Source organism: Oncorhynchus keta, chromosome 2, assembly GCF_023373465.1.
Source record: "Oncorhynchus keta strain PuntledgeMale-10-30-2019 chromosome 2, Oket_V2, whole genome shotgun sequence".
Classification (NCBI taxonomy): domain Eukaryota; kingdom Metazoa; phylum Chordata; class Actinopteri; order Salmoniformes; family Salmonidae; genus Oncorhynchus; species Oncorhynchus keta.
The window spans coordinates 13,087,286-13,158,676 of NC_068422.1; the positions used below are offsets into that span (position 1 = coordinate 13,087,286).

Consider the following 71,391-nt stretch of genomic DNA (forward strand, 5'->3'; position numbering starts at 1 on the left):
TGGAATTTCGGCAACTTCTGAAAGAAACAACTTTATATCGGAGTGTTGTCTGTTGTTCACACGCGTGTCTGCCCTCTCATTGGCTAGAATGGCCCCACCTGATCTCACTTCCTACTACCTGCTTTCCATCTTTGAGGACATGTGTTTCCATTGTTAGAGCGGTAGGGTTGCAAAATTCCAGGAACGTCCAATAAATTCCCTGGTTTTCCCAAAATCTCGGTTGGATCAATCACAGATATCAGGAGGGAATAAGCAGAAGGGCCGGTATCCTCCATCCAGGATTTCTGGAAAACCATGGAATTTATTGAAAGTTCCCCGAATTTTGCATATAGAGCAGTCACTCGACTATCATGTCAATATAATTTTCCTTCTTCTTATTATACCTTTATTTCAACAAAGAACACAGACTGAGACCAAGGTCTCTTTCACAGCTGGGCCCTGCGTATACATGTTTACACATACAGTTGAAGTACAATGATTAAGAAACTACACAAGACAAACAAATCGATCACAGATAACACAAAACAATACAGCAACAGATTATATTTACACACAGGTTATTCCCCTAACAGCACAAGAACTTGCATTACCCGAAACAGTTACAAGCAATACAAAAATAAAAATCCTCCAATAAATATTTAAAATGGGCAAAGGGGACAAGAGTCTCAATAATAGGTCATCTTTGGTTAGGCCTACATGTATGATTCTCTGTTATTGACGCCACTGTTCTCCTCTCTCCAGTGGAATCTATCAGTGATGTGTATACAGTGAGCCAGCTCAAACTCAAAGCCCAGGAGAACCCGGAGGTGTTCTGTGGAATCACCTACAGCTTCATCTCCAAACTAGATCTAGACACCTCTGTCTCCAAAGTCATCAGAAGCAGGTGGTAAGTTTAAACAGTGGATACACTTTGACACATGATTATTGAATTCACCATTTCTCAGCAAATCCCACATTTTCTGACTACACATTTCATCTCATTGAAACGTAACTACATTAGCACCCTTTCTTTTTCCTGATTTACATATTGGTGCTGGTCTCCTCCCTGCTCAGTTCCAAGTGCAGGTACCAGGTGAATGAGGAGATTCAGAGCTGCTCCAACACAGCCTGCCCTGGGGGAGACCAGCCTCTAACTGTGACCACAGGGTTTGATCTTCTGGTGGATGTGACAGATCACACAGGAACCCTGCAGTCCTGCTCCCTGAACGGCACTGTCGCAGAGAAGACTCTGGGATGCAATGTGAGGGGAAATACAATATATAATAAGTGGGCTTATGCTGGATTTGTGCAGTTGCCCTAATGTGCAACCATGGTTGACAGCTCTGCCCTCTTTTGTTGCAGCCCGAGGAGTTTGTGAGTTTAACAGAGGATGAGCGAACGGCGATGAAATGGAAGATTCTCTTAGAAAGATGCAAAGTATATATCAAGGTGTGTAAAATCCTTATGTCATTGGTACTGATTAGCTTTGAAAAAGTTTTGAATGAACCTGTCAGTGGCAGCCTTGTCAAGTATTTTTCTCAGAATTTTGAGGTGAGGAACATAAAACAATGTCATTCTACTGTATCTTTCAGATCACTCCCTCTCCCAAAAGCAGAAGTGGAATGAGAGGCAATGTCCTGCAGTGTTCCCTCGCTGATCCAGGAGAAGTGAAGCAGAACATGTCTGCCCTGCAGTAATCACGTTTACCAGTTGTGTGGTTGGGTCCAAGTGTGGCGAGTCCTTCAGCAGCTTTCTCATATTAGGTGAATAATGGTTGAGATGCACCTTTGACATGGCTTGTGGGTTCTGTAGCTAGGCCTAGATAGAATGTACACATTTTTCATATTTATTTCCCTTTATTTATTTGGTATTGTATATGTGCTGTAATGTACTTTATTTATGTGTATAGTGATAAATATATATATATATATATATATATATATATATATATATATATATATATATATATAGAATAAAAATATTTTTGAAACCATTGCATTATTCTCTAATGAGCTTGGAGGCCTATCCAGTTTACTGTGCAGATACAGTTGAAGTCGGAAGTTTACATACACTTAGGTTGGAGTCATTAAAACTCGTTTTTCAACCACTCCACTAATTTCTTGTTAACAAACTATAGTTTTGGCAAGTTGGTTAGGACATCTACTTTGTGCATGACACAAGTAATTTTTCCAACAATTATTTACAGACAGATTATTTCACATATAATTCACTGTATCACAATTCCAGTGGGTCAGAAGTTTACATACACTAAGTTGACTGTGCCTTTAAACAGCTTGGAAAATTCCAGAAAATGATCTGATGGCTTTATAAGCTTCTGATAGGCGAATTGACATCATTTGAGTCAATTGGAGGTGTACCTGTGGATGTATTTCAAGGCCTACCTTCAAACTCAGTGCCTCTTTGCTTGGGAAAATCATGGGAAAATCAAAAGAAATCAGCCAAGACCTCAGAAAGAAAATTGTAGACCTTCACAAGTCTGGTTCATCCTTGGGAGCAATTTCCAAACGCCTGAAGGTACCACGTTCATCTGTACAAACAATAGTATGCAAGTATAAACACCATGGGACCACGCAGCCGTCATACCAATCAGGAAGGAGATGCGTTCTGTCTCCTAGAGGTGAACGTACTTTGGTGCGAAAAGTACCATTCAATCCCAGAAAAACAGCAAAGAACCTTATGAAGATGCTGGAGGAAACAGGTACAAAAGTATCTATATCCACAGTAAAACAAGTCCTATATCGACATAACCTGAAAGGCCGCTCAGCAAGGAAGAAGCCACTGCTCCAAAACCGCCATAAAAAAATCCAGACTATGGTTTGCAACTGCACATGGGGACAAATATTGTCCTTTTTTGAGAAATGTCCTCTGGTCTGATAAAACAAAAATATAATGGTTTGGCCATAATGACCATTGTTATGTTTGGTGGGAAAAATGGGGATGCTTGTAAGCCGAAGAACACCATCCCATCCGTGAAGCACAGGGGTGACAGCATCGTGTTGTGGAGGTGCTTTGCTGCAGGCGTGACTGGTGCACTTCACAAAATAGATGGCATCATGAGGCGGGAAAATATGTGGATATATTGAAGAAACATTTCAAGACATCAGTCAGAAAGTTAAAGCTTGGTCTCAAATGGGTCTTCCAAATTGACAATGACCCCAAGCATACTTCCAAATTTATGGCAAAATGGGTTAAGGACAACAAAGTCAAGGTATTGGAGTGGCCATCACAAAGCCCTGACCTCAGTCATATAGAAGATTTGTGGGCAGAATTGAAAAAGTGTATGGGAGCAAGGAGGCCTACAAACCTGACTCAGTTACACCAGCTCTGTCAGGAGGAATGGGCCATAATTCACCCAACTTGTTGTGGGAAACTTGTGGAAGGCTATCTGAAACTTTTGACCTAAGTTAAACAATTTAAAGGTAATTCTACCAAATACTAATTGAGTGCATGTAAACTTAAATAAAAGGTGAAATAAATCATTCTCAACTATTTTGACATTTCACATTCTTAAAATAAAGTGGTGATCCTAACTGATCTAAAACATGGAATATTTACTAGGATTAAATGTCCGGAATTGTGAAAACGGAGTTTAAATGTATTTGGCTACGGTGTATGTGAACTTCCGACTTCAACTGTATATACGAAATAACGATGAGACAAGATTCTGGAAAACAGTCATGTTTGATGTGAAGCACATTTATGTGACTAAAAATGATTATACACTACTAATCTATCTTGGACAGATGCACATAACATAAAAAGGTAGTAGTATTAACCGAGGATCTTATGCAATTATGCAAGATATTAGTTCTGCGTGTCCAAGATTAATACATTACATTCAGGTGCCTATCAGACTAGCTCTTGCGAATCCAAGGGGCCACTCTGGCCTTGTGTTCCCACACCAAGCGTTGACAACAGTGCGACCAGCGTACGAAAGTCCTGACGCTCTGCCCACATATAAAACATGTTACTTGCGATACGGTTTACAAACGTTTTGGAACATTACTTTCATATCAAAAATAAATATTTTTGGGGTGACAAGGCATCGCTCTTCTTGTTTATGGAAGAGAGAGAGATCACCTGTTCTAATTAGATATATAGCGTCCCCGAATACCTGTGTGTAACGGAAGAAGGACGCCAGAAAAGTGTTGTAACTGAAAAATACTATTGGCTGCAACAGTGGTAAAATAGTGTACAGTAAGTGGATATTTTGCATTTGTGAAATTATTTGTATGTGATATGTAAGTAGCGGGCCTCATGTTTCTAGAACCGCGATTGAGAATCAAATCACGTTTAGATGGAGTATCCGGCTGTTTTGGCTGCCAGAGACAGTTTACCTCTCTCTGAACAATCTCTTGTGGACAGATGCACAAACACATGGTAGTAGCATCTGACGAAGGACTGTGGGATGAAACGACTAACGAGGAACTTATTCTAGTATGCTTATTTTTCATCACTGATCATTTGGTTAAATCACGATTTCGCAGGCGCTCGCGTCTTTCGAATTTCGGAAGGGGTGGGTACATTTCGACCATTTGTCCGAAACTGGTTGAGTTTCCGTTTAGAGAGGTGGAGACCTCCTAGTGTCCTTGGTGCATTTTATAACTACATATTCCCCCAGAATTTCATCGAGCATATGATGTGACTTTTTAATTGTGGGTGTCTGAGATTACCTCTGAACATAGGGGGTTGGGTTCCTGCCAACTACATTAATTGTAGAACGCCTGGACAGGTATTTAACATATCAGCTAACCAAATCATATGCCACAGCAATCTGATTCCCGACTGCACAGTCAATGACGTGACACTAAACCATTGGTTGATGCAATGCAACGCCTGCCCTTCTAGTCCGCATGAACTCAACCAACAAAAGGACACAGAGTTTCTAAACCCAGAGGAGCAACATCGTGAGTATTCCATAAACGCTTGCAAACAGACCAAGCACAATTTATCGGGGTTTGAGAAGTCTGAGGTGAAAAAAAAATTCTCTAGTTGTACATTTTCTCAAATTCTAAAGGCACAACCTAAATCCGAGCCAATGTTTTATGTATTTGAATATGTTAATACTCCAACCCCGTGAAAGTGACAAACTGACGCGTTTTGTAATGTTCGTCAAATAACGAAATGAGTGACTGATTTGACGGCCGCACATGCGCAGTTTTGACGCGAGACGCCCGTTCAACCCGATGACATGTTTCTGGCACGAGTTTAGCTTGACAACGTTGCCATGAAATGGCCTACTCGTGTGATCAGGGATTTCTACTGGAGAATCAGTTTCTGCCTAACTTGATCCTGTACTGTATTGGATAAGGATATTGGACGTTAAAAGGAGTAGCTAGCTACAGTATGTGATGTCATTATTCAGAATGACGACAACGTCGTTATCAAGGTCCCATTTTTTTTTGTCTTTTGATTCAAATAATTTAATAACAGTTTAATTGTTTGTTAATAAAAAATAAAATACATGCCCTACCCACCATGCAATACAAGATTGTCAGTATTCAATTAATTATATGGTCATATTTGCTACCAAAATTATTATCTGAATTAATGTATGCGCAGAACATTTTAAATGGATTAAAATATATAGGATTGCTAAAGGCATCAAATTGATGTAATACATTTTTCAAAACACAAAGCCCATTGGTCAAAACGGCATAAGAGTTCATTTTTGGCGTCTGTGATTGGTGCATTGACACACACCCTCGATAAGTCTCATGTCCCAGTACAGTCACCAGTCAACCACAGATGGAAGAGGGAACCTTATAATAAGTCATCTTTGGTACGTAGCCTACAGTCCCACCCAAACATGGCTGATACAGAGACAGCCGAGGAATCTTCTTCAGGAATTTTGCAAGAAATGTTCACGTCCCCGTTGAATTTGAGTCTGCTTGGCCTCTGCATATTTATTTTACTCAGAATCTTCTGCGGAGACAAGCCTGCAGATATGGGCGAGGTTGAGGAACCTCTGCCTAAACTCAAGAACAGAGATTTCACTTTAGCGGAGCTGCAACCGTACGATGGGCTTCAAAATCGAAGAATTCTCATGGCTGTCAATTCAAAGGTGTTTGATGTAACCACAGGAAAGAAATTATACGGGCCAGGTAAAAGAAGTTGTAGGCTATTTATATTGGTTATTTCTGCTCAAATGAATGGTTGGCGCAACTGTAGCCAAGTGGCTTGCCCAGTAAACTTAATACATACGTGTCTTACTTTGTGTCTATTGAGTATGTGTATAACTAGTACGACCATTCTAAAACGCCACACCCCCTTCTTCTTCATAAAACATTGCCCGCGATCGAATTTCACAACACGCGAGCTGCAGCCTCGAGAGACCGCTGACGGGCGTAGTTCTTCCTGACGTCGTTATTCCGGGTAATCAGAAACGGAACAACGGAGCCCTCTGGCGGAGGTGCTGCTACACAAGCTGCAACTGGAGTGTTAAACCGAGTTGGCATGTGCTAACCTCTCACGGAGTTGATTAATCATGCCCTCACTGAAAATATGTAGAAGTTGCATATATTCTCAGTCTGTATAATAGGGTAAACTATTTATCTTATTGATGTTCCTCGCTTTTGAGGTGCGCCTCAGTTCTCTTCATGTCAATTCAGAACAAATAGCTTGAGGTGTAATGTTCAATTCAGCCAGACCAGATAGTTGCACAAAGTAAGGCTTGTTGAGTGAGGCCTATTGAAGAGCAATAATAGGCCTACTGGCTGACTCTCATTCCAAGAATTCTTATCTTTCAGTCTCAACATCGAGAATAGAGGGCTTGTTGTTGGGCTATTTTTGAAGCCATCTGATCTTAGAATAGAGCAAGGTATGTCTGTTGGAGGGTGGAAGTTTAACTTTATTTTCACCAAATTTAAGAAACAGTGCATACTTGTTTCATTAACGGGGCAATTTGCAATTGCTACCTCAAATTTTGGACTTTTAAATGCATTATATAAATCCATTGATTGAGATAAAAGTTTGGTTCTTGAAGAATATAATTGATGAATGCCTCATGTGCTTAGTTGTACCCATCAAAACCCCAAATAGAAGCTTGTTTTACTCCAATGTTTGTAGACAAAGTAAGTAAACATGGTTAAAACAGTTTTATATAGTTTTAACATCATGGATGGTCAGTATTTGCATCCATAGCTCTGTCTATGAATTTGAGTGGGGTTACATTTCTCCAGCCTCGTCCTTCTCATTTTTACCAAAACGGACTGGGTGGGCGTATGCTTCTGTTTCCAACGGCTGATTGCCGCTTTAAATGGTAGTCAATCAGCAAATGTATAAACCTTGACAAATAGTTTGTCTATTCACAATCACATTTCAAATGAATCTCTTTGTCTGTGTTGTTCTCCAGTGGGTCCATATGGATTGTTGGCTGGTAAAGATGCCTCCAGGGGCCTGGCCACTTTCTGTCTGGAGAAGGAGGCCCTGAAAGACACCCACGATGACCTCTCGGACCTCAATGCCATGCAACAGGAGAGCCTCAACGAATGGGAGACCCAGTTCACCCGTGAGTTAATGGACGAGTTGGTAGAAGTTGGTACAAAACACTTTAGATACTGTATTTTCAACTTCTACCTCAAGCGAAATGGACCTCTTGCAGTCAACATCACATGCACACACTCCACTCAACAGAATGTAGTGCAAACTGTTGATGCACCTCGTGGGGTGTCTGTTTCTGCAGTCTGTTTCTGCTTCAGCCAACACCTCTTTGGTCTGTTGTTTTACTTGACTATGATAGAAGAGTTAGCTACAGCACATTCAGTATGGCACCATACCTGGGCATAATGTCGTAAACACTACTTCGCATCAAATGAACACCTTCAATCAATTACATTGAGTAGTGCTGTGAATTGAAACCCAGACATGGGAGGCAGTCTTTGTAGGCTGAGGCTAGTAATTACAATGTCCTGGAGCTCAGCTGTGGTGTCGTGTGTAGCGAATGTCTCTCAGGAACTCAATGTTATTTTCTTCTACTTCCTGCCTTTTACAGAAAAGTATGACTATGTTGGCAAACTTCTGAAACCTGGAGAGGAACCCTCTGAGTACACTGATGACGAGGAGGTCAAGGACAAAAATAAGGACTAGAACTCACAAGTGCACACAGGAAATTCAGATGCTTTAATTATTTTGGATAATGTGATGCATATTGGCTTGTGCTGCGGCCATTGAGCGAAATGCTTTCTCCTGGATGGCTTTTGCATTATATCAATGTCATGGACCATCACCTCTTATGCTATGTTCATATGCCACAGACCTTAAAGCTGCAATCAGCAGTTGAAACAATAACAAAGCATTATCAAGCCCCTGTTTAGGTTAAAAAACAAAAAAAACTGGATGCAGCGACTGACCATCCATGATATAAATGTATAGTTTTAACTATGTTTTTAGGCTAAAAGGGGTTTGTTTACATTGACTTTGTTTACACACATTGGAGTAAAAGAAGCTTATATGTTGGGTTCTAATGGGGTACGACATTTTAACTATTGAACTAAACTCGTGAGGCATTTATGTTATATTTGTCAAAAAATAAGGGGTTAATATCATTCAATTATAAGTCCAAAAGTGGATGTTGCAACTGCAGATTGCCCCTTTAACTTACCAAAATGCACCAGATTTTTATGTTCAGGTTACAATAACTTTTGAATACCGTAGTGTTTTTGTAAAAGCAGTATACAGGTAGTATACACCTTTCTTGTATTTCTCTACATGTTTATTTTTTGTATATGTTGATGTTTTGTATGTGATCTTGCCAGATTGTTTCTATATTTTATTCTTCATTTAAAAAACAAACATCTTGGGCTACCTATCAAACAATCTTTTGTGTATAAAACCAGTAGATGACGGTAATACCACGAAGGGGAACCACCAGGCCACCTAATGATGGCTGCCGGTGTGGCCATGAGGTGGGGGTAAGATGGTGGACTGGAAAAAAAGGAGAAAATTGGAACATGTTTTGAGTGAATATGGATTGGTGGATCACACAACATTTGGAAGAGCTACAGAAGCAAATTGAACGTGACCAGAGTTGGGATGAATTAACTGTGGTGGCAGGTGCGGTGAAGACCGCAGAGTTTGAGCCTCATCATGATGATAAAGATGATTCTAGCCCAGTGGGGATGAGATTTTTGGAGAGAATGGATCCTTGCCTTCTGGCAGATCCATATGTGATGTCAGGTTGGGTGGAGAAGAGGTTTGGGAATGTTAGGTCGGTGAAAGTGACTTGAAGTGGAATCATTTCAATTTTTTGCATTTCTGTCATCCAGAGGGAATATGCACTCCGCATCACACGACTGAGGACAAGAACTGTGACTTGCTTTCCTCTCTGGAGCAGGGCGCCGCTGAAAGGAGTGATAACTGTAGTGCCGTTAAGTGTTGAGGAGGATCAAATGAAGTTAAAGATTCTCAGTGTCTGTGACGCCCGCCGTTTGGTGTGACGCAGACCCGGTGGAGAGTGGTGAAACTGAGAAGACACTGTGCACTACTGAGTTTTTATGCAGAGTTTTTACCAAATAAAGTCAAGTAATGATGCCCGTTATCCAATGAGAGCTTTTGTCCCGAACCCATTACAGTGTTGTAGGTGTCAAGGTTATAGTCATGTTGTAGGAGGGAGATTCCTAGATGTGAGAAGTGTGCAGGAGGAAATGAGACAGGAATGTGTAGTTTCTGTGGAAAAAGTTGTGTATAAACTGTAGGGGTAACCATGGTGCTGGAGATCAGAGGTGTCTGGTGAGCGAAAGGCAGGTTGAGGTTGCCAGGATCAGAGTAGTGCAGAAGGTGTCATATGCTGAGGCAGTGAAGAGAGTAGTAGAGGAAGATGGGTCCAAGGTGAGGGATCCTAAGAGGATCCCTGTGAGTAGGCCAATAAAGAGTGATAGGAATAACGTGCTTCTGTAAGGTTGTTTTTGCGTTCATTGCCATTGCTGTCAACTTTACCGCAGGAATGGATCATGGATCACAGAGGATAGATGTTGCGGTGGCAGCTGCAGAGATGTACTTGGGTGTACGAGATTTTACTGAAGAAGAGTTACAAGGTGTTTTGAACGATAGTGTCCCGTCCTTCCAGGCTGCTGGCCTTGTGTCGGATCAGCCAAAGTAGTGGAATAGTGGTGTAGGGTTAGTTGGTAGGACAGTTTTTTTTCACAAAGTGTAATGAATTCATTGAGTAAAGTTTATGGAAATTAGTGTAAAACTGTAGCATTGAAGAATGGCGCAAAACGGGTTAAAGTTGTTCATAAAGATAAGACTCGGTTTGATAATGCCTCGTTCTTGTTGGAGTCATTTTTCATAGATAAAAATGTGATTTTGGGAGATCCATTTGCGGTCAAGGAGAGAGTGGAGGGTGTACTAGGAAAGGTGGAGTCAATCAAACTTACCAGGAGTGGTATGGTATTGATTTATTGTATATCACAAGAACAAAAATAAACTGTCTCTGGGAGTTATCAGAGAATGATGTAGAAAGCTTTGATTTTTTGAACAGGGTGTCATCTCTGGCGTTGTGGTGGAAATTAAGGCTGAAAATCTAAAGCACCACGTTACCCTGTACCAGGAGTAGTGGATGCAAGTCCATTGAACCTTATGGTGAATGGAAGAAACAGTGGCGACCTGTAATTTTTTGCCTGTTTTGCATGTTATTTTGGCATTAATAAGTGTCACAAATAATTTTTCAAACAATGTAAAATACATATATTGAGTTAATTAAGCGTAGCTCAGTGCTTTCTGTGGTGGAGGGGCAGCCAGCGGAAAATACAGAGTGTAGGGGTTGGTAATCTTCTCTAGTTGCGCTGTGATTGGCTTAGTGTCCCCATGAGTGACAGAACATTATGTCACAGCAACATCTACAGGGAGAGCTAGAAAATTCAAGTGCAAAAAATAAACATCCCTTTTTCAGGACCCTGTTTTTCAAAGATCATTTGTAAAAATCTAAATAACTTCACAGATCTTCATTGTAAAGGGTTTAAACACTGTTTCCCATGCTTGTTCAATGAACCATAAACAATTAATGAACATGCACCTGTGGAACGGTTGTTAAGACACTAACAGCTTACAGACAGTAGGCAATTAAGGCCACAGTTATGAACATTTAGAACACTAAAGAGACCTTTCTACTGACTCTGAAAAACACCAAAAGGAAGATGCCCAGGGTTCCTGCTCATTTGTGTGAACATGCCTTAGGTATGTTGCAAGGAGGCATGAGGACTGCAGATGTGGCCAGGGCAATAAATTGCAATGTCCATACTGTGAGACGCCTAAGACAGCGCTACAAGGAGATAGGACGGACAGCTGATCGTTCTCGCAGTGGCAGACCATGTGTAACAACACCTGCACAGGATCGGTACATCCGAACATCTCACCTGCGGGACAGGTACAGGATGGCAACAACAATAGCCCGAGTTGCACCAGGAACGCACAATCCTTCCATCAGTGCTCTGACTGTCCCCAATATGCTGAGAGGCTGGACTGAGGGCTTATAGGCCTGTTGGTTGTAAGGCAGGTCCTCACCAAACATCACCGGCAACAACATCGCCTATGGGCACAAACCCACCGTCGCTGGACCAGACAGGACGGGCAAAAAGTGCTCTTCACTGACGAGTCGCGGTTTTGTCTCACCAGAGGGGATAGTCGGATTCACGTTTATCGTCGAAGGAATGCGTTACACCGAGGCCTGTACTCTGGAGTGAGATCAATTTGGAGGTGGAGGGTCCGTCATGGTCTGGGGCGGTGTGTTACAGCATCATCGGACTGAGCTTGTTGTCATTGCAGGCAATCTCAACGCTGTGCGTTACAGGGAAGACATCCTCCTCCCTCATGTGGTACCCTTCCTGCAGGCTCATCCTGACATGACCCTCCAGCATGACAATGCCACCAGCCATACTTCTCGTTCTGTGCGTGATTTCCTGCAAGACAGGAATGTCAGTGTTCTGCCATGGCCAGCGAAGAGCCCGGATCTCAATCCCATTGAGCACGCCTGGGACCTGTTGGATCGGAGGGTGAGGGCTAGGGCCATACCCCCCAGAAATGTCTGGGAACTTGCAGGTGCCTTGGTGGAAGAGTGGGGTAACATCTTACAGCAAGAACTGGCAAATCTGGTGCAGTCCATGAGGAGGAGATGCACTGCAGTACTTAATGCAGCTGGTGGCCACACCAGATCCCGACTGTTACTTTTGATTTTGACCTCCCCTTTATTCAGGGACACATTATTAAATTTCTGCTAGTCACATGTCTGTGGAACTTGTTCAGTTTATGTCTCAGTTGAATCTTATGTTCATACAAATATTTACACATGTTAAGTTTGCTGAAAATAAACACAGTTCACAGTTTGAGGATGCTTCTTTTTTTGTTGATTTTATTTACATTAGACGTGCCAATCCAAGAAGGCTCAAGGTCATTGGCCACAGATAAAATGACTTCAAATCACATTATATCTACCGTAGCTTTCATTGGACTGATCATGTCAACATTATACTTTCAAAATCTTAGCTAGCAAGCTAGACAAGCAGTCATCATCATGAATCACGTTGACAATCTACTAGCAAAACCTTTTTAATCCTTGTCATATGAAGAGAAATGATAGACCAAACATATCGGTGGTCATTGGCCATTGGATCTAAACATTACACAACAAGTTGGAAATCGCAAATTCAACAATGAGTGGTTTGAAAGGAATCAGTGGCCAACGGCAAGCGTCGCAAAGCAATCACTATTTTGCTTCCCTTGTTATTCGGTGGAGAGGGTTGTGTAGTCCAAGTCTGGGTTTTAAGGGTCTCTTTTCCAAGCTTAAAAGGATAAACATTCACACTCAACACTGTGGGCCAGAAAAGGTTGAATACATTGGCCATGCTGTCAATCCAGCATGACTTCTGCCACGTTGAAAACAACTGGAAAGTCAGAACTGGGAAATCTCAGACTTCACTGAGTACAAGACAACTGGGAACTCATTAAAAAACTATCTCCAGCTGGGAAAATACATTTTCAACGGTCATCCAACTCGGAATTCCACGTCGGGAACACGGGCCTCTTTCTAGAGCTCCGACCTGAAGATCACTGACGTCATGATTTGACCTTGTTTTTTTTCCAGAGTTCACAGTTGTCTTGAAAGCACCATAAATCCAGAGAATGCAAAACTTTGATGACAAAGTTTCATGACAACATTTTTCCATAAGAAGGAATGCTGCGCCACCTTCCTGCTCACAGCACAACGGTGAGTCCAAAAATGTCTTGTATGCTGCTGCATAAATTATGTAATGTTCAAGGTAGATTTGTATACTGTAGCTAAGAAAGTAATACTAAGTGTATGTTGTGTTGTAAGCTTTTAGTAGCCCATGTGCCTCACCCTAATAATTTGGTCCCTTTCCCTCTCATAACTTAGCCTACTGTTCTGACTTGGCGGTGCACATGTAGCCTATAGCCTTTTTTAGAGAAATGTCATCATTGAAATATTGTAAGAGCTTTCATTGTCTGCCCCTTTTATTTATCCTACGGTTCTGACTTGGTGTACAGGGAGATTACTGTAAGAACGGCTCATGTTGTGAATTATGTCGCTGTACATTTCAAAAGTGATGAACAAATAGTTATATTGACTATATCAGTCTTAGCTCGCTCATTAGTGTCTTATTCAAAATTACGGTTTGCCTCTTATGTGCTCATCGTTCCCTTATGCCATAGTTTGTACATCTCAATTGTCAATAGAAACCACATTTGTTTAAGCAAGTCAGCCATATTAGCTATGTTTTTTTAAATGCAGTAAATGAGGCTGACTAAACTGTTTCGCTGTCAGACAAGGCACCCCTGATAGCCAGGTGTAGCGGTGGTAAGGATTCACTCTATAGTGCTGAAAAGAAAGCTCTGCTATTGGGACAGCTTTATGTAGGCACCTTTTGTCACCGTTATAGTACAATTAATGTATTATTTAGTGTTGTGTTGTGTAGTAGCTTTGCTGGCATGCATCCCCAAAAATATTTTGGTAGTTTGCCTCACCAAGATTTACATGCTAAAATCGCCACTGGGAAGGAAAGATGAAAGCCTATGGGTGCTATTGCTAATTTATGAAGATTCTCTTCCTAAACATGTAAAGCTGGGGCATATGAGATACGTGGTGAGAGCTTATGTGAACAGACCGTTGCAGTCTCTTAAATGTTAAAAGTGGCAAGTGTGTGCAGATGGAATAAATATGTTGTGGAAAAGTAAGTGGATACACTGTGCTGCAATTGTGGTGGGAACCACGTTCCCGTGTTCCAGGAGTGTCATGTAAGGGTGAAGATAGTCGAAGTAGCAAGAATCCGGGCTGTCCACCAGGTCTCCTATGCATAGGCAGTGTAAATTGTGGAAGCAAGTGCAAACAGTGGTGTAAAGTATTTAAGTAAAAATACTTTAAAATACTGCTTAAGTCGTTTTTTCGGGTGTCTGTACTTTACTATTTATATTTTTGACAACTTTTAGTTTTAGTCCACTACATTCCTAAAGAAAATAATGTACTTTTTACTCCATACATTTTCCCTGACACCCAAAAGTACTTCAAATGCTTAGTAGAACAGGGCAATTGGCCAATTCACACACTTATCGAGAGAACATCCCTACTGCTTCTGATCTGCTAGACTCACTAAATACTAATGTTTCGTTTGTAAATCATGTCTGAGTGTTGGAGTGTGCCCTGGCTATTTGTAAAAATAAAATAAAAAAATCAAGAAGGCGTATGAAATTATTTATACTTTTAATACTGAAGTATATTTCAAACCAAATACTTTTAGACAGTTACTCACGTAGTATTTTACTGGGTGATTTCACTTTTACTGGAGTCATTTTCTATAAAGGTATCTTTACTTTTACTCAATTATGACAATTGGGTACCTTTTCAACCACTGCGTGCAAATGCCTTTAAGTTCCTCAGTTTTCACCCCACACGGAAGGTTATTGCACCTATAACGTAATGTAATGAAACAGGCAGGGAGCAGGTCACGAGCCCTCGACCTTCTAGCCCGAGGTCCGGCGCGCTATTGACAGTGCCGCAAAATCATTCTCGTGCGGAAGAGTCGATTTCCACCCAGGGTCGTTACAGTATGTTTGCGGACTGCCATAATACCATAGAAGAAGAAGAAGAAAAACAACAACCGCCACCATAGTAGAACATATTTGCCACAACCAGTGACTGAAGAACCTAGCCGGTACCCCAAAAAATATTTGAATCCGGAACTTATTGTACAGTACTTGTTGTAGTGGGGATCTATTTGACGCCCTTAAGTAATTTCCGGAAATAACACATGCAAGGGTAAACTTTACATAACGTTTGTTATTAAAATACTACACATCTTGGAGGTAAGATAATATATTTTCATTGGTGCTATTTGGACACGATTTGTGTGACTGTCATCTGGACCATGCCACCAAATGGTTTCAACTAAATTGACAAGGCGACAAGCTAGCATAGCTAACTTTTCTGTGGTCCATCGCGCGATAGCAATACGAGTTGTTTCTGCGCTCTTGTACGTTAAATTGTAAATGATTTGCTTTAATATACTTTAGAAACTCATCCAGGTAAAGATTTTACTACTGTTCTGGAGAAAAAAACTAAATGTAGCTCTCGTTGACGCGCAATATCCAACGCGTGCGCATGGACCAGAGCTAAAAAAGCTAGCTAGGCTAACGTCTGGCGAGTTGTTGACATTATAAATACCTGTTAGCTAACGTTATTAAGTAACAGTGATAGAAAGTTATTGTTCGCTAGCATTATTTTTCTTCAATGCCTCTAATATTTTATGCTGTTCACCGCTCGTTTTACAGTGACAACATACCTGCACTCAAGCATGAATGTGAACCAGGGCCAGGGGACAGTGGGTAGCGAACCGTTGATTCTGGTTACCGCTGGATATGACCACACAGTGCGGTTCTGGCAGGCCCACAGCGGCATCTGCACCTGGACAGTCCAGCACCAAGACTCGGTATCCTTACCTTCACTTGCTTCACACGAATTTATCAAGACTTTCTTGCAGATTAAGCCTTCATTTCGTTTCTAGACCAGCTGTTGATGTAACAACTTAGAAAGTGCTCAAAGTCTCCAACTCCTGGAGAATTTTTGTGAACATCCCAGTGAGCACACTACTTTTAAAATGTGTATTTTGCTCATAGGGATGTTGTTTCACAATTACTATAGCTAGCTACCTTTTAATATGTATGTTGTTGCACAATGATTATAGCTAGCAACATTTACATTTAAGTCATTTAGCAGACGCTCTTATCCAGAGCGACTTACAAATTGGTGCATTCACCTTATGACATCCAGTGGAACAGCCACTTTACAATAGTGCATCTAAATCTTTTAAGGGGGGTGAGAAGGATTACTTTATCCTATCCTAGGTATTCCTTAAAGAGGTGGGGTTTCAGGTGTCTCCGGAAGGTGGTGATTGACTCCGCTGTCCTGGCGTCGTGAGGGAGTTTGTTCCACCATTGGGGGCCAGAGCAGCGAACAGTTTTGACTGGGCTGAGCGGGAACTGTACTTCCTTAGTGGTAGGGAGGCGAGCAGGCCAGAGGTGGATGAACGCAGTGCCCTTGTTTGGGTGTAGGGCCTGATCAGAGCCTGGAGGTACTGAGGTGCCGTTCCCCTCACAGCTCCGTAGGCAAGCACCATGGTCTTGTAGCGGATGCGAGCTTCAACTGGAAGCCAGTGGAGAGAGCGGAGGAGCGGGGTGACGTGAGAGAACTTGGGAAGGTTGAACACCAGACGGGCTGCGGCGTTCTGGACCATTAATTATATTCTTAACCAGTACTTTCAGCAAGTGAACTCCCTCGAAGTTACTCCCGACAGAAGGATGATTGCAGCTGCAGGTTTGTTCAGAAATAAAATATGCAAAACCATACATATAATTATCATAATTAATGTGGGCTTGACTGTGTCTTTTGTTCTGTTCCAAAGGTTACCAACACATCCGTATGTGTGATCTAAACTCCAATAACCCAACCCCGGCCATAAACTATGACGGCGTCAGTGGGTTGGATCGTTGGATGTACACAGGAGGAGAGGACTGCATGGCTCGCATCTGGGACCTGAGGTACTGTTGATAATACTGTCTGCCTGCCTGTGGGGCATGTTATGGCATTCTCACCAAGCTGACCATTGCTCTGGTCCAAGGTCAAGGAACCTGCAATGCCAGCGGATCTTTCAGGTCAATGCTCCAATCAACTGTGTGTGTGTGTTCATCCCAACCAGCTAACTCAGTGGCTGCGGTCCAAACACATAAAAGACACACCCTATCCCGTCACTCGTTCAACCTGCGATGATTGTGTTTTCAGCCACCGGTGGCTTGTGGGTGCTTTATATGCTCCACATTCAATTATGAGTGCATGTCTACTTATATTAAATATATAATTATTAATAGATGCCTACTACTGTATGATAGCTAGTAAATTAATGATCTAACTAACTTTAGCCTGGGTGTGTCATTTTGGACTGCAAAAGCGATTTGATATATGCCACCACTAGAGGGAGCACTGTTACTGGACTGTCAGCGTTGTACTGTGAACTGTTGATAAACACCTAGGCTAATCCTAACTTTCTTTAAACTCTGTCTATTGTATCTAATTGATTCTCAATCGGACTTGTGCATTTTCCAGGCTGACTTGATCGTGGGGGACCAGAGCGGTGTGATCCTTATCTGCGATCTGAAGACCGATCACAATGAGCAGCTTATTCCTGAACCAGAAGTGTCCATCAACTCGGTCCACATCGACCCTGACGCCACCTACATGGCAGCAGTCAATAGCTCAGTCAGTATGCTTAACAATTGAATTATGTTATACTGGACTCTACACTCTACTACATAATATACACTGAACATAAATATATATGCAAGGTGTTGGTTTCATGAGCTGAAAAAAAAAATCTATATGCACAAAAAGCTTATTTCTCTCAAATGTTGTGCCCAATTATGTTTACATCCCTGCTGTGTCATATCAAGAAGCTGATTAAACGGCATAATCATTACACAGGTGCACCTTGTGCTGGGGGACAATAAAAGGCCACTCTAAAATGTGCAGTTTTGTCACACAACACAATGCTACAAATGTCTCAAGTTGAGGGAGCGTGCAATTGGCATTCTGACTGCAGGAATATCCACCAGAGCTGTTGTCAGAGAATTGAATATTCATTCCTCTATCATAAGCTGCCTCCAACATCGTTGTAGAGAATTTGGCAGTACATCCAACCAGCCTCACAACCGCAGACCACGTGTAACCACACCAGCCCAGGACCTCCACGTCCGGCTTCTTCACCTGCGGGATCATCTGAGACCAGCCACCCAGACAGCTGATGAAACTGTGGGTTTGCACAAACTGTCCCAAACCGTCTCATCTGCATTGTCATAATCCTTACCAGTGTCTTGACCTGACTGCAGATTGGCGTCGTAACCAACTTCAGTGAGAAAATGCTCACCTTCGATGGCCACTGGCATGCTGGAGGAGTGTGCTCTTCATGGATGAATCCCGGTTTCAACAGTATCGGGCAGATGGCAGACAGCGTGTATGGCGTTGTGTGGAAAAGCGGTTTGCTGATGTCAACGTTGTGAAAAGAGTGCCCCATGTTGGCAGTGGGGCTATAGTATGAGCAGGCATAAACTACGGACAAGAACACAATTGCATTTTATCACAGGCAATTTAAATTCAGAGATACCGTGACGAGATCCTGAGGCCCATATTCATGACATTCATCTGCCTCCACCTCATGTTTCAGCATGATAATGCACGGCCCCATGTTGCAAGGATCTGTACACAATTCCTGGAAGCTGAAAATGTCCCAGTTCTTCCATGGCCTGCATACTCACCAGACATGTCACCCAATTAGCATGTTTGGGATGCTCTGGATCAACATGTACGACAACGTGTTCCAGTTCCCGCCAATATCCAGCAACTTCACACAGGCATTGAAGAGGAGTGGAACAAAATTCCACAGGCCACAATCAACAGCCTGATCAACTCTGAAGGAGATGTGTCACGCTGCACGAGGCAAATGGTGGTCACACCAGATATTGACTGGTTTTCTGATCCACAGCCCTACTTTTTTTCTAAAGGTATATCTGACCAACAGATGCATGTCTATATTCCCAGTCATGTGACATCCATAGATTAGGGCCTAATGAATGTATTTCAATTGGCTGATTTCCTTATATAAACTGTAAGTCAGTAAAATCTTTGAAATTGTTGAATGTTTCTATTTTTGTTCAGTGTAGTAATTGTGATCTCGCTCCACCTCACAGGAAAACTGTTACGTGTGGAATCTGGCAGGAGGGATCGGTGACGAGGTGACACCGCTCATCCCCAAAACCAAGATCCCCGCTAGTAAGCACTACTCCGTCCGCTGCAAATTCAGCCGTGATTCTACGTGAGTACAACACACACACCTCTTTTAAGGAATGTGTGCATAATGCAACCTATACTAATCTGTAGTAGTCGGATTCGATTGCAAGTCTTGTATAGTACGTTTTTTTTAATGTGACTTAACTGTGTTTTTTCCCAACAGGCTTCCGGCGACCTGCTTGGCAGACCAGACATGTAAGAGAAGGATGTCTAACTACTCTCTGACGGAGTTGAGCATGGAGTAACAACCCTGGCGAGGCGTCTCGAGGCTGGATGTGGGACTGTGCCTTCTCTGGAGACTCACAGTACGTTGTGACAGGTCAGTGCTAAGTTGTATTATGGTAATACTATGATCATTACTAAATGAGTTGTGTATTGACACGATCTAGCTCTGTTCCTGGAAAGCTACCATCCTGGAGGTTTTCACTCCAACCCTAATCTAGCGCATCTGATTCTAATTATTAGCTAGTTGATAAACTTAATCAGATTAGTTACAACTGGGGTTTGAGTAAAAAACTTACAGGAGGGTAGCTCTCTAGGGACAGGGTTGAAGTGAAAACCCACAGGAGGGTAGCTCTCTAGGGACAGGGTTGAAGTGAAAACCCACAGAAGGGTAGCTCTCTAGGGACAGGGTTGAAGTGAAACTGTACAGGAGGGTAGCTCTCTAGGGACAGGGTTGAAGTGAAAATGTACAGGAGGGTAGCTCTCTAGGGACAGGGTTGAAGTGAAAATGCACAGGAGGGTAGCTCTCTAGGGACAGGGTTGAAGTGAAAACCCACAGGAGGGTAGCTCTCTAGGGACAGGGTTGAAGTGAAAACCCACAGGAGGGTAGCTCTCTAGGGACAGGGTTGAAGTGAAAACCCACAGGAGGGTAGCTCTCTAGGGACAGGGTTGAAGTGAAAACCAACAGGAGGGTAGCTCTCTAGGGACAGGGTTGAAGTGAAAACCCACAGGAGGGTAGCTCTCTAGGGACAGGGTTGAAGTGAAAACCAACAGGAGGGTAGCTCTCTAGGGACAGGGTTGAAGTGAAAACCCACAGGAGGGTAGCTCTCTAGGGACAGGGTTGAAGTGAAAATGTACAGGACGGTAGCTCTCTAGGGACAGGGTTGAAGTAAAAACCCACAGGACGGTAGCTCTCTAGGGCCAGGGTTGAAGTGAAAATGTACAGGAGGGTAGCTCTCTAGGGACAGGGTTGAAGTGAAAATGTACAGGAGGGTAGCTCTCTAGGGACAGGGTTGAAGTGAAAATGTACAGGACGGTAGCTCTCTAGGGACAGGGTTGAAGTGAAAACCCACAGGAGGGTAGCTCTCTAGGGACAGGGTTGAAGTGAAAATGTACAGGAGGGTAGCTCTCTAGGGACAGGGTTGAAGTGAAAATGTACAGGAGGGTAGCTCTCTAGGGACAGGGTTGAAGTGAAAATGTACAGGACGGTAGCTCTCTAGGGACAGGGTTGAAGTGAAAACCCACAGGAGGGTAGCTCTCTAGGGACAGGGTTGGAGAGACCTAATCTAGAGTGAATGATTGTTTTACGGTTGAAAGTGACGGACTTCCTTCCTAGCGTGGTTAGATTAACTGACTTTGGGCAGTTCTGACGTAACGATTAATAAATGTGTGATGTATGTGTTACAGCCTCTTCTGAAAACCCGGCACGGCAGTGGTGTGTGGAGACTGGGGAGATTAAGAGGGAATACAGCGGCCATCAGAAGGTGATGGGGAGGAGCAACTCTATAGCGAAGCTCTGTGACTGTAGATAAATATCCACCTGTCTATGTTTGTCTCACAGCTTCTGCTTGCACAAAAGTTGATTATTTATGGGGGGGGGGCTGTTTTTATATTTGTCAAAGGGACTACATTCAGGGAGAGAGTGTCATGGCCTTGTTTGTCTTATAGCTTGGGCAAGGAGTTTCGTGATGGGCCACAGCTTGATGAATGTATTTAGATTCACTAACTTAATCAAAGGTGAAAGGTCTCAAAAGTTAAGTCTTTAAAAAATCTGATGGATATCTGGAAAGAGGACTGCATCCCACCAGTGACTGTTCAGGATATAAGAGGGCTGCATCCCACCAGTGACTGTTCAGGATATAAGAGGGCTGCATCCCACCAGTGACTGTTCAGGATATAAGAGGGCTGCATCCCACCAGTGACTGTTCAGGATATAAGAGGGCTGCATCCCACCAGTGACTGTTCAGGATATAAGAGGGCTGCATCCCACCAGTGACTGTTCAGGATATAAGAGGGCTGCATCCCACCAGTGACTGTTCAGGATATAAGAGGGCTCCATCCCACCAGTGACTGTTCAGGATATAAGAGGGCTCCATCCCACCAGTGACTGTTCAGGATATAAGAGGGCTGCATCCCACCAGTGACTGTTCAGGATATAAGAGGGCTGCATCCCACCAGTGACTGTTCAGGATATAAGAGGGCTGCATCCCACCAGTGACTGTTCAGGATATAAGAGGGCTGCATCCCACCAGTGACTGTTCAGGATATAAGAGGGCTGCATCCCACCAGTGACTGTTCAGGATATAAGAGGACTGCATCCCACCAGTGACTGTTCAGGATATAAGAGGACTGCATCCCACCAGTGACTGTTCAGGATATAAGAGGGCTGCATCCCACCAGTGACTGTTCAGGATATAAGAGGGCTGCATCCCACCAGTGACTGTTCAGGATATAAGAGGGCTGCATCCCACCAGTGACTGTTCAGGATATAAGAGGGCTGCATCCCACCAGTGACTGTTCAGGATATAAGAGGGCTGCATCCCACCAGTGACTGTTCAGGATATAAGAGGGCTGCATCCCACCAGTGACTGTTCAGGATATAAGAGGGCTGCATCCCACACGCTGTGGTGCTTTTGTCTTGATACTGATGTTTTTTTTTGTGTGTGAAGTGTTAGCATCTTTCCATTTTCTTTCTTTTTAGTACCCTAAAAAAGAGAATCTGTACACAACTTGGTTTATTGAAGGGATCAAGTCATTTTAAGATATTCCAGCAAACCAGAATGGTTACACACACATGATGACTCATCTGCTGTGGGTTACGGTACAGGAAATAACAAGGACAAAAAAAACGACAAGTCTGCCACAAGGAAACTTTTTAAACATTTAGGAAAGGTGACGAGGGTAGTCTGCAGATAAACTTCACAGCTTGTTACCGTCGCTTATCTCTCAGAAGGGAAAGGACTGGAGCGGAGGCATAGGAGGTACTAAGGCGGCAGGGGCTGCAGTATTGAGAGTGAAAGCCGGCTCCTGTTCCCGGTTGTATTCAGTGTTTCTTGGAGCTGGCGACACTCCGGTTTCTTAGCAGGGATGAGAAGTAGCACTTTGTTTCCATGATCAGAGCTGGTATGTGCTGCCTGAGACCGGATGATGGCAGGTCACTCCGGCAGGTAGTAGAAGCAGACACACACAGATGTTACTGGGGAAGCAGATGTCTATGCAGAAGTAGACTAGTGGAACCGTATCTCCATTGAGTTTTACTCACTTGGTGATTCAGAGTAGCAAATTCATCCTCTGAAATAGTTGTCTATCAGTGCTCTCTGCTATAGAGAGAGTTAGATACTGTATTGGTCATCTACCTGCTGTAGTTAGGTAGCAGTGAGTTCAGCCTAAAGGTTGTTCTTCTTATTTACTGCTGTGACTTTGTAAAGGTCACACACCACTGTTTTTCAGGATTATGTTTCTCACGCTGTTCTGAAAACATCCGCCAGCACACAGACAGGGAGCTGCTTTATTCTGGAAACATCTGCCAGCACACAGACAGGGAGCTGCTCTATGCTGGAAACATCTGCCAGCACACAGACAGGGAGCTGCTCTATGCTGGAAACATCTGCCAGCACACAGACAGGGAGCTGCTCTATGCTGGAAACATCTGCCAGCACACAGACAGGGAGCTGCTCTATGCTGGAAACATCTGCCAGCACACAGACAGGGAGCTGCTCTATGCTGGAAACATCTGCCAGCACACAGACAGGGAGCTGCTCTATGCTGGAAACATCTGCCAGCACACAGACAGGGAGCTGCTCTATGCTGGAAACATCTGCAGCAACAGTGTGACTCACCTCAGCTCCAATAAAACAAAGGTTGGTTTGGAGAGTGTCTGACACAGTAAGCTGTTTCTGCATACCCTTTAGTTTTTGCCATGCCAATTTAAGTCCCAAAACGGCATAGTTCCTCAGACTCATATGATGTGAAATCCAAAGTAGTGTTTCATACGCTGTTATAAATGGAGAGTGACCATCTATACCTGTTGCGTTGATTGCTGGAGGAGGGAGTGCACATTTTCAGAATCAGATCTCTCCATCTTACGCAGGAAGCAAGTATCCCGGTTCTCAGTCTTGTAACATATCGAACCCGGCACAAACATGAGTCAGTTCAGTGAAGTGTTGTTGAATACCGAGAAACAGCCACACCAATAGAAAGGTTGGAGCTTGTCTCAGTTCAATAAACTTTCAACTCAGAAAAGTCTTCCTACATGTTTGACATGAAAGAGCACGGTGGACGTGTGGTTGGCCTGCGAGGTCACCAGTTTGTTGTGCTTGCCCACCAATGCTGATCGGTTGATCAGGGTTCCAGTCTGATCCGGAACTGTGATTCTAACAACCTGTAAAGACTACAGTAGAGGAATAGGTTTACTCAGTGTAAACTCACTATCAACATTGTGATTGTACAAGTGTGAGCGAATATTTTGTCCATCAACTACAGTCATGTGGGCTTCTATGCTTGATTGGGCTACAGCAACTCGTAGTTTAAATGCCAGATACAAAGCACTGCGTTCCGACAGGTGAATCAGATGTGAGTTGTCTCTCCTACCTCTTCGTCCGGATGTCTGAGCCATAGATGCCCCGTGACGCTGAGGGCGATGATGACAAGGAGGAGAGTGGCACCGAGGGTCACCCAGAATGCCTTGTGTGGGAACCGGTAGGACACTGCTGGACCGTTGAGGATGAGACCATTCACAACGACAGCTTATCACAATCTACATAGTCATTCTTGTCTGGGTGGGTGTCTGTTTATGGATTCAACAATATTGTTGACTTCAACAACACATGTTCTACAGTTGAAATGACCCACCTATACTCTGAGTACAGCACAAATAATCACAACTTTGTGTTTCTATGAAAATGACCTTTCCAAGAGCAATATGTAATAAAAACACACTTGAGTCCAATAAAAAAAAAATCCTAATTTTGCCACACATCATTTAAAGCCCCACTGAGGTACAGATGAATCCCACTCCTACCACACATTGTGAGTCCTCCAACCTGCCAGTTTCTGAGCATTTCCAGCACCTCACCATCCTGCGTCTCGTGACTTCTCCCTCTCACTAACTTCACCCTTCCCTCAACTATCTGCATGGAGCTGTGGTCATGACCAGCACTGAGACGCTCTGCGATACACCTGGTCAACTTCTCTCTCTCCAGACCCGTCTCCCCCTCTCACAGAAACACACGGGTGACAGGCCAAACCCTTCAGTGGGCTACCCTCACCCCGGACAATGGACAAAGGGGTGAGACAAACTCATCTCTGTGGACAGGCTCTGTCAGCCAGGGCAGGGTTATATGAGGAACAGTCCAGGTCGATGAAAGGTCGAGGTGACTTGAAGAGCTGTAGTGTTAATAACACCAGGGTCCGGCGCAATCAAATCAAATCAAATTGTATTTGTCACATACACATGGTTAGCAGATGTTAATGCGAGTGTAGCGAAATGCTTGTGCTTCTAGTTCCGACAATGCAGTGATAACCAACAAGTAATCTAACTAACAATTCCAAAACTACTGTCTTACACTGTGTATAAGGGGATAAGGAATATGTACATAAGGATATATGAATGAGTGATGGTACAGAGCAGCATACAGTAGATGGTATCGAGTACAGTATATACATATGAGATGAGTATGTAGACAAAGTAAACAAAGTGGCATAGTTAAAGTGGCTAGTGATACATGTATTACATAAGGATGCAGTCGATGATGTAGAGTACAGTATATACGTATGTGTAACGGATGTGAAACGGCTAGCTTAGTTAGCGGTGCGCTAAATAGCATTTCAATCGGTTACGTCACTTGCTCTGAGACCTTGAAGTAGTAGTTCCCCTTGCTCTGCAAGGGCCGCGGCTTTGTGGAGCGATGGGTAACGATGCTTCATGGGTGACTGTTGTTGATATGTGCAGAGAGTCTCTGGTTCGCGCCCGGGTATGGGCAAGGGGACGGTCTAAAGTTATACTGTTACATATGCATATGAGATGAATAATGTAGGGTAAGTAACATTATATAAGGTAGCATTGTTTAAAGTGGCTAGTGATATATTTACATCATTTCCCATCAATTCCCATTATTAAAGTGGCTGGAGTTGGGTCAGTGTCAATGACAGTGTGTTGGCAGCAGCCACTCAATGTTAGTGGTGGCTGTTTAACAGTCTGATGGCCTTGAGATAGAAGATGTTTTTCAGTCTCTCGGTCCCAGCTTTGATGCACCTGTACTGACCTCGCCTTCTGGATGATAGCGGGGTGAACAGGCAGTGGTTCGGGTGGTTGATGTCCTTGATGATCTTTATGGCCTTCCTGTAACATCGGGTGGTGTAGGTGTCCTGGAGGGCAGGTAGTTTGCCCCCGGTGATGCGTTGTGCAGACCTCACTACCCTCTGGAGAGCCTTACGGTTGAGGGCGGAGCAGTTGCCGTACCAGGCGGTGATACAGCCCGCCAGGATGCTCTCGAATTGTGCATCTGTAGAAGTTTGTGAGTGCTTTGTTTTCCGCGACGCGGATCCTGTGTTCTGCCTTACAAACAGGACAACGGAATGGATGCAGCGACCCAAGAAAACGACTCCGAAAAAGAGGGAAACGAGGCGGTCTTCTGGTCAGACTCAGGACACGGGCACATCGCGCACCACTCCCCAGCATTCTTCTTGCCAATTTCCAGTCTCTTGACAACAAGGTTGACGAAATCCGAGCAAGGGTGGCATTCCAGAGGGACATCAGAGACTGCAACGTTCTCTGCTTCACGGAAACATGGCTCACTGGGAAGACGCTATCCGATGCGGTGCAGCCAACGGGTTTCTCCACGCATCGCGCCGACAGAAACAAACATCTTTCTGGTAAGAAGAGTGGCGGGGGCGTATGCCTTATAGCTAACGAGACATGGTGTGATGAAGGAAACATACAGGAACTCAAATCCTTCTGTTCACCTGATTTAGAATTCCTCACAATCAAATGTAGACCGCATTATCTTCCAAGAGAATTCTCTTCGATTATAATCACAGCCGTATATATCCCCCAAGCAGACACATCGATGGCTCTGAACGAACTTTATTTAACTCTTTGCAAACTGGAAACCATTTATCCGGAGGCTGCATTCATTGTAGCTGGGGATTTTAACAAAGCTAATCTGAAAACAAGACTCCCTAAATTTTATCAGCATATCGATTGCGCAACCAGGGGTGGTAAAACCTTGGATCATTGTTACTCTAACTTCCGCAACGCATATAAGGCCCTGCCCCGCCCCTTTCTGAAAATCTGACCACGACTCCATTTTGCTGATCCCTGCCTACAGGCAGAAACTCAAACAAGAGGCTCCCACGCTGAGGTCTGGACAGCAAGGAGTCATCATGTCAGGTAGTCCTGGGGCATGGTCCTAGGGCTCAGGTCCTCCGAGAGAGAGAAAGAAAGAAGGAGAGAATTAGAGAACGCACACTTAGATTCACACAGGACGCCGAATAGGACAGGGGAAGTACTCCAGATATAACAAACTGACCCCAGCCCCCCGACACAAACTACTGCAGCATAAATGGAGGCTGAGACAGGAGGGGTTAGGAGACACTGTGGCCCCATCTGAGGACACCCCCGGACAGGGCCAAACAGGAAGCATATAACCCCAACCACTTTGCCAAAGCACAGCCCCCACACCACTAGAGGGATATCTTCAACCACCAACTTACCATCCTGAGACAAGGCTGAGTATAGCCCACAAAGATCTCCGCCACGGCACAACAACAAGCAAGGGCGGTTCGTTGCTCCAGAGCCTTTCCGTTCACCTTCCCACTCCTGGGCCAGACGACACTCAATCATATGACCCACTGAAGAGATGAGTCTTCAGTAAAGACTTAAAGGTTGAGACCGAGTTTGCGTCTCTGACATGGGTAGGCAGACCGTTCCATAAAAATGGAGCTCGATAGGAGAAAGCCCTGCCTCCAGCTGTTTGCTTAGAAATTCTAGGGACAATTAGGAGGCCTGCGTCTTGTGACCGTAGCGTACGTGTAGGTATGTACGGCAGGACCAAATCAGAGAGATAGGTAGGAGCAAGCCCATGTAATGCTTTGTAGGTTAGCAGTAAAACCTTGAAATCAGCCCTTGCTTTGACAGGAAGCCAGTGTAGAGAGGCTAGCACTGGAGTAATATGATCAAATTTTTTGGTTCTAGTCAGGATTCTAGCAGCCGTATTTAGCACTAACTGAAGTTTATTTAGTGCTTTATCCGGTAGCCGGAAAGTAGAGCATTGCAGTAGTCTAACCTAGAAGTGACAAAAGCATGGATTAATTTTTCTGCATCATTTTTGGACAGAAAGTTTCTGATTTTTGCAATATTACGTAGATGGAAAAAAGCTGTCCTCGAAATGGTCTTGATATGTTCTTCAAAAGAGAGATCAGGGTCCAGAGTAACGCCGAGGTCCTTCACAGTTTTATTTGAGACGACTGTACAACCATTAAGATTAATTGTCAGATTCAACAGAGGATCTCTTTGTTTCTTGGGACCTAGAACAAGCATCTCTGTTTTGTCCGAGTTTAATAGTAGAAAGTTTGCAGCCATCCACTTCCTTATGTCTGAAACACATGCTTCTAGCGAGGGCAATTTTGGGGCTTCACCATGTTTCATTGAAATGTACAGCTGTGTGTCATCCGCATAGCAGTGAAAGTTAACATTATGTTTTCGAATAACATCCCCAAGAGGTAAAATGTATAGTGAAAACAATAGTGGTCCTAAAACGGAACCTTGAGGAACACCGAAATTTACAGTTGATTTGTCAGAGGACAAACCATTCACAGAGACAAACTGATATCTTTCCGACAGATAAGATCTAAACCAGGCCAGAACATGTCCGTGTAGACCAATTTGGGTTTCCAATCTCTCCAAAAGAATGTGGTGATCGATGGTATCAAAAGCAGCACTAAGGTCTAGGAGCACGAGGACAGATGCAGAGCCTCGGTCCGATGCCATTAAAATGTCATTTACCACCTTCACAAGTGCCGTCTCAGTGCTATGATGGGGTCTAAAACCAGACTGAAGCATTTCGTATACATTGTTTGTCTTCAGGGAGGCAGTGAGTTGCTGCGCAACAGCCTTTTCTAAAAATGTCGAGAGGAATGGAAGATTCGATATATACGCCGATAGTTTTTTATATTTTCTCAGTCAAGGTTTGGCTTTTTCAAGAGAGGCTTTATTACTGCCACTTTTAGTGAGTTTGGTACACATCCAGTGGATAGAGAGCCGTTTATTATGTTCAACATAGGAGGGCCAAGCACAGGAAGCAGCTCTTTCAGTAGTTTAGTTGGAATAGGGTCCAGTATGCAGCTTGAAGGTTTAGAGGCCATGATTATTTTCATCATTGTGTCAAGAGATATAGTACTAAAATACTTGAGCGTCTCTCTTGATCCTAGGTCCTGGTAGAGTTGTGCAGACTCAGGACAACTGAGGTTTGGAGGAATACGCAGGTTTAAAGAGGAGTCCGTAATTTGCTTTCTAATAATCATAATCTTTTCCTCAAAGAAGTTCATGAATTTATCACTGCTAAAGTGAAAGTCATCCTCTCTTGGGGAATGCTGCTTTTTAGTTATCTTTGCGACAGTATCAAAAAGGAATTTCGGATTGTTCTTATTTTCCTCAATTAAGTTAGAAAAATACTATGATCGAGCAGCAGTAAGGGCTCTTCAGTACTGCACGGTACCGTCTTTTCAAGCTAGTCGGAAGACTTCCAGTTTGCTGTGGCGCCATTTCCGTTCCAATTTTCTGGAAGCTTGCTTCAGAGGTCGGGTATTTTCTGTGTACCAGGGAGCTAGTTTCTTATGAGAAATGTTTTTAGTTTTTAGGGGTGCAACTGCATCTAGGGTATTGCGCAAGGTTAAATTGAGATCCTCAGTTAGGTGGTTAACTGATTTTTGTCCTCTGGTGTCCTTGGGTAGGCAGAGGGAGTCTGGAAGGGCATCAAGGAATCTTTGTGTTGTCTGTGAATTTATAGCACGACTTTTGATGGTCCTTGGTTGGGGTCTGAGCAGATTATTTGTTGCAATTGCAAACGTAATAAAATGGTGGTCCGATAGTCCAGGATTATGAGGAAAAACATTAAGATCCACAACATTCATTCCATGGGACAAAACTAGGTCCAGAGTATGACTGTGACAGTGAATAGGTCCAGAGACATGTTGGACAAAACCCACTGAGTCGATGATGGCTCCGAAAGCCTTTTGGAGTGGGTCTGTGGACTTTTCCATGTGAATATTAAAGTCACCAAAGATTAGAATATTATCTGCTATGACTACAAGGTCCGATAGGAATTCAGGGAACTCAGTGAGAAACGCTGTATATGGCCCAGGAGGCCTGTAAACAGTAGCTATAAAAAGTGATTGAGTAGGCTGCATAGATTTCATGACTAGAAGCTCAAAAGACGAAAACGTCATTTTTTTTTTGTAAATTGAAATTTGCTATCGTAAATGTTAGCAACACCTCCGCCTTTGCGGGATGCACGGGGGATATGGTCACTAATGTAGCCAGGAGGTGAGGCCTCATTTAACACAGTAAATTCATCAGGCTTACGCCATGTTTCAGTCAGGCCAATCACATCAAGATCAGTGATTAGTTCATTGACTAGAATTGCCTTTGAAGTAAGGGATCTAACATTAAGTAGCCCTATTTTGAGATGTGAGGTATCATGATCTCTTTCAGTAATGACAGGAATGGAGGTGGTCTTTATCCTAGTGAGATTGCTAAGGCGAACACCGCCATGTTTAGTTTTGCCCAACCTAGGTCGAGGCACAGACACGGTCTCAATGGTGATAGCTGAGCTGACTACACTGACTGTGCTAGTGGCAGACTCCACTATGCTGTGCTGCCTGGCCTGCACCCGATTTCATTGTGGAGCTGGAGGAGGTTGAGCCCTGTCTATGTTGGCAGATAAGATGAGAGCACCCCTCCAGCTAGGATGGAGTCCGTCACTCCTCAGCAGGTCAGGCTTGGTCCTGTTTGTGGGTGAGTCCCAGAAAGAGGGCCAATTATCTACAAATTCTATCTTTTGGGAGGGGCAGAAAACAGTTTTCAACCAGCGATTGAGTTGTGAGACCCTGCTGTAGAGCTCATCACTCCCCCTAACTGGGAGGGGGCCAGAGACAATTACTCGATGCCGACACATCTTTCTAGCTGATATGCACGCAGAAGCTATGTTGCGCTTGGTGATCTCTGACTGTTTCATCCTAACATCGTTGGTGCCGACGTGGATAACAATATCTCTATACTCTCTACACTCGCCAGTTTTAGCTTTAGCCAGCACCATCTTCAGATTAGCCTTAACGTCGGTAGCCCTGCCCCCTGGTAAACAGTGTATGATCGCTGGATGATTCGTTTTAAGTCTAATACTGCGGGTAATGGAGTCGCCAATGACCGGAGTTTTCAATTTGTCAGAGCTAATGGTGGGAAGCTTCGGCGTCTCAGACCCCGTAACGGGAGGAGTAGAGACCAGAGAAGACTCGGCCTCTGACTCCGACTCGCTTAATGGGGAAAACCGGTTGAAAGTTTCTGTCAGCTGAATGAGCGACACCGGTTGAGCTTTCCTACAGCATTTCCTTCCAGAAACCGTGAGAAAGTTGTCCGGCTGCGGGGACTGTGCCAGGGGATTTATATTACTATCTGTACTTACTGGTGGCACAGACGCTGTTTCATCCTTTCCTACACTGAAATTACCCTTGCCTAACGATTGCGTCTGAAGCTGGGCTTGTAGCACAGCTATCCTCGCCGTAAGGCGAGTACAGCGACTACAATTAGAAGGCATCATGTTAATGTTACTACTTAGCTTCGGCTGTTGGAGGTCCTGACGAATCGTGTCCAGATAAAGCGTCCAGAGTGAAAAAGTTGAGGAAAAAATAAATAAATATATGAACGGTAATTAAAAAGTGAAAACCGTAAAGTTGTCAGGTAGCAAAATAGGTTGGCAACAAAACGCACAGCAACACGTAAACAAGCCTGTAAGTTGTGACCGGAAATGACGTCTGGAGACGTCATTAGTTAATGATAACCAATAATGGTGAGGTCAATGTAAGAACGAGAGTACACCTGATGGTAAATTTAGTCACTACTACAGTTTGGCGTGATTGGTAACATTCTTACATTTTGATTAGACGACTAGTGTTGGAATCACAGCCTGCAACATGTAACGTCATAAATACATTGAGATTTCGTTTCGATGGTGGATTAAAGTACAGATTTGTATACATTAGTGTAGTTTGTTTCCTGAAGTCTTAGTATTATAGAAGCGGTTGATTCTCTTAGATTCCTGAATTTTCACATGCATAACCCAGAAACACACAGGGATTTCAGACGCACATAGTCCTTAATGGTCTTTTATAATTAATACATTTTAACCCGTCATCAACCCAGACTCAAGTCTCACTGAGATAAAACCTATTAAGACTGGTTATCCTTGTAGAGCAGGCAGGAGTTCTGAAATTCTCTCCACGTAGTAGTCAGGCACCAGCCCCAGCCGCTCCGGACAGCCACTCTCCTGATGGCCCTCAGCGTCAGCCACAGTGGACACCCCGGTCAGGGTCAGCAGGGTCTTCAGGCCACAGTTGGACCCCAGAAGAAAGTCTGTGTCCAGCCGGTCCCCCACCATGAGGCAGTGGCGGCTGTCCAAGCCGAACTGGCTGGCCACACAGTCATACATGATGTGGTTGGGTTTGCTCACAGTCTGGGCCTGGCGCTGGGCTGCGGTCTCCACAGCCTTCAGGTTACAGCCGTCCCTGGTGGAGACAGAGAGAAGTGGACAACACATTCAGTGTTGTTGACACTTGAACATAGAGTAACAGAGATGAAAGATCTAACTTGGGGCAGTGGAAAAACCCTCATGGCTCGCTGTACGCTATTAGAGATCATTAACACAACAGTCATGTAACCTCCCTGTATGTGAGCACTACTGTGGCAGAGATGGTGCACACACCACGAACAGTAACCACAGTCTGATTGGTTCATACTCCAGCTGTTGTCTCTGCACAGACATCCTCCTTACCTGGGACAGCTTTGCCTTCTTCCAGGGGCAGTCTGGTGTCAGTGTTGGTTCCCACCAGTAGACAGTCAGGATTGTTGAGGTACTGCAGGGCTCTGTTCAGTTTCATGTAACTGAAGTGTTCATCAAACCCAACAACCACAGCCTTCACCTCAGGGTCCAGTGGCACGTTGGCCCAATCCATCTGGACACCTGATATAGGATCAGGCCCCACAACTGTCTGCTGGATCTCAACCTTCTCTAGTTCCTGCCTCATTGCATTGCTTCCTATGAGATACACTTTGCCATGCAGTTTGGAGACCTTTTTGAGGTACATTGCTGAGCAGTACGCCGTTCCAAACACATCATCCTCTGTCACGTTGAATCCGTTCAACGCCAGTTTGTCTGCATACATCTTTCTAGCTTTAGTGTTGTTGTTGGTGACGAAAAACACTTTCTTTCCATTCTTCTTTAGCAGATTGATAATGTCAGGGGTGCCAGGGATGGCCTGATCCCCTCGCCAGATGACACCATCACAGTCGAAGAGGACATTGTCCATAGAATCAAGCATTTTCTTTATCAAGGGACCGCTCAAACGGGTGCATTTTGACACTGTCATTGGGAAAACGTGTGCGTGCTGTCAACTACCGGTACCTCTTGTCCCTAACTAGATCAGTCAGTGTCCAAAAATAACTGCCAATAAACGTTACTGTAGGCTACCACTTGCTTGCAGACAACCCACGACATATAACGCAAAATGTACGAGAACAATCTCCCCCGACAAAAATATGACATTCAATTAAAACGGGTACTATTTCATGTGATCTTGCAATTGAAAGTTAAGCAAAGCGTTTCCTGAACTTCGAGCATTACATCAAATCCATACTGTAACACATTTAGGCACCGGTTTAAAGTGGCAGGAACGTCTACGGGGTCGTCACTAGTTAACCCAGCCACAATCATTATTTTGGCTAACCCCAGCCCATTTCTACAATTTCACATCTGATTTTAAACCTAACCTTAACCACACTGCTAACATTATGCCTGTCCTTAAATTAAGATCAAAATGTTAATTATTTTAGACAATTCTGACTCTGTGGCTGTGTTAACTAGCATCCATGCGCTCCCTTCCGGGTTCCGGTAATCTTGTCCACAAGCCGGCTCTCTTTGTCTTTTTAAAAATTGATTGAACCTTTATTTAATTAGGAAAGTCAGTTTAGAACAAATTCTTATTTACAATGATGGCCTACCGGTAGCAATTGAGCCTGGGGACGAGGTTAGGTTCCTTGTGGGTCAACATCCTGTGGCGGACTGCAATAGCATCGAATAGCCCCCGTGATATGCAACTGTTCAGGGAAGTCAGGAACCAATACACGCAGTCAGTCAGGAAAGCTAAGGCCAGCTTCTTCAGGCAGAAGTTTGCATCCTGTAGCTCCAACTCCAAAAAGTTATGGGATACTGTGAAGTCCATGGAGAACAAGAGCACCTCCTCCCAGCTGCCCACTGCACTGAGGCTAGGAAACACGGTCTCCACCGATAAATCCATGATTATCGAAAACTTCAATAAGCACTTCTCAACGGCTGGCCATGCCTTCCGCCTGGCTACTCCAACCTCGGCCAACAGCTCCGCCCCCCCCGTAGTTCCTCACCCAAGCCTCTCCAGGTTCTCCTTTACCCAAATCCAGATAGCAGATGTTCTGAAAGAGCTGCAAAACCTGGACCCGTACAAATCAGCTGGGCTTGACAATCTGGACCCGCTATTTCTGAAACTATCTGCCGCCATTGTCGCAACCCCTATTACCAGCCTGTTCAACCTCTCTTTCATATCGTCTGAGATCCCCAAGGATTGAAAGCTGCCGCAGTCATCCCCCTCTTCAAAGGGGGAGACACCCTGGACCCAAACTGCTATAGACCTATATCCATCCTGCCCTGCCTATCTAAGGTCTTCGAAAGCCAAGTCAACAAACAGGTCACTGACCATCTCGAATCCCACCGTACCTTCTTCGCTGTGCAATCTGGTTTCCGAGCCGGTCACGGGTGCACCTCAGCCACACTCAAGGTACTAAACGATATCATAACCGCCATCGATAAAAGACAGTACTGTGCAGCCGTCTTCATCGACCTCGCCAAGGCTTTCGACTCTGTCAATCACCATATTCTTATCGGCAGACTCAACAGCCTCGGTTTTTCGGATGACTGCCTTGCCTGGTTCACCAATTACTTTGCAGACAGAGTTCAGTGTGTCAAATCGGAGGGCATGCTGTCCGGTCCTCTGGCAGTCTCTATGGGGGTGCCACAGGGTTCAATTCTCGGGCCGACTCTTTTCTCTGTATATATCAATGATGTTGCTCTTGCTGCGGGCGATTCCCTGATCCACCTCTAGGCAGACGACACCATTCTATATACTTTCGGCCCGTCATTGGACACTGTGCTATCAAACCTCCAAACGAGCTTCAATGCCATACAGCACTGCTTCCGTGGCCTCCAACTGCTCTTAAACGCGAGTAAAACCAAATGCATGCTTTTCAACCGATCGCTGCCTGCACCCGCATGCCCGACTAGCATCACCACCCTGGATGGTTCCGACCTTGAATATGTGGACATCTATAAGTACCTAGGTGTCTGGCTAGACTGCAAACTCTCATTCCAGACTCACATCAAACATCTCCAATCAAAAATCAAATCAAGAGTCGGCTTTCTATTCCGCAACAAAGCATCCTTAACTCACGCTGCCAAGCTTACCCTAGTAAAACTGACTATCCTACCGATCCTCGACTTCGGCGATGTCATCTACAAAATGGCTTCCAACACTCTACTCAGCAAACTGGATGCAGTCTATCACAGTGCCATCCGTTTTGTCACTAAAGCACCTTATACCACCCACCACTGCGACCTGTATGCTCTAGTCGGCTGGCCCTCACTACATATCCGTCGCCAGACCCACTGGCTACAGGTCATCTACAAGTCCATGCTAGGTAAAGCTCCGCCTTATCTCAGTTCACTGGTCACGATAGCAACACCCATCCGTAGCACGCGCTCCAGCAGGTGTATCTCACTGATCATCCCTAAAGCCAACACCTCATTTGGCCGCCTTTCGTTCCAGTACTCTGCTGCCTGTGACTGGAACGAATTGCAAAAATCGCTGAAGTTGGAGACTTTTATCTCCCTCACCAACTTCAAACATCAGCTATCCGAGCAGCTAACCGATTGCTGCAGCTGTACATAGTCTATAGGTAAATAGCTCACCCATTTTCACCTACCTCATTCCCATACTGTTTTTATACTGTTTTTTATTTATTTACTTTCCTGCTCTTTTGCACACCAATATCTCTACCTATACATGACCATCTGATCATTTATCACTCCAGTGTTAAACTGCAAAATTGTATTATTCGCCTACCTCATGCCTTTTGCACACATTGTATATAGACTGCCCATTTTTTCTACTGTGTTATTGACTTGCTAATTGTTTACTCCATGTGTAACTCTGTGTTGTCTGTTCACACTGCTATGCTTTATCTTGGCCAGGTCGCAGTTGCAAATGAGAACTTGTTCTCAACTAGCCTACCTGGTTAAATAAAGGTGAAATTAAAAAAATAAAAAACTTGTGCAAGCAGCAAGCAAAGCTCCATATGCATGTTTCTGTGTACACACTGCAATCATTGAATTGAATGACTTGTTGGCGTGATAATATGATTATGCATCCTTGCTTCCTCTAATACAACGATAGGCTTACACCATCTGTAATGCATTCATCCCAAGGGACAGACACCAGCCTGGGAAAAAGTGTCAAGAGAAGCTTTATTGCCAGTTAGAAATTCCCCAAAACACATACACTACAACAATATATTTAGAAATAATAACAATACATACATACATTCAGTAGTGTAGTAGACGTATATCAGCCTCTGTCAAACTCAATGTCTTTTTTCTGCACACGACGAAGAAGGAGAAATACACTATATATACACAAAACTATGTGGACACCCCTTCAAAATAGTGGATTGGGTATTTCAGCCACACCCGTTGCTGATAGGTGTATAAAATCAAGCACACAGCCATGCAATATCCATAGACAAACATTGTCAGTAGAAGGGTCTTACTGAAGAGCTCAGTGACTTTCAACATGGCACCGTCATAGGATGCCACCTTTTCAACAAGTCATTTTCGTCAAATTTCTGCCCTGCTAGAGCTGCCCGTCAACTGCAAGTAGTAGGCCACACAAACTCACAGAACGGGACCGTCAAGTGCTGAAGTGAGTATCGCATAAAAATAGTCTGTCCTCAGTTGCAACACTCACTTCCGAGTTCCAAAATAGCTCTGAAAGCTAAGTCAGCACAATAACTGTTTGTCGGGAGCTTCATGAAATGGGTTTCCATGGCCGAGCAGCTGCAGACAAGCCTAAGATCACCATGTACAATGGCAAGTGTTGGCTGGAGTGGTGTAATGCTCACCGCCATTGGACTCTGGAGCAGTGGAAACGTGTTCTCTGGAGTGATGAATCACGTTTCACCATCTGGCAGTCCGACGGATGAATCTGGGTTTGGCGGATGCCAGGGGAACGCATAGTGCCAACTGTAAAGTTTGGTGGAGGAATAATGTTTTTCATTGTTCGAGCTAGGCCCATTAGTTCCAGTGAATGGAAATCTTAACGCTATAGCATACAATGACATTCTTGACAATTCTTTACTTCCAACTGTGACAACAGTTTGGAGAAGGCCCGTTCCTGTTACAGCATGACAATGCCCCCATGTACAAATTAAGGTCCATACAGAAATGGTTTGTTGATATTGGTGTGGCAGAACTTGACTGGCCTGCACAGAGCCCTGACCTCAACCTCATTGAACACCTTTGGAATGAGCTGGAATGCCGACTGCGAGCCAGACCTAATCGCCCAACATTAGTGATGTCACTAATGCTCTTGTGGCTGAATGGAAGCAAGTCCCGGCAGCAATGTTCCAACATCTAGTGGAAAGCCTTCCCAGAAGAGTGGAGGCTGTTATAGCAGCAAAGGGGGGACCAACTCCATATTAATTCCTATGATTTTGGAATGAGATGTTCGACGAGCATGTGTCCACATACACTACATGACCAAAAGTACCCCAGGTTTCGAAGCACCCCGTTACTATAGAACCACCTTCTGGACTGGTCAGAGACTGGGGGACCACAGAAGTAGTCAGGTGAGGGGTGGCAGTGCTGGCAGATATTCCTTCATCCCTTGTACCACTCGTTGGAGGTCTGGTTGACCAGAACTAGGAAGGTGTAGAACATGGCATAGCCCGTCAAGAGCTTGAACACAACAACCAGGAAACCCAGCAAGAAGACGATCCTAAGGAAAATCAGGAACAGGTGCTGGGGAGAGACAGAGGAAATATAGTGCATTCGGAAAGTATTCAGACCCCTTGACTTTTTACACAATTTGTTACGGTACAGCCTTATTCTAAAATTGATTAAATCGTTTTTTTTCCATCATCAATCTACACACAATATACCCCATAATGACACAGCAAAAACAGGTTGGATTGGAGGAGATTTGCTGCACAGCTATTTCCAGGTCTCTCCAGAGACGTTAGATTGGGTTCAAGTCCGAGTTCTAGCTTGGCCACTCAAGGACAGTGAGAGACTTGTTCCGAAACCACTCCTGCATTGTCTTGGCTGTGTGCTTAGGATTGTTGTCCTGTTGGAAGGTGTACCTTCACCTCAGTCTGAGGTCCTGAGCGCTCTGGAGCAGGTTTTCATAAAGGATCTCTGTACTTTGCTCCGTTCATCTTTCCCTCTATCCTGACTAGTCTCCCAGTCGCTGCCGCTGAAAAACATCCCCTGCTGCCACCACCATACTTCACCGTAGGGATGGTGCCAAGTTTCCTTCAGACACTTGACGCTTGGCATTCAGGCCAAATAATCTTGTTTCTCATGGTCTGAGAGTCCTTTAGATGTCTTTTGGCAAACTCCAAGTGGGCTGCCATGTGCCTTTTACTGAGGAGTGGCTTCCGTCTGGCCACTTTTCCATAAAGGCCTGTTTGAGATGCAGAGATGGTTGTTCTTCTGGAACGTTCTCCCATCTCCACAGAGGAACTCTGTCAGAGTGACAGATCAAATGTAGACCGCATTATCTACCAAGAGAATTCTCTTTGATTATAATCACAGCCGTATATATCCCCCCCAAGCAGACACATCGATGGCTCTGAACGAACTTTATTTAACTATTTGCAAACCTACACCACCCGATGTCACAGGAAGGCCATAAAGATCATCAAGGACAACAACCACCCAAGCCACTGCCTGTTCACCCCGCTATCATCCAGAAGGCGAGGTCAGTACAGGTGCATCAAAGCTGGGACCGAGAGACTGAAAAACAGCTTCTATCTCAAGGCCATCAGACTGTTAAACAGCCACCACTAACATTGAGTGGCTGCTGCCAACACACTGACATTGACACTGACTCCAGCCACTTTAATAATGGGAATTGATGGGAAATTATGTAAATATATCACTAGCCACTTTAAACAATGCTACCTTATATAATGTTACTTACCCTACATTATTCATCTCATATGTATACGTATATACTGTACTCTATATCATCGACTGCATCCTTATGTAATACATGTATCACTAGCCACTTTAACTATGCCACTTTGTTTACATACTCATCTCATATGTATATACTGTACTCGATACCATCTACTGTATCTTGCCTATGCTGCCCTGTACCATCACTCACACACACCATCCTCATGTGCATATTCTTTATCCCCTTACACTGTGTATAAGACAGTAGTTTTGGAATTGTTAGTTAGATTACTTGTTGGTTATCACTGCATTGTCGGAACTAGAAGCACAAGCATTTCGCTAAACTCGCATTAACATCTGCTAACCATGTGTATTTGACAAATAACATTTGATTTGATTTGAGCTCTGTCAGAGTGACCATCGGACTCTTGGTCACCCCCCTGACCAAGGCCCTTCTCCCCCGATTGCTCAGTTTGGCCGGGCAGTGGTTCAAAACTTCATTAAGAATGATGGAAGCCACTGTGTTCTTGGGGACCTTCTATGCTACAGACATGTTTTGGTACCCTTCCCCAGATCTGTGCCTTCGACACAATCCTGTCTCGGAGCACTACAGACAATTCCTTCAACCTCATGGCTAGGTTTTTGGTCTTACTTACACTGTCAACTGAGAGACCTTATATAGACAGGTGTATGCTTTTCCAAATCAACACATCAACATTCTCATGCACGGTGTGGGTGGCTTCACTTCTGTGGACCATTCTCATGCACGGTGTGGGTGGCTTCACTTCTGTTGACCATTCTCATGCACGGTGTGGGTGGCTTCACTTCTGTGGACCATTCTCATGCACGGTGTGGGTGGCTTCACTTCTGTTGACCATTCTCATGCACGGTGTGGGTGGCTTCACTTCTGTTGACCATTCTCATGCACGGTGTGGGTGGCTTCACTTCTGTTGACCATTCTCATGCACGGTGTGGGTGGCTTCACTTCTGTTGACCATTCTCATGCACGGTGTGGGTGGCTTCACTTCTGTGGACCATTCTCATGCACGGTGTGGGTGGCTTCACTTCTGTTGACCATTCTCATGCACGGTGTGGGTGGCTTCACTTCTGTTGACCATTCTCATGCACGGTGTGGGTGGCTTCACTTCTGTTGACCATTCTCATGCACGGTGTGGGTGGCTTCACTTCTGTTGACCATTCTCATGCACGGTGTGGGTGGCTTCACTTCTGTTGACCATTCTCATGCACGGTGTGAGTGGCTTCACTTCTGTTGACCATTCTCATGCACGGTGTGGGTGGCTTCACTTCTGTTGACCATTCTCATGCACGGTGTGAGTGGCTTCACTTCTGTTGACCATTCTCATGCACGGTGTGGGTGGCTTCACTTCTGTGGACCATTCTCATGCACGGTGTGGGTGGCTTCACTTCTGTGGACCATTCTCATGCACGGTGTGGGTGGCTTCACTTCTGTGGACCATTCTCATGCACGGTGTGAGTGGCTTCACTTCTGTTGCCTGTTCATCTTCTTCTTGTTCTTTTTGTTGTTTTTGTTCTTCTTTTTGTTGTTCCTCTTTTTGTTCTTCTTGTTCTTTTTGTTGTTCCTCTTTTTGTTCTTCTTGTTCTTGTTGTTGTTCTTTGTTTTGCTTCTTATTCTTCTGTGGATGTTAGCATGTTCTTGTTCTTCTTTTTGTTCTTTTTCTTGTTCTTCTTTTTTGTTGTTGTTCTTCTTCTGTGTGTTTTATGGCAGACTACAACCTAAAAAGGTGTATTGCTGCCACCAACTGGATGGGGTTGAAACAAACAAGGTACAAATAAAACCCATAGGTGATAGGGAAAACGAACTTAATTAAAAAACACATTGACAAATCCGTAACCTGTTGCTAAGTGTTTTTTGTTCGTTTTTGTGACACTGATGTTGCTGGTGGGAAGTCAAAAAACTATAGCATCACTTCACTGCTCCTTTGGTGACATCATGATGGACTGTTACCAGACAAATTGTAAACATGGATAAATGGATATAATATAAGGAATTGATTATTGATGTTTTATCTCATGCATGACAAGGTTTGTTGTTCATCATTCACAGTCAAGCTAATTCAATTCATTCAGATAGACTAAATTGCTATAGATTTGACTGACTTAACATGAACTTTTTGCAAAGATTGAAAATGAATGGATAAGTAGAAATGTTCACAGTTTTACCCCATTTCAATGTTGTGCACCTGCTCCTCAGTAGCACACAACACAAAGGCATCATGACACAGGCTGTTGGATCTGGTTCCTGAGTTTTGCCTGCGTTTTCAAACAGGCCCTGCTCTCAAGTTACACATACAGTTAGTGAGAGGAGTGTTACTTAGAGGCACTTGCTCTGTAGGCTATGTATTTCTTCATCGTCTCAGGGTGTTGAAAGGTAAGACTGCATCTTATTTATACAATCATAATGGGAGCTCAAACCGTTCTGGGCAGTTACAATAAGTATCTTCATTCAATAGAATTGCATTGAAGTTTTTCCAGCATCAGCAGACTGAATATTCATGAATTTGTTGGCTGTAGATGTAAACAGTTTGTTTACTGTTGGGAACCTCCACATTATATTCACTTTCACACTGAGTCACATGCTTCAATTCAGGCGGTAGTTACATGATAATGGGTCCTATCAGCTTTAGCAGTTCTAGTCATTTGTTTCAGTATCTAAATGACTTGATTATTTTTGGCTCTGGGAATGAATATTGCTTTCATTTAGTTCTAGTCTGTCTCTGCTTTAAACAGGTTGATGTCTTGCCAAAACAGTCAGGTACCCACCGACCAGGCTCAGTCATCTTACCTCAGGCTCAATGACCTGTATAATGTCACTCGGTATCTCTTGCTCTCCCATATTCCCATATATAAGTCAAGTGGCCATCTTAGGTTGGGCAAGGTGTAAGATGAGAGTTTGATTGAAGGGAACAGTGTTTGTTTGGAGATACAAGCATGGCTGTTGAATAATTCACCTGGCCCAGTATGTATTACTAGGACTAAGCTGTTACTTTTACTCAACTATGAGGTACTTTTTTCACCTTTGCTGTTTTCTGTGTTGGAAAATAAGTACTTTACATTGCTGTTTTAGCAGTCTTAGCTGTCATAGCAGTCTTAGCCGTATTTAGGCCATTATAAACCATATGTTATTACTGTTACTATATCCATTAGATATGACTATGTTATTACAATATTATTACTGATTTCCTTTAGAAGAAAAATGCTAAACTACTGTCACAGTAGTCCTGTTCCATGCTCCATAAATGCAATCATCTCCGATAAACGTCTCTCTCTACAATGAATCCTTCTCATTAACCACCTGCTTTTATTAGTAGGTTTATTTTATGTCCTCCTGTGATCTGTAATTCCATTATCCATATTGTGTGATTAACCTTTTTCTGCACATACACTGACAACTCACTGGCAGTTCTCAATTACCATTGACTGATGGCCATGTGACTAGTAACTAGCCTGCTGATTGCAACTGTGTTGCCCAATACTATCTTACTGTAAATTGCCTCAGGGACAAGTTGCTGCAGCACTGTTTAAAAAAACCCAGATCAGAGGCATTCATGCGCACCACTGTGAGTCTGTGTGGATATCTCCACATCCCTAACCCTAATAAAGGGGGACATATGTCCCTGTCCTGATAGGGGGTGGAGTGGGATTTAAAAATTCAGCCCATAATTCCACTAATCCAGAGCAAAGTCCTAAATTGCCACTGCTCCTTCTCAATGGGGCTGAGCATTGAGGAACACACACACACACACACACACACACACACACACACACACACACACACACATAAGAGCGCCCAGGCACACGCTCCAATTAGTGTTCATCAACCCCTTTCTGTATGACACACACAGTGATTCTGGGCCAGTTTCCGTCCCTTGGAGGACGTCACCTAGCAGTGAGAGAGAGCAGGAAAAAAGACAGAGGAGTATTTATAGAAGAAAATGGGGGCCCTTTTTGGAGAGAGGTTTTATTAAGGAGAGGAGTAGAGCGAGGGCGTCCCAGTTTTATCATTAACACTGCAAACGGCCTGCAGGACTGCAAGGACACACTCTGGGAGGAGATTCTGGAGTAACTCTGTGACAAGTCTTCATGTACTGTCACCCTTTTCTTGAGTTGCGGTGGCAGTGTGGATGACTCTGTACAGGACTATGTGGATGGCTCTGTGGAGGACTCTAAGATGGGGTATTTTGAATTGACAACCCCTCTTGTTTGAATGGGGGCTGTTGGTATGGTCCAATAGGCTTTTTTACTGTACAGCCAGGTTGGATACTAGCTCACAGATATGCCACCTGCAGGTTTGATACAAGATGAAGAAATTTCTACAGAACAAGAAAGGCAGATATTCTTTCAGGAACCAGAACAAGCCTGCTGTTCCTCGCTATCCATCTAAAGATGACTGTAAGTCTGTCTGTTTGAATGTCATTCACTTATTGAAACACATGACTGTTTCAAGGCTTTGGAGGTTGAACAACAGACGCTGGCTCTGTTTTAAGGTTCATGTTACCTTTTCAGACAGAATAGATATTTGTATAGTTCTATATTTGGCATGTGTGACCTGTCGTATCAGGGACGTTTTTGGAAGCAAACTCGTGGAGGTTAATACATGCTGATCCTGTTTTAATGCTCTATAAATGTAATAGTTTATAGAATGTTATAAAGGTTCACAAATTCAGCGTTAGGGATTGGAGTGTATTACCACAAAAAGCAGGGTAACCTGCACTCCTAGATTTAAATGTGTTTTGTGTGTTTGGTTATGGCAGATATTTTATGCTTGAGTCGCTCCCATCAGAGCCCTCCATCAGAGCCCTCCGTCAGATAGAGAGTCAGTGAATTTTGATGTACAGTAAAATGGATTAACTTTGGAAGAGAGCACTTCATGCTTCTCAAGGTCAAATACTCTGAGATGCCTTTGGAGTTGTGAACAAGGTCAGTGACCCCAAGGGTTCGACAAGGGTTCAACCCCCCACTGAGAGCACCATACTGCTTCTCATTCGCATCTCAATCCAGAACATCTTTCTCATCAGACTCCCTGTGGGTTTCTTCATCTTCCTCTCCTCTTCGTCATTCTTCTTCTCTCATCTAGTCATTGCGATGCCGACATCCAATCAGGGCTGGCCAGAGGAGTTTGGCTTCCAGCTGGGAGGAAGTGGTCCTAGCTACATCCTGTCTGTGGAGGAGGGGAGCAGTGCCTACCTGGCGGGGCTGCAGCCAGGTGACCAGGTCAGAGAGATTCTAGGTCCTAAACTAAACCAAAATTATTTTTATCCTTTGTTTAACCATTATTTAACAAGGCAAGTCAATTGACAAATATGCAGTTAATAGTATTATGTTAAGACTTTGATAATATTATGATGAGAGTGTAATAGTATGATCAGGGATTTATACTGGAATAGCTGTTTCTGGGTGTCTTCATTCAACGGTCTTTCTCTGACCAGGTGCTGGAGATCGAGGGCCAGAATGTGTCCTCTCTGGGAGTCCAGGCTGTCATCTCCATCGCTCAGACCCAGAGGAACATCCCTCCCAGCATCGGAGTGGTGTCTCGCATCCAGCAGGTCTGAACTCGCTCTGACTGGGACTCACCTGGCACCATCATACTGTAGTAGCACAATGTTTGATACTTCTAATTGATTTTATGTCAATGTTTCGGTATTACTGCTTGTGCCAACTGAACATCTGACTCGTTGTATTTCTGATACCTCATGTAACCCCAGAAACTGTAGTGGCAATGCTGAACTTTTCAAGTCATTAGTCTAAATTATTTATCTCTATCTTGACATAATACAAAGAAAGTGAAATAAGAATTCAATCTCTGCCTCTCAGATGGACATCACCCCGGGTCCTGATGGTCGTTTCGGCTTCACCATCATGGGAGACTGCCCCCTCCTGGTGGAGGACTGTTCGCCCTGCTCTCCGGCGGGACGGGGTGGCCTGGGTGCCGGTGACTACGTCATGGAGGTCAACGGGATCCCGGTGAGGCAGCACGAGATGGCGGCGGCGCTGATCAAGGCGTCCCAGGGGCGTACGCTGAGGCTGGGGGTGCTGTGTCTGGGGCCCAGACAGAAAGTACGCAGCAGTGGGAGTATGGATGGGATACAGCCTGGTGGAGACGGGATGAGGAAGGACCGCAAACACAAGGCCCTGGAGTTCAACAGGAAGGTGAGGCTTTCTTTTAAACTAACTGCTGTATGAGTTATACAGGGGAACATTGATGTTATTGATTATACAGGGGAACATGGATGTTATTGATTATACAGGGGAACATGGATGTTATTGATTATACAGGGGAACATGGATGTTATTGATTATACAGGGGAACATGGATGTTATTGATTATACAGGGGAACATGGATGTTATTGATTATACAGGGGAACATGGATGTTATTGATTATACAGGGGAACATGGATGTTATTGATTATACAGGGGAACATGGATGTTATTGATTATACAGGGGAACATGAATGTTATTGATTATACAGGGGAACATGAATGTTATTGATTATACAGGGGAACATGGATGTTATTGATTATACAGGGGAACATGGATGTTATTGACTATACAGGGGAACATGGATGTTATTGATTATACAGGGGAACATGGATGTTATTGATTATACAGGGGAACATGGATGTTATTGATTATACAGGGGAACATGAATGTTATTGATTATACAGGGGAACATGAATGTTATTGATTATACAGGGGAACATGAATGTTATTGATTATACAGGGGAACATGGATGTCCAGAGGAAACAACAGTTTGAAAGAGACACTGCTGTTCAAAAAGCATTATGCCTACTGAGCTTACTTCCTCAGTCTGATAATTGGAAGCTTCTTTGTAAATGTATGCAATGCTTCTTTAGGGAGGCTGTGTAACTATGCGCCCTTCAACAACAATTGTTATTGATATCTTTCAGATTGACCAGAGTTTGGGGGAGGAGCCGGAGGTGAAGGAGAGGCTGTTTGCGGTGCTGAAGCAGTATGCTGCGGAGAAGAAGGTTGATTGGCTGGCCTCTGTCCTCCCAGACATCCTCACCACTGTCGAGCAGCAGACGCTCATTGGAAACATCAGGTACAGGAGTCTCTGCTCTCTGGGCATTATCCAGACTGTGTTCAGTATAGGTTCTTGAGATAGATATCCTAGTACAACCCAGGTGGGATGCAGCCCTCTAATATCCCCATTTCGGAGTCCCAGTGAAAAGTAATAGTCTGTGCGGATTATTGTGCGATGGGTGATGAGTGTTTAAACAGGCTTTTCCTTTTGCTCATTTTGCTGGTGGAGGGATTACGGGGGTCTTAATTAGTGTCAACCATTATCACACTGTGCTTTAGGTGGACGCCATCTGCTGCAGACGGGGCTTAGGGTAAACCCACAGTGACCCTCCTGTTAGGTCAAACTAGTAGGGGTTTGAGTGAAACTGCATAGCCTCAGAGCCAAAATGGAGACTAGTTTTGAGCCAAATCAAATGGGTTAGTGACAGAGCAGAAGATTTGACGGTATTCACAATAATCACTGATGATCAGAAGTTAAGCTCAACCAAGGTAAAGACAGTTTTTGTGGGGCTGTTTGAAATTCGACCTGATGTATTCAAATTTTGCTAGCACTGTTTTTGTCTGAGATCAGCTCAACGATCTGCCAATATTGTAATCATTACTGTCTCTACCTTTTTGCATGAGATTTGTTTCTTTGTGACCTCATCTGAACTCAGAGAATGAATGCTGGCAACTATGGCTGAAGACTCATATTGTCAGACATTTCAATGAAGAAATACTTGCATAATCATTTATCTTATGTTTGTGTGTGAAAATGAGCAACAAGACTCTCACTAAACCTTAATCCAAGTACACTAAACCCTTAATCCAAGTACACTTTTTCCTTTAGATGTGTGGAGATTACAGTTACTTCCATACCCTATGAAGGGAGTTAGTTAGAGAGGGAGATGGGCATCTGTCATGTGAAATGAAAAGTCTTTAATCTGATTGGTTGGTATAAGGAATCCATCTGAGGGATTGGTATGGAATCCATCTGACGGATTTGTGAGGAATCCATCTGAGGTATTGGTTGGTTGGAATCCATTTTGAGGAATCCATCTGAGGGATTGGTTGGGTATGAGGAATCCATTTGAGGGATTTTGGTATGAGGAATCCATCTGAGGGATGAGGAATCCATCTGACGGATTTGTGGGCATGAGGAATCCATCTGAGGTATTGGTTGGTATGAGGAATCCCATCCATTTGAGGGATTGGTTGGTATGAGGAATCCATCTGAGGGATAAGGAATCCATCTGAGGGATTGGTTGGTATGAGGAATCCATCTGAGGGATTGGTTGGAATCCATTTGAGGGATAAGGAATCCATCTGAGGGATTGGTTGGTATGAGGAATCCATCTGAGGGATTGGTTGGTATGAGGAATCCATCTGAGGGATTGGTTGGTATGAGGAATCCATCTGAGGGATTGGTTGGTATGAGGAATCCATCTGAGGGATTGGTTGGTATGAGGAATCCATCTGAGGGATTGGTGGGTATGAGGAATCCATCTGAGGGATTTGTGGGTATGAGGAATCCATCTGACGGATTTGTGGGTATGAGGAATCCATCTGACGGATTTGTGGGTATGAGGAATCCATCTGACGGATTTGTGGGTATGAGGAATCCATCTGAGGTATTGGTTGGTATGAGGAATCCATTTTAGGGATTGGTTGGTATAAGGAATCCATCTGAGGGATTGGTTGGTATGAGGAATCCATTTGAGGGATTGGTTGGTATGAGGAATCCATCTGAGGGATTGGTTGTTATAAGGAATCCATCTGAGGGATTGGTTGGTATGAGGAATCCATCTGAGGGATTGGTTGGTATGAGGAATCCATCTGAGGGATTGGTTGGTATGAGGAATCCATCTGAGGGATTGGTTGGTATGAGGAATCCATCTGAGGGATTGGTTGGTATGAGGAATCCATTTGAGGGATTGGTTGGTATGAGGAATCCATCTGAGGGATTGGTTGGTATAAGGAATCCATCTGAGGGATTGGTTGGTATGAGGAATCCATCTGAGGGATTGGTTGGTATGAGGAATCCATCTGAGGGATTGGTTGGTATGAGGAATCCATCTGAGGGATTGGTATGAGGAATCCATCTGAGGGATTGGTTGAGGAATCCATCTGAGGGATTGGTATGGAATCCATCTGAGGGATTGGTTGGAGGAATCCATCTGAGGGATTGGTTGGTATGAGGAATCCATCTGAGGGATTGGTTGGAGGGATTGGTTGGTATGAGGAATCCATCTGAGGGATTGGTTGGTATGAGGAATCCATCTGAGGGATTGGTTGGTATGAGGAATCCATCTGAGGGATTGGTGGGTATGAGGAATCCATCTGAGGGATTTGTGGGTATGAGGAATCCATCTGACGGATTTGTGGGCATGAGGAATCCATCTGAGGTATTGGTTGGTATGAGGAATCCATTTTAGGGATTGGTTGGTATAAGGAATCCATCTGAGGGATTGGTTGGTATGAGGAATCCATCTGAGGGATTGGTTGGTATAAGGAATCCATCTAAGGGATTGGTTGGTATGAGGAATCCATCTGAGGGATTGGTTGGTATGAGGAATCCATCTGAGGGATTGGTTGGTATGAGGAATCCATCTGAGGGATTGGTTGGTATGAGGAATCCATCTGAGGGATTGGTTGGTATGAGGAATCCATCTGAGGGATTGGTTGGTATGAGGAATCCATTTGAGGGATTGGTTGGTATGAGGAATCCATCTGAGGGATTGGTTGGTATGAGGAATCCATCTGAGGGATTGGTGGGTATGAGGAATCCATCTGAGGGATTTGTGGGTATGAGGAATCCATCTGACGGATTTGTGGGTATGAGGAATCCATCTGAGGTATTGGTTGGTATGAGGAATCCATCTGAGGGATTTGTGGGTATGAGGAATCCATCTGAGGGATTGGTTGGTATGAGGAATCCATCTGAGGGATTGGTTGGTATGAGGAATCCATCTGAGGGATTGGTTGGTATGAGGAATCCATCTGAGTGAACGTTGACCATGTGGTCATCCGGCTGGGGTCTTACCACAGTGGGGAAACTTTACCAATGAGCTATAGCCAGACCACAGCTTTGATTATCTGACCATAACCTCTCTTTACTCGAGGAAGTCAACTACACAGGTAATTAAGGTGGATGTGGTGGATTGTGTGGATTGTAGTTCCACGTAACGCAGTTGAATAATCTCAGCGTCACTTACTGGTATATCAGGTAGGTAGTGATACCTTTTGACTGGGGCCTTGAGTTTTACTTGATCACGTGACCAGACCAGAAAAAAAACTAGCAGGGTAGCCTAGTGGTGAGAGTGTTGGACTAGTAACCGAAAGGTTGCAAGTTCATATCCCCGAGCTGACAAGCTACCAATCTGTCGTTCTGCCCCTGAACAGGCAGTTAACCCACTGTTATTAGGATGTCATTGAAAATAAGAATTTGTTCTTAACTGACTTGCCTAGTTAAATAAATAAAAAATAAAGATTGTTATACTGTAAGATACGGTACTATTTAAGGTTATGTGTGAATCATTTAATATTTAAATGCAAAGCTATTTTGTCCAATAAGAACATAAGGCAGTGATTCCAGATCACCAGAGGACAGTGAGACTTTCCTTTGGCATCGTTCTAAATATAGACTGAGTGGCATTTAACAAACAATGGAGATGTTTGTTTTAGTCCACTGACTCTCTTCCTTTCTCTTGCATCCCTCGCTCTCCTCCTCCCTCTCTCTTTCCATCTCTCTCTTCCATCTCCATCTCTCTCTCTCTTACTCTCTTACTCTTTCTCTCACTCTCTCTGAGGGATTTCTGTGATGGATTTTATCCTCATTATTCTACTTTAAGCTCTTGCTCATCTGTGGTTGGTGAGAGTTCACTGCTGGCGATGGTTCCTGGATGCACTATGCAGATTCTACCCCATACCATTATAATGCATTATTATTTCAAAATTCAGTTTGTGAACCTATGCACTTACTCACATGTATTGATTTATAATCCTGATTCTGAATTATGACAGAGTACTAACTCAAATGAGCTGTTTTGGGTGAGTACAGACATTTACATTTACATTTAAGTCATTTAGCAGACGCTCTTATCCAGAGCGACTTACAAATTGGTGCATACACCTTATGACATCCAGTGGAACAGCCACTTTACAATAGTGCATCTAAATCTTTTTAGGGGGGGTGAGAAGGATTACTTACCCTATCCTACAGTTTTTTATTTTGTATTATTGGTTGTTTTGAACTGTGGTACTTGCAGTTGTCTTGCAGTGCTGTCTTGCTGTTTCAGTACAGGTAGGGGCACCGCAGTCACCCTGGTACAGTACTGTCCCTATTTCTGAGGGGTATTCTGTGTTGGGTGGCAGCTCTTTTTCAGAGACTTGTTTTAATGTTTAAACTATTTATTGTTGTGCAACTATTTATTGTTGAGGTCTGAATCAGTGTTGACGGTATTATTATGGCTTGTATATTGACTCTCAGCACTTGAATAGATCAACATGAAATATTCTAGGATTTTGTACCAGATTATACTATACTTTTTGTCTCTGGCGATTCCTAGAATAAGCGATAAACTACAACTCCTAATAAGTGACGGACCTTGTTTATTATCTACTGAAGTGCCCTCTTCCTGGAGACCTACCGTCCTGTAGGTATTCACTCTAACCCTGTTCCTGGAGACCTACTGTCCTGTAGGTGTTCACTCTAACCCTCTTCCTGGAGACCTACCGTCCTGTAGGTATTCACTCTAACCCTGTTCCTGGAGACCTACTGTCCTGTAGGTGTTCACTCTAACCTCTTCCTGGAGACCTACCGTCCTGTAGGTATTTCACCCTGTTCCTGGAGAGCTACCATCCTGTAGGTGTTCACTCTAACCCTCTTCCTGGAGACCTACCGTCCTGTAGGTATTCACTCTAACCCTGTTCCTGGAGACCTACTGTCCTGTAGGTGTTCACTCTAACACTCTTCCTGGAGACCTACCGTCCTGTAGGTGTTCACTCTAACCCTCTTCCTGGAGACCTACTGTCCTGTAGGTGTTCACTCTAACCCTCTTCCTGGATACCTACCGTCCTGTAGGTGTTCACTCTAACCCTGTTCCTGGAGAGCTACCGTCCTGTAGGTGTTCACTCTAACCCTCTTCCTGGAGAGCTACCATCCTGTAGGTGTTCACTCTAACCCTGTTCCTGGAGACCTACCGTCCTGTAGGTTTTCACTCTAACCCTGTTCCTGGAGACCTACCGTCCTGTAGGTTTTCACTCCAACCCTGTTCCTGGAGAGCTCCTGTCCTGTAGGTTTTCACTCCAACCCTATTCCTGGAGAGCTCCTGTCCTGTAGGTTTTCACTCCAACCCTGTTCCTGGAGAGCTCATGTCCTGTAGGTTTTAACTCCAACCCTTTTCCTGGAGAGCTCCTGTCCTATAGGTTTTCACTCAAACCCTGTACCTGGAGAACAAATGTCCTGTATGTTTTAACTCTAACCATGTTCCTGGAGAGCTACCGTCCTGTAGGTTTTCACTCTAACCCTGTTCCTGGAGAGCTACCGTCCTGTAGGTTTTCACTCCAAACCTGTTCCTGGAGACCTACCGTCCTATAGGTTTTCACTCCAACCCTGTTCCTGGAGAGCTACCGTCCTGAAGGTTTTCACTCTAACCCTGTTCCTGGAGAGCTCCTGTCCTGTAGGTTTTCACTCCCACCCTGTTCCTGGAGAGCTCCTGTCCTGTAGGTTTTCACTCCCACCCTGATCCTGGAGAGCTAACGTCCTGTAGGTTTTCACTCCAACCCTGTTCCTGGAGAGCTCCTGTCCTGTAGGTTTTCACTCCAACCCTGTTCCTGGAGACCTACCGTCCTGTAGGTGTTCACTCTAACCCTCTTCCTGGAGACCTACCGTCCTGTAGGTGTTCACTCTAACCCTGTTCCTGGAGACCTACCGTCCTGTAGGTTTTCACTCTAACCCTGTTCCTGGAGACCTACCGTCCTGTAGGTTTTCACTCCCACCCTGTTCCTGGAGACCTACCGTCCTGTAGGTGTTCACTCTAACCCTGTTCCTGGAGACCTACCGTCCTGTAGGTTTTCACTCTAACCCTGTTCCTGGAGACCTACCGTCCTGTAGGTTTTCACTCCAACCCTGTTCCTGGAGAGCTCCTGTCCTGTAGGTTTTCACTCCAACCCTGTTCCTGGAGACCTGTCCTGTAGGTTTTCACTCCAACCCTGTTCCTGGAGAGCTCATGTCCTGTAGATTTTCACTCCAACCCTGTTCCTGGAGAGCTCCTGTCCTATAGGTTTTCACTCCAACCCTGTTCCTGGAGAGCAAATGTCCTGTAGGTTTTAACTCTAACCATGTTCCTGGAGAGCTAATGTCCTGTAGGTGTTCACTCTAACCCTGTTCCTGGATAGCTAATGTCCTGTAGGTTTTCACTCCAACCCTTTTCCTGGAGAGCTAATGTCCTATAGGTTTTCACTCCCACCCTGTTCCTGGAGAGCTACCGTCCTGTAGGTTTTCACTCCATCCCTGTTCCTGAAGAGCAACCGTCCTGTAGGTTTTCACTCCCACCCTGTTCCTGGAGAGCTACCGTCCTGTAGGTTTTCACTCCAACCCTGTTCCTGGAGAGCTACCGTCCTGTAGGTATTCACTCAAACCCTGTTCCTGGAGAGCTACCGTCCTGTAGGTTTTCACTCCAACCCTGTTCCTGGAGAGCTACCGTCCTGTAGGTTTTCACTCCAACCCTGTTCCTGGAGAGCTAATGTCCTGTAGGTTTTCACTCTAACCCTGTTCCTGGAGAGCTAATGTCCTGTAGGTTTTCACTCTAAACCCTGTTCCTGGAGAGCTACCGTCCTGTAGGTTTTCACTCCAACCCTGTTCCTGGAGAGCTCCTGTCCTGTAGGTTTTCACTCCAACCCTGTTCCTGGAGAGCTAATGTCCTATAGGTTTTCACTCTAACCATGTTCCTGGAGAGCTAATGTCCTGTAGGTTTTCACTCTAACCCTGTTCCTGGAGAGCTAACGTCCTGTAGGTTTTCACTCCAACCCTGTTCCTGGAGAGCTACCGTCCTGTAGGTTTTCACTCCAACCCTGTTCCTGGAGACCTACCGTCCTGTAGGTGTTCACTCTAACCCTCTTCCTGGAGACCTACCGTCCTGTAGGTGTTCACTCTAACCCTGTTCCTGGAGACCTACCGTCCTGTAGGTTTTCACTCTAACCCTGTTCCTGGAGACCTACCGTCCTGTAGGTTTTCACTCCCACCCTGATCCTGGAGAGCTACCGTCCTGTAGGTGTTCACTCTAACCCTGTTCCTGGAGACCTACCGTCCTGTAGGTTTTCACTCCCACCCTGATCCTGGAGACCTACCGTCCTGTAGGTTTTCACTCCCACCCTGATCCTGGAGACCTACCGTCCTGTAGGTGTTCACTCTAACCCTGTTCCTGGAGACCTACCGTCCTGTAGGTTTTCACTCTAACCCTGTTCCTGGAGACCTACCGTCCTGTAGGTTTTCACTCCAACCCTGTTCCTGGAGAGCTCCTGTCCTGTAGGTTTTCACTCCAACCCTGTTCCTGGAGAGCTCCTGTCCTGTAGGTTTTCACTCCAACCCTGTTCCTGGAGAGCTAATGTCCTGTAGATTTTAACTCCAACCCTGTTCCTGGAGAGCTCCTGTCCCATAGGTTTTCACTCCAACCCTGTTCCTGGAGAGCAAATGTCCTGTAGGTTTTAACTCTAACCCTGTTCCTGGAGAGCTAATGTCCTGTAGGTGTTCACTCTAACCCTGTTCCTGGAGAGCTAATGTCCTGTAGGTTTTCACTCCAACCCTGTTCCTGGAGAGCTAATGTCCTGTAGGTTTTCACTCCATCCCTGTTCCTGAAGAGCTACCGTCCTGTAGGTTTTCACTCCAACCCTGTTCCTGGAGAGCTAATGTCCTATAGGTTTTCACTCCAACCCTGTTCCTGGAGAGCTACCGTCCTGTAGGTTTTCACTCCAACCCTGTTCCTGGAGAGCTACCGTCCTGTAGGTATTCACTCAAACCCTGTTCCTGGAGAGCTACCGTCCTGTAGGTTTTCACTCCAACCCTGTTCCTGGAGAGCTAATGTCCTGTAGGTTTTCACTCTAACCCTGTTCCTGGAGAGCTAATGTCCTGTAGGTATTCACTCAAACCCTGTTCCTGGAGAGCTACCGTCCTGTAGGTTTTCACTCCAACCCTGTTCCTGGAGAGCTCCTGTCCTGTAGGTTTTCACTCCAACCCTGTTCCTGGAGAGCTCCTGTCCTGTAGGTTTTCACTCCAACCCTGTTCCTGGAGAGCTACCGTCCTGTAGGTTTCACTCTAACCCTGTTCCTGGAGACCTAATGTCCTGTAGGTTTTCACTCCCACCCTGTTCCTGGAGACCAAATGTCCTGTAGGTTTTCACTCCCACCCTGTTCCTGGAGAGCTACCGTCCTGTAGGTGTTCACTCTAACCCTGTTCCTGGAGAGCTAATGTCCTGTAGGTTTTCACTCTAACCCTGTTCCTGGAGACCTAACCGTCCTGTAGGTTTTCACTCCAACCCTGTTCCTGGAGAGCTCCTGTCCTGTAGATTTTCACTCCAACCCTGTTCCTGGAGAGCTCCTGTCCTGTAGGTTTTCACTCCAACCCTGTTCCTGGAGAGCTCATGTCCTGTAGATTTTAACTCCAACCCTGTTCCTGGAGAGCTCCTGTCCTATAGGTTTTCACTCCAACCCTGTTCCTGGAGAGCAAATGTCCTGTAGGTTTTAACTCTAACCATGTTCCTGGAGAGCTAATGTCCTGTAGGTGTTCACTCTAACCCTGTTCCTGGATAGCTAATGTCCTGTAGGTTTTCACTCCAACCCTTTTCCTGGAGAGCTAATGTCCTGTAGGTTTTCACTCCATCCCTGTTCCTGAAGAGCAACCGTCCTGTAGGTTTTCACTCCCACCCTGTTCCTGGAGAGCTAATGTCCTATAGGTTTTCACTCCAACCCTGTTCCTGGAGAGCTACCGTCCTGTAGGTATTCACTCAAACCCTGTTCCTGGAGAGCTACCGTCCTGTAGGTTTTCACTCCAACCCTGTTCCTGGAGAGCTACCGTCCTGTAGGTTTTCACTCCAACCCTGTTCCTGGAGAGCTAATGTCCTGTAGGTTTTCACTCTAACCCTGTTCCTGGAGAGCTAATGTCCTGTAGGTATTCACTCAAACCCTGTTCCTGGAGAGCTACCGTCCTGTAGGTTTTCACTCCAACCCTGTTCCTGGAGAGCTACCGTCCTGTAGGTTTTCACTCCAACCCTGTTCCTGGAGAGCTAATGTCCTGTAGGTTTTCACTCCAACCCTGTTCCTGGAGAGCTAATGTCCTATAGGTTTTCACTCTAAACCCTGTTCCTGGAGAGCTACCGTCCTGTAGGTTTTCACTCCAACCCTGTTCCTGGAGAGCTCCTGTCCTGTAGGTTTTCACTCTAACCCTGTTCCTGGAGACCTACCGTCCTGTAGGTTTTCACTCCCACCCTGATCCTGGAGAGCTACCGTCCTGTAGGTGTTCACTCTAACCCTGTTCCTGGAGACCTACCGTCCTGTAGGTTTTCACTCCCACCCTGTTCCTGGAGACCTACCGTCCTGTAGGTTTTCACTCCCACCCTGATCCTGGAGACCTACCGTCCTGTAGGTGTTCACTCTAACCCTGTTCCTGGAGACCTACCGTCCTGTAGGTTTTCACTCTAACCCTGTTCCTGGAGACCTACCGTCCTGTAGGTTTTCACTCCAACCCTGTTCCTGGAGAGCTCCTGTCCTGTAGATTTTCACTCCAACCCTGTTCCTGGAGAGCTCCTGTCCTGTAGGTTTTCACTCCAACCCTGTTCCTGGAGAGCTCATGTCCTGTAGATTTTAACTCCAACCCTGTTCCTGGAGAGCTCCTGTCCTATAGGTTTTCACTCCAACCCTGTTCCTGGAGAGCAAATGTCCTGTAGGTTTTAACTCTAACCATGTTCCTGGAGAGCTAATGTCCTGTAGGTGTTCACTCTAACCCTGTTCCTGGATAGCTAATGTCCTGTAGGTTTTCACTCCAACCCTTTTCCTGGAGAGCTAATGTCCTGTAGGTTTTCACTCCATCCCTGTTCCTGAAGAGCAACCGTCCTGTAGGTTTTCACTCCAACCCTGTTCCTGGAGAGCTAATGTCCTATAGGTTTTCACTCCAACCCTGTTCCTGGAGAGCTACCGTCCTGTAGGTATTCACTCAAACCCTGTTCCTGGAGAGCTACCGTCCTGTAGGTTTTCACTCCAACCCTGTTCCTGGAGAGCTAATGTCCTGTAGGTTTTCACTCTAACCCTGTTCCTGGAGAGCTAACGTCCTGTAGGTTTTCACTCTAACCCTGTTCCTGGAGAGCTAATGTCCTGTAGGTTTTCACTCTAAACCCTGTTCCTGGAGAGCTACCGTCCTGTAGGTTTTCACTCCAACCCTGTTCCTGGAGAGCTCCTGTCCTGTAGGTTTTCACTCCAACCCTGTTCCTGGAGAGCTAATGTCCTATAGGTTTTCACTCTAACCATGTTCCTGTAGAGCTAATGTCCTGTAGGTTTTCACTCTAACCCTGTTCCTGGAGAGCTAACGTCCTGTAGGTTTTCACTCCAACCCTGTTCCTGGAGAGCTACCGTCCTGTAGGTTTTCACTCCAACCCTGTTCCTGGAGAGCTAATGTCCTGTAGGTTTTCACTCTAACCCTGTTCCTGGAGAGCTAATGTCCTGTAGGTTTTCACTCTAAACCCTGTTCCTGGAGAGCTACCGTCCTGTAGGTTTTCACTCCAACCCTGTTCCTGGAGAGCTCCTGTCCTGTAGGTTTTCACTCCAACCCTGTTCCTGGAGAGCTAATGTCCTGTAGGTTTTCACTCTAACCATGTTCCTGGAGAGCTAATGTCCTGTAGGTTTTCACTCGAACCCTGTTCCTGGAGAGCTAATGTCCTGTAGGTTTTCACTCCAACCCTGTTCCTGGATAGCTAATGTCCTGTAGGTTTTCACTCTAAACCCTGTTCCTGGAGAGCTACCGTCCTGTAGGTTTTCACTCCAACCCTGTTCCTGGAGACCTACCGTCCTGTAGGTGTTCACTCTAACCCTGTTCCTGGAGAGCTACCGTCCTGTAGGTTTCACTCTAACCCTGTTCCTGGAGAGCTAATGTCCTGTAGGTTTTCACTCTAACCCTGTTCCTGGAGAGCTACCGTCCTGTAGGTTTTCACTCCAACCCTGTTCCTGGAGAGCTAATGTCCTGTAGGTGTTCACTCTAACCCTGTTCCTGGAGACCTACCGTCCTGTAGGTTTTCACTCCCAACCCTGTTCCTGGAGAGCTAATGTCCTGTAGGTTTTCACTCCCACCCTGTTCCTGGAGACCTACCGTCCTGTAGGTTTCACTCTAACCCTGTTCCTGGAGAGCTACCGTCCTGTAGGTTTTCACTCTAACCCTGTTCCTGGAGAGCTACCGTCCTGTAGGTTTTCACTCCAACCCTGTTCCTGGAGAGCTCCTGTCCTGTAGGTTTTCACTCCAACCCTGTTCCTGGAGAGCTCCTGTCCTGTAGGTTTTCACTCCAACCCTGTTCCTGGAGAGCTCATGTCCTGTAGATTTTAACTCCAACCCTGTTCCTGGAGAGCTCCTGTCCTATAGGTTTTCACTCCAACCCTGTTCCTGGAGAGCAAATGTCCTGTAGGTTTTAACTCTAACCATGTTCCTGGAGAGCTAATGTCCTGTAGGTGTTCACTCTAACCCTGTTCCTGGATAGCTAATGTCCTGTAGGTTTTCACTCCAACCCTTTTCCTGGAGAGCTAATGTCCTGTAGGTTTTCACTCCATCCCTGTTCCTGAAGAGCAACCGTCCTGTAGGTTTTCACTCCCACCCTGTTCCTGGAGAGCTAATGTCCTATAGGTTTTCACTCCAACCCTGTTCCTGGAGAGCTACCGTCCTGTAGGTATTCACTCAAACCCTGTTCCTGGAGAGCTACCGTCCTGTAGGTTTTCACTCCAACCCTGTTCCTGGAGAGCTACCGTCCTGTAGGTTTTCACTCCAACCCTGTTCCTGGAGAGCTAATGTCCTGTAGGTTTTCACTCTAACCCTGTTCCTGGAGAGCTAATGTCCTGTAGGTTTTCACTCTAAACCCTGTTCCTGGAGAGCTATGTCCTGTAGGTTTTCACTCCAACCCTGTTCCTGGAGAGCTCCTGTCCTGTAGGTTTTCACTCCAACCCTGTTCCTGGAGAGCTAATGTCCTGTAGGTTTTCACTCTAACCATGTTCCTGGAGAGCTAATGTCCTGTAGGTTTTCACTCCAACCCTGTTCCTGGAGAGCTAATGTCCTGTAGGTTTTCACTCTAACCCTGTTCCTGGAGAGCTAACGTCCTGTAGGTTTTCACTCTAAACCCTGTTCCTGGAGAGCTACCGTCCTGTAGGTTTTCACTCCAACCCTGTTCCTGGAGAGCTAATGTCCTGTAGGTTTTCACTCTAACCCTGTTCCTGGAGAGCTAATGTCCTGTAGGTTTTCACTCTAAACCCTGTTCCTGGAGAGCTACCGTCCTGTAGGTTTTCACTCCAACCCTGTTCCTGGAGAGCTCCTGTCCTGTAGGTTTTCACTCCAACCCTGTTCCTGGAGAGCTAATGTCCTATAGGTTTTCACTCTAACCATGTTCCTGGAGAGCTAATGTCCTGTAGGTTTTCACTCTAACCCTGTTCCTGGAGAGCTAACGTCCTGTAGGTTTTCACTCTAACCCTGTTCCTGGAGAGCTAATGTCCTGTAGGTTTTCACTCTAAACCCTGTTCCTGGAGAGCTACCGTCCTGTAGGTTTTCACTCTAACCATGTTCCTGGAGAGCTAATGTCCTGTAGGTTTTCACTCGAACCCTGTTCCTGGAGAGCTAATGTCCTGTAGGTTTTCACTCCAACCCTGTTCCTGGATAGCTAATGTCCTGTAGGTTTTCACTCTAACCCTGTTCCTGGAGAGCTACCGTCCTGTAGGTTTTCACTCCAACCCTGTTCCTGGAGAGCTACCGTCCTGTAGGTTTTCACTCCAACACTTTTCCTGGAGAGCTAATGTCCTATAGGTTTTCACTCCCACCCTGTTCCTGGAGAGCTAATGTCCTGTAGGTTCTCACTCCAACCATGTTCCTGGAGAGCAACCATCCTGTAGGTTTTCACTCCAACCCTGTTCCTGGAGAGCCCCTGTCCTGTAGGTTTTCACTCCAACCCTGTTCCTGGAGAGCTAATGTCCTGTAGGTTTTCACTCCAACCCTGTTCCTGGAGAGCTACCGTCCTGTAGGTTTTCACTCCAACCCTGTTCCTGGAGAGCTAATGTCCTGTAGGTTTTCACTCCAACCATGTCCCTGGAGAGCAACCATCCTGTAGGTTTTCACTCCAACCCTGATCCTGGAGAGCTCCCGTCCTGTAGGTTTTCACTCCAACCACGTTCCTGGAGAGCTAATGTCCTGTAGGTTTTCACTCTCACCCTGTTCCTGGAGAGCTAATGTCCTGTAGGTTTTCACTCCAACCATGTTCCTGGAGAGCTACCATCCTGTAGGTTTTCACTCCAACCCTGTTCCTGGAGAGCTCCTGTCCTGTTGGTTTTCACTCCAACCCTGTTCCTGGAGAGCTTATGTCCTGTAGGTTTTCACTCTAGCCCTCTTCCTGGAGAGCTACCATCCTTTAGGTTTTCACTCTAACCCTGTTCCTGGAGAGCTAATGTCCTGTAGGTTTTCACTCCAACCATGTCCCTGGAGAGCAACCATCCTGTAGGTTTTCACTCCAACCCTGTTCCTGGAGAGCTAATGTCCTGTAGGTTTTCACTCTAACCCTGTTCCTGGAGAGCTAATGTCCTGTAGGTTTTCACTCCAACCCTGTTCCTGGAGAGCTAATGTCCTGTAGGTTTTCACTCCAACCCTTTTCCTGCAGAGCTAATGTCCTATAGGTTTTCACTCCCACCCTGTTCCTGGAGAGCTAATGTCCTGTAGGTTCTCACTCCAACCATGTTCCTGGAGAGCAACCATCCTGTAGGTTTTCACTCCAACCCTGTTCCTGGAGAGCCCCTGTCCTGTAGGTTTTCACTCCAACCCTGTTCCTGGAGAGCTAATGTCCTGTAGGTTTTCACTCCAACCCTGTTCCTGGAGAGCTCCTGTCCTATAGGTTTTCACTCCAATCCTGTTCCTGGAGAGCTAATGTCCTGTAGGTTTTCACTCCAACCCTGTTCCTGGAGAGCTACCGTCCTGTAGGTTTTCACTCCAACCATGTTCCTGGAGAGCTAATGTCCTTTAGGTTTTCACTCTAACCCTGTTTCTGGAGAGCTACCGTCCTGTAGGTTTTCACTCCAACCATGTTCCTGGAGAGCTAATGTCCTGTAGGTTTTCACTCCCACCCTGTTCCTGGAGAGCTCCCATCCTGTAGGTTTTCACTCCAACCATGTTCCTGGAGAGCTAATGTCCTGTAGGTTTTCACTCTCACCCTGTTCCTGGAGAGCTAGCTTTCTGAAGGTTTTCACTCTAACCCTGTTCCTGGAGACCTACCTTTCTGTGGATTTTCACTCTAACCCTGTTCCTGGAGAACTACCGTCCTGTAGGTTTTCACTCCAACCCTGTTCCTGGAGAGCTACCATCCTGTAGGTTTTCACTCTAACCCTGTTCCTGGAGAGCTAATGTCCTGTAGGTTTTCACTCCAACCATGTTCCTGGAGAGCTACCATCCTGTAGGTTTTCACTCCAACCCTGTTCCTGGAGAGCTCCTGTCCTGTAGGTTTTCACTCCAACCCTGTTCCTGGAGAGCTTATGTCCTGTAGGTTTTCACTCTAACCCTCTTCCTGGAGAGCTACCATCCTTTAGGTTTTCACTCCAACCCTGTTCCTGGAGAGCTAATGTCCTGTAGGTTTTCACTCCAACCATGTCCCTGGAGAGCAACCATCCTGTAGGTTTTCACTCGAACCCTGTTCCTGGAGAGCTCCTGTCCTGTAGGTTTTCACTCCAACCATGTTCCTGGAGAGCTACCATCCTGTAGGTTTTCACTCTAACCCTGTTCCTGGAGAGCTACCGTCCTGTAGGCGTTCACTCTAACCCTGTTCCTGGAGAGCTACCATCCTACAGGTTTTCACTCCAACCCTGTTCCTGGAGAGCTACCGTCCTGTAGGCGTTTCACTCTAACCCTGTTCCTGGAGAGCTACCATCCTACAGGTTTTCACTCCAACCCTGTTCCTGGAGAGCTCCTGTCCTGTAGGTTTTTCCAATCCTGTTCCTGGAGAGCTAATGTCCTGTAGGTTTTCACTCCCACCCTGTTCCTGGAGAGCTAATGTCCTTTAGGTTTTCACTCTAACCCTGTTCCTGGAGAGCTACCGTCCTGTAGGTTTTCACTCCAACCATGTTCCTGGAGAGCTAATGTCCTGTAGGTTTTCACTCTAACCCTGTTCTGGAGAGCAACCATCCTGTAGGTTTTCACTCCAACCCTGTTCCTGGAGAGCTAATGTCCTGTAGGTTTTCACTCCCACCCTGTTCCTGGAGAGCTCCTGTCCTGTAGGTTTTCACTCCAACCATGTTCCTGGAGAGCTAATGTCCTGTAGGTTTTCACTCTCACCCTGTTCCTGGAGAGCTACCGTCCTGTAGGTTTTCACTCTAACCCTGTTCCTGGAGAGCTACCGTCCTGTAGGTTTTCACTCCAACCCTGTTCCTGGAGAGCTACCATCCTGTAGGTTTTCACTCTAACCCTGTTCCTGGAGAGCTAATGTCCTGTAGGTTTTCACTCCAACCATGTTCCTGGAGAGCTACCATCCTGTAGGTTTTCACTCCAACCCTGTTCCTGGAGAGCTCCTGTCCTGTAGGTTTTCACTCCAACCCTGTTCCTGGAGAGCTTATGTCCTGTAGGTTTTCACTCTAACCCTCTTCCTGGAGAGCTAATGTCCTGTAGGTTTTCACTCTAACCCTGTTCCTGGAGAGCTACCGTCCTGTAGGTTTTCACTCAACCCTGTTCCTGGAGAGCTACCATCCTGTAGGTTTTCACTCTAACCCTGTTCCTGGAGAGCTAATGTCCTGTAGGTTTTCACTCCAACCATGTTCCTGGAGAGCTACCATCCTGTAGGTTTTCACTCCAACCCTGTTCCTGGAGAGCTCCTGTCCTGTAGGTTTTCACTCCAACCCTGTTCCTGGAGAGCTTATGTCCTGTAGGTTTTCACTCCAACCATGTCCCTGGAGAGCAACCATCCTGTAGGTTTTCACTCTAACCCTGTTCCTGGAGAGCTCCTGTCCTGTAGGTTTTCACTCCAACCATGTTCCTGGAGAGCTAATGTCCTGTAGGTTTTCACTCCAACCCTGTTCCTGGAGAGCTACTGTCCTGTAGGTTTTCACTCCAACCCTGTTCCTGGAGAGCTACCGTCCTGTAGGTTTTCACTCCAACCCTGTTCCTGGAGAGCTCCTGTACTGTAGGTTTTCACTCTAACCCTGTTCCTGGAGAGCTCCTGTCCTGTAGGTTTTCACACTAACCCTGTTCCTGGAGAGCTAATGTCCTGTAGGTTTTCACTCTAACCCTGTACCTGGAGAGCTAATGTCCTGTAGGTTCTCACTCCAACCATGTTCCTGGAGAGCTACCATCCTGTAGGTTTTCACTCTAACCCTGTTCCTGGAGAGCTCCTGTCCTGTAGGTTTTCACTCCAACCCTGTTCCTGGAGAGCTACCATCCTGTAGGTTTTCACTCCAACCCTGTTCCTGGAGAGCTCCTGTCCTGTAGGTTTTCACTCCAACCCTGTTCCTGGAGAGATGTCCTGTAGGTTTTCACTCCAACCATGTTCCTGGAGAGCAACCATCCTGTAGGTTTTCACTCTAACCCTGTTCCTGGAGAGCTCCTGTCCTGTAGGTTTTCACTCCAACCCTGTTCCTGGAGAGCTAATGTCCTGTAGGTTTTCACTCTAACCCTGTTCCTGGAGAGCTACCGTCCTGTAGGTTTTCACTCCAACCCTGTTCCTGGAGAGCTACCGTCCTGTAGGTTTTCACTCCAACCCTGTTCCTGGAGAGCTAATGTCCTGTAGGTTTTCACTCCAACCCTGTTCCTGGAGAGGCTCCAACCATGTTCCTGGAGAGCTAATGTCCTGTAGGTTTTCACTCCAACCCTGTTCCTGGAGAGCTACCGTCCTGTAGGTTTTCACTCTAACCCTGTTCCTGGAGACCTACCGTCCTGTAGGTTTTCACTCCAACCCTGTTCCTGGAGAGCTACCATCCTGTAGGTTTTCACTCCAACCCTGTTCCTGGAGAGCTAATGTCCTGTAGGTTTTCACTGAACCATGTTCCTGGAGAGCTGTCCTGTAGGTTTTCACTCTAACCCTGTTCCTGGAGAGCTAATGTCCTGTAGGTTTTCACTCCAACCCTGTTCCTGGAGAGCTACCATCCTGTAGGTTTTCACTCTAACCCTGTTCCTGGAGAACTAATGTCCTGTAGGGTTTTCACTCTAACCCTGTTCCTGGAGAGCTACCATCCTGCAGGTTTTCACTCCAACCCTGTTCCTGGAGAGCTCCTGTCCTGTAGGTTTTCACTCCAACCCTGTTCCTGGAGAGCTAATGTCCTGTAGGTTTTCACTCTAACCATGTTCCTGGAGAGCTAATGTCCTGTAGGTTTTCACTCTAACCCTGTTCCTGGAGAGCTACCGTCCTGTAGGTTTTCACTCTAACCCTGTTCCTGGAGACCTATGTCCTGTAGGTTTTCACTCCAACCCTGTTCCTGGAGAGCTACCATCCTGTAGGTTTTCACTCCAACCCTGTTCCTGGAGAGCTAATGTCCTGTAGGTTTTCACTCAACCCTGTTCCTGGAGAGCTAATGTCCTGTAGGTTTTCCTCCGAACCATGTTCCTGGAGACCTATCAACCTGGTTTTCACTCCAACCCTGTTCCTGGAGAGCAAATGTCCTGTAGGTTTTCACTCCAACCATGTTCCTGGAGAGCCCCTGTCCTGTAGGTTTTCACTCCAACCCTGTTCCTGGAGAGCTAATGTCCTGTAGGTTTTCACTCCAACCCTGTTCCTGGAGAGCTCCTGTCCTATAGGTTTTCACTCCAATCCTGTTCCTGGAGAGCTAATGTCCTGTAGGTTTTCACTCCCACCCTGTTCCTGGAGAGCTACCGTCCTGTAGGTTTTCACTCCAACCCTGTTCCTGGAGAGCTAATGTCCTTTAGGTTTTCACTCTAACCCTGTTTCTGGAGAGCTACCGTCCTGTAGGTTTTCACTACAACCATGTTCCTGGAGAGCTAATGTCCTTTAGGTTTTCACTCTAACCCTGTTTCTGGAGAGCTACCGTCCTGTAGGTTTTCACTCCAACCATGTTCCTGGAGAGCTAATGTCCTGTAGGTTTTCACTCCCACCCTGTTCCTGGAGAGCTCCCATCCTGTAGGTTTTCACTCCAACCATGTTCCTGGAGGCTAATGTCCTGAGGCTCACCCTGTTCCCTGTAGGTTTTCACTCTAACCCTGTTCCTGGAGACCTACCTTTCTGTGGATTTTCACTCTAACCCTGTTCCTGGAGAACTACCGTCCTGTAGGTTTTCACTCCAACCCTGTTCCTGGAGAGCTACCATCCTGTAGGTTTTCACTCTAACCCTGTTCCTGGAGAGCTAATGTCCTGTAGGTTTTCACTCCAACCATGTTCCTGGAGAGCTACCATCCTGTAGGTTTTCACTCCAACCCTGTTCCTGGAGAGCTCCTGTCCTGTAGGTTTTCACTCCAACCCTGTTCCTGGAGAGCTTATGTCCTGTAGGTTTTCACTCTAACCCTCTTCCTGGAGAGCTACCATCCTTTAGGTTTTTAACTCCAACCCTGTTCCTGGAGAGCTAATGTCCTGTAGGTTTTCACTCCAACCATGTCCCTGGAGAGCAACCATCCTGTAGGTTTTCACTCCAACCCTGTTCCTGGAGAGCTCCTGTCCTGTAGGTTTTCACTCCAACCATGTTCCTGGAGAGCTAATGTCCTGTAGGTTTTCACTCTCACCCTGTTCCTGGAGAGCTACCGTCCTGTAGGTTTTCACTCTAACCCTGTTCCTGGAGAGCTACCGTCCTGTAGGTTTTCACTCCAACCCTGTTCCTGGAGAGCTACCGTCCTGTAGGTTTTCACTCTAACCCTGTTCCTGGAGAGCTACCATCCTGTAGGTTTTCACTCCAACCCTGTTCCTGGAGAGCTCCTGTCCTATAGGTTTTCACTCCAATCCTGTTCCTGGAGAGCTAATGTCCTGTAGGTTTTCACTCCCACCCTGTTCCTGGAGAGCTAATGTCCTTTAGGTTTTCACTCTAACCCTGTTTCTGGAGAGCTACCGTCTTGTAGGTTTTCACTCCAACCATGTTCCTGGAGAGCTCCCGTCCTGTAGGTTTTCACTCTAACCCTGTTCTGGGAGAGCAACCATCCTGTAGGTTTTCACTCCAACCCTGATCCTGGAGAGCTAATGTCCTGTAGGTTTTCACTCCCACCCTGTTCCTGGAGAGCTCCCGTCCTGTAGGTTTTCACTCCAACCATGTTCCTGGAGAGCTAATGTCCTGTAGGTTTTCACTCTCACCCTGTTCCTGGAGAGCTACCGTCCTGTAGGTTTTCACTCTAACCCTGTTCCTGGAGACCTACCGTCCTGTAGGTTTTCACTCCAACCCTGTTCCTGGAGAGCTACCATCCTGTAGGTTTTCACTCTAACCCTGTTCCTGGAGAGCTAATGTCCTGTAGGTTTTCACTCCAACCATGTTCCTGGAGAGCTACCATCCTGTAGGTTTTCACTCCAACCCTGTTCCTGGAGAGCTCCTGTCCTGTAGGTTTTCACTCCAACCCTGTTCCTGGAGAGCTTATGTCCTGTAGGTTTTCACTCTAACCCTCTTCCTGGAGAGCTACCGTCCTGTAGGTTTTCACTCTAACCCTGTTCCTGGAGACCTACCGTCCTGTAGGTTTTCACTCCAACCCTGTTCCTGGAGAGCTACCATCCTGTAGGTTTTCACTCTAACCCTGTTCCTGGAGAGCTAATGTCCTGTAGGTTTTCACTCCAACCATGTTCCTGGAGAGCTACCATCCTGTAGGTTTTCACTCCAACCCTGTTCCTGGAGAGCTCCTGTCCTGTAGGTTTTCACTCCAACCCTGTTCCTGGAGAGCTTATGTCCTGTAGGTTTTCACTCCAACCATGTCCCTGGAGAGCAACCATCCTGTAGGTTTTCACTCTAACCCTGTTCCTGGAGAGCTCCTGTCCTGTAGGTTTTCACTCCAACCATGTTCCTGGAGAGCTAATGTCCTGTAGGTTTTCACTCTCACCCTGTTCCTGGAGAGCTACCGTCCTGTAGGTTTTCACTCCAACCCTGTTCCTGGAGAGCTACCATCCTGTAGGTTTTCACTCCAACCCTGTTCCTGGAGAGCTCCTGTCCTGTAGGTTTTCACTCCAACCCTGTTCCTGGAGAGCTAATGTCCTGTAGGTTTTCACTCTAACCCTCTTCCTGGAGAGCTACCGTCCTGTAGGTTTTCACTCTAACCCTGTTCCTGGAGAGCTACCGTCCTGTAGGTTTTCACTCCAACCCTGTTCCTGGAGAGCTACCATCCTGTAGGTTTTCACTCTAACCCTGTTCCTGGAGAGCTAATGTCCTGTAGGTTTTCACTCCAACCATGTTCCTGGAGAGCTACCATCCTGTAGGTTTTCACTCCAACCCTGTTCCTGGAGAGCTCCTGTCCTGTAGGTTTTCACTCCAACCCTGTTCCTGGAGAGCTTATGTCCTGTAGGCTCCAACCATGTTCCTGGAGAGCAACCATCCTGTAGGTTTTCACTCTAACCCTGTTCCTGGAGAGCTCCTGTCCTGTAGGTTTTCACTCCAACCCTGTTCCTGGAGCTAAGTCCTGTAGGTGTTCACTCTAACCCTGTTCCTGGAGGCTACCGTCCTGTAGGTTTTCACTCCAACCCTGTTCCTGGAGAGCTACCGTCCTGTAGGTTTTCACTCCAACCCTGTTCCTGGAGAGCTAATGTCCTGTAGGTTTTCACTCCAACCCTGTTCCTGGAGAGCTCCTGTCCTGTAGGTTTTCACTCCAACCATGTTCCTGGAGAGCTAATGTCCTGTAGGTTTTCACTCTCACCCTGTTCCTGGAGAGCTACCGTCCTGTAGGTTTTCACTCTAACCCTGTTCCTGGAGACCTACCGTCCTGTAGGTTTTCACTCCAACCCTGTTCCTGGAGAGCTACCATCCTGTAGGTTTTCACTCTAACCCTGTTCCTGGAGAGCTAATGTCCTGTAGGTTTTCACTCGAACCATGTTCCTGGTGAGCTACCGTCCTGTAGGTTTTCACTCTAACCCTGTTCCTGGAGACCTACCGTCCTGTAGGTTTTCACTCCAACCCTGTACCTGGAGAGCTACCATCCTGTAGGTTTTCACTCTAACCCTGTTCCTGGAGAACTACCGTCCTGTAGGCGTTCACTCTAACCCTGTTCCTGGAGAGCTACCATCCTGCAGGTTTTCACTCCAACCCTGTTCCTGGAGAGCTCCTGTCCTGTAGGTTTTCACTCCAACCCTGTTCCTGGAGAGCTAATGTCCTGTAGGTTTTCACTCTAACCATGTTCCTGGAGAGCTAATGTCCTGTAGGTTTTCACTCTAACCCTGTTCCTGGAGAGCTACCGTCCTGTAGGTTTTCACTCTAACCCTGTTCCTGGAGACCTACCGTCCTGTAGGTTTTCACTCCAACCCTGTTCCTGGAGAGCTACCATCCTGTAGGTTTTCACTCGAACCCTGTTCCTGGAGAGCTAATGTTTTCACTCTAACCCTGTTCCCGGAGAGCTAATGTCCTGTAGGTTTTCACTCCAACCATGTTCCTGGAGAGCTACCATCCTGTAGGTTTTCACTCTAACCCTGTTCCTGGAGAGCAAATGTCCTGTAGGTTTTCACTCCAACCATGTTCCTGGAGAGCTACCATCCTGTAGGTTTTCACTCCAACCCTGTTCCTGGAGAGCTCCTGTCCTGTAGGTTTTCACTCCAACCCTGTTCCTGGAGAGCTTATGTCCTGTAGGTTTTCACTCTAACCCTGTTCCTGGAGAGCTACCATCCTGTAGGTTTTCACTCTAACCCTGTTCCTGAGAGAGCTCACTCCAACCATGTCCCTGGAGAGCAACCATCCTGTAGGTTTTCACTCCAACCCTGTTCCTGGAGAGCTAATGTCCTGTAGGTTTTCACTCCAACCATGTCCCTGGAGAGCAACCATCCTGTAGGTTTTCACTCGAACCCTGTTCCTGGAGAGCTCCCGTCCTGTAGGTTTTCACTCCAACCCTGTTCCTGGAGAGCTACCATCCTGTAGGTTTTCACTCCAACCCTGTTCCTGGAGAGCTCCTGTCCTGTAGGTTTTCACTCCAACCCTGTTCCTGGAGAGCTAATGTCCTGTAGGTTTTCACTCTAACCATGTTCCTGGAGAGCTAATGTCCTGTAGGTTTTCACTCTAACCCTGTTCCTGGAGAGCTACCGTCCTGTAGGTTTTCACTCTAACCCTGTTCCTGGAGACCTACCGTCCTGTAGGTTTTCACTCCAACCCTGTTCCTGGAGAGCTACCATCCTGTAGGTTTTCACTCGAACCCTGTTCCTGGAGACCTACCAACCTGTACGTTTTCACTCTAACCCTGTTCCTGGAGAGCTAATGTCCTGTAGGGAACCATGTTCCTGGAGACCTACCAACCTGTACGTTTTCACTCTTACCCTGTTCCTGGAGAGCAAATGTCCTGTAGGTTTTCACTCCAACCATGTTCCTGGAGAGCTACCATCCTGTAGGTTTTCACTCCAACCCTATTCCTGGAGAGCTCCTGTCCTGTAGGTTTTCACTCCAACCCTGTTCCTGGAGAGCTTATGTCCTGTAGGTTTTCACTCTAACCCTCTTCCTGGAGAGCTACCATCCTGTAGGTTTTCACTCTAACCCTGTTCCTGTAGAGCTAATGTCCTGTAGGTTTTCACTCCAACCATGTCCCTGGAGAGCAACCATCCTGTAGGTTTTCACTCTAACCCTGTTCCTGGAGAGCTCCTGTCCTGTAGGTTTTCACTCCAACCATGTTCCTGGAGAGCTAATGTCCTGTAGGTTTTCACTCTCACCCTGTTCCTGGAGAGCTACCGTCCTGTAGGTTTTCACTCCAACCCTGTTCCTGGAGAGCTACCATCCTGTAGGTTTTCACTCTAACCCTGTTCCTGGAGAGCTACCGTCCTGTAGGCGTTCACTCTAACCCTGTTCCTGGAGAGCTACCATCCTGCAGGTTTTCACTCCAACCCTGTTCCTGGAGAGCTCCTGTCCTATAGGTTTTCACTCCAATCCTGTTCCTGGAGAGCTAATGTCCTGTAGGTTTTCACTCCCACCCTGTTCCTGGAGAGCTAATGTCCTTTAGGTTTTCACTCTAACCCTGTTTCTGGAGAGCTACCGTCCTGTAGGTTTTCACTCCAACCATGTTCCTGGAGAGCTAATGTCCTGTAGGTTTTCACTCTAACCCTGTTCCGGGAGAGCAACCATCCTGTAGGTTTTCACTCCAACCCTGATCCTGGAGAGCTAATGTCCTGTAGGTTTTCACTCCCACCCTGTTCCTGGAGAGCTCCCGTCCTGTAGGTTTTCACTCCAACCATGTTCCTGGAGAGCTAATGTCCTGTAGGTTTTCACTCTCACCCTGTTCCTGGAGAGCTACCGTCCTGTAGGTTTTCACTCTAACCCTGTTCCTGGAGACCTACCGTCCTGTAGGTTTTCACTCCAACCCTGTTCCTGGAGAGCTACCATCCTGTAGGTTTTCACTCTAACCCTGTTCCTGGAGAGCTAATGTCCTGTAGGTTTTCACTCCAACCATGTTCCTGGAGAGCTACCATCCTGTAGGTTTTCACTCCAACCCTGTTCCTGGAGAGCTCCTGTCCTGTAGGTTTTCACTCCAACCCTGTTCCTGGAGAGCTTATGTCCTGTAGGTTTTCACTCTAACCCTCTTCCTGGAGAGCTACCGTCCTGTAGGTTTTCACTCTAACCCTGTTCCTGGAGAGCTCCTGTCCTGTAGGTTTTCACTCCAACCCTGTTCCTGGAGAGCTTATGTCCTGTAGGTTTTCACTCTAACCCTCTTCCTGGAGAGCTACCATCCTGTAGGTTTTCACTCCAACCCTGTTCCTGGAGAGCTCCTGTCCTGTAGGTTTTCACTCCAACCCTGTTCCTGGAGAGCTTATGTCCTGTAGGTTTTCACTCCTAACCCTCTTCCTGGAGAGCTACCATCCTGTAGGTTTTCACTCTAACCCTGTTCCTGGAGAGCTAATGTCCTGTAGGTTTTCACTCCAACCATGTCCCTGGAGAGCAACCATCCTGTAGGTTTTCACTCCAACCCTGTTCCTGGAGAGCTAATGTCCTGTAGGTTTTCACTCCAACCATGTTCCTGGAGAGCAACCATCCTGTAGGTTTTCACTGAACCCTGTTCCTGGAGAGCTACCGTCCTGTAGGTTTTCACTCTAACCCTGTTCCTGGAGAGCTACCATCCTGCAGGTTTTCACTCCAACCCTGTTCCTGGAGAGCTCCTGTCCTGAGGTTTTCACTCCAACCCTGTTCCTGGAGAGCTACCATCCTGTAGGTTTTCACTCGAACCCTGTTCCTGGAGAGCTAATGTCCTGTAGGTTTTCACTCTCACCCTGTTCCTGGAGAGCTACCGTCCTGTAGGTTTTCACTCTAACCCTGTTCCTGGAGAGCTACCGTCCTGTAGGTTTTCACTCCAACCCTGTTCCTGGAGAGCTACCATCCTGTAGGTTTTCACTCGAACCCTGTTCCTGGAGACCTACCAACCTGTACGTTTTCACTCTAACCCTGTTCCTGGAGAGCTAATGTCCTGTAGGTTTTCACTCGAACCATGTTCCTGGAGACCTACCAACCTGTACGTTTTCACTCTTACCCTGTTCCTGGAGAGCAAATGTCCTGTAGGTTTTCACTCCAACCATGTTCCTGGAGAGCTACCATCCTGTAGGTTTTCACTCCAACCCTGTTCCTGGAGAGCTCCTGTCCTGTAGGTTTTCACTCCAACCCTGTTCCTGGAGAGCTTATGTCCTGTAGGTTTTCACTCTAACCCTCTTCCTGGAGAGCTACCATCCTGTAGGTTTTCACTCTAACCCTGTTCCTGGAGAGCTAATGTCCTGTAGGTTTTCACTCCAACCATGTTCCTGGAGAGCAACCATCCTGTAGGTTTTCACTCCAACCCTGTTCCTGGCTAATGTCCTGAGGCTCCAACCATGTCCCTGGAGAGCAACCATCCTGTAGGTTTTCACTCCAACCCTGTTCCTGGAGAGCTCCTGTCCTGTAGGTTT

The 71,391-nt window shown here is 45.7% G+C and overlaps 3 protein-coding genes and 1 pseudogene across 4 annotated transcripts in view; 3 read left to right on the forward strand and 1 right to left on the reverse strand.

The window, feature by feature from the left end:
* meiob (meiosis specific with OB-fold) overlaps positions 1 to 1,909 on the forward strand; it is a 61,069-nt gene extending 59,160 nt beyond the window's left edge. For both annotated transcript variants that reach the window (XM_035761062.2, XM_035761061.2), the window contains exons 11-14: positions 742 to 886; positions 1,054 to 1,240; positions 1,342 to 1,428; positions 1,572 to 1,909. In XM_035761062.2, coding sequence (XP_035616955.1) covers positions 742 to 886; positions 1,054 to 1,240; positions 1,342 to 1,428; positions 1,572 to 1,676 — 524 coding nt within the window. In that variant the 3' untranslated portion in view covers positions 1,677 to 1,909. The remainder of the gene's footprint in view (positions 1 to 741; positions 887 to 1,053; positions 1,241 to 1,341; positions 1,429 to 1,571) is intronic.
* A 3,879-nt stretch (positions 1,910 to 5,788) lies between these two features.
* Positions 5,789 to 9,531, forward strand: LOC118374603 (membrane-associated progesterone receptor component 1-like). The gene is made up of 3 exons (XM_035761058.1): positions 5,789 to 6,104; positions 7,355 to 7,510; positions 7,994 to 9,531. Exons 1-3 carry the CDS (start codon positions 5,810 to 5,812, stop codon positions 8,086 to 8,088), a joined length of 546 nt encoding a protein of 181 aa, XP_035616951.1. The 5' UTR covers positions 5,789 to 5,809; the 3' UTR covers positions 8,089 to 9,531.
* A 5,234-nt stretch (positions 9,532 to 14,765) lies between these two features.
* LOC118374601 (target of rapamycin complex subunit lst8-like) lies at positions 14,766 to 45,247 on the forward strand (annotated as a pseudogene).
* Positions 31,767 to 33,490, reverse strand: LOC118374604 (glycerol-3-phosphate phosphatase-like). The gene is made up of 2 exons (XM_035761060.2): positions 32,605 to 33,490; positions 31,767 to 32,339 (listed from the first exon to the last, which is right to left on the reverse strand). Exons 1-2 carry the CDS (start codon positions 33,200 to 33,202, stop codon positions 32,017 to 32,019), a joined length of 921 nt encoding a protein of 306 aa, XP_035616953.1. The 5' UTR covers positions 33,203 to 33,490; the 3' UTR covers positions 31,767 to 32,016.
* Positions 45,248 to 71,391: the final 26,144 nt, after the last annotated feature.

Coding starts and splice junctions, on each gene's coding strand:
- LOC118374603 (XM_035761058.1), top strand. CDS start 5,810: ATGGCTGATACAGAGACAGCCGAGGAATCTTCTTCAGGAATTTTGCAA. Junction 6,105..7,354: donor AAAGAAATTATACGGGCCAG/GTAAAAGAAGTT, acceptor GTTGTTCTCCAG/TGGGTCCATATGGATTGTTG. Junction 7,511..7,993: donor ATGGGAGACCCAGTTCACCC/GTGAGTTAATGG, acceptor TGCCTTTTACAG/AAAAGTATGACTATGTTGGC.
- LOC118374604 (XM_035761060.2), bottom strand. CDS start 33,202: ATGACAGTGTCAAAATGCACCCGTTTGAGCGGTCCCTTGATAAAGAAA. Junction 32,340..32,604: donor AGGCAAAGCTGTCCCAGGTA/AGGAGGATGTCT, acceptor TCTCCACCAGGG/ACGGCTGTAACCTGAAGGCT.